General features: G+C 51.7%; 1 protein-coding gene across 1 annotated transcript; it reads right to left on the bottom strand.

The window, feature by feature from the left end:
• Positions 1-16,538: 16,538 nt before the first annotated feature.
• Atp1a1 (ATPase Na+/K+ transporting subunit alpha 1) lies at positions 16,539-41,480 on the bottom strand. The gene is made up of 23 exons (XM_090334089.1): positions 41,255-41,480; positions 33,128-33,238; positions 32,139-32,198; positions 31,270-31,473; positions 30,719-30,832; positions 29,928-30,062; positions 29,725-29,842; positions 29,253-29,521; positions 28,959-29,157; positions 28,380-28,489; positions 26,490-26,624; positions 25,750-25,942; positions 23,960-24,135; positions 22,891-23,027; positions 21,894-22,044; positions 21,583-21,751; positions 21,335-21,489; positions 20,790-20,913; positions 19,328-19,473; positions 19,117-19,247; positions 18,680-18,781; positions 17,564-17,655; positions 16,539-16,632 (listed from the first exon to the last, which is right to left on the bottom strand). Exons 1-23 carry the CDS (start codon positions 41,264-41,266, stop codon positions 16,604-16,606), a joined length of 3,072 nt encoding a protein of 1,023 aa, XP_090190215.1. The 5' UTR covers positions 41,267-41,480; the 3' UTR covers positions 16,539-16,603.
• Between the last annotated feature and the right edge of the window lie 28,944 nt (positions 41,481-70,424).

Below are 70,424 nucleotides of genomic sequence, written 5' to 3'. Positions count from 1 at the left end.
ACACACACACACGCACACACACACACACACACACACACACACACACACACACACGTCCTTGAAAGTGAGTCTGTGTGGGGAAGGGAAAGGCTGAGGCTGGGGTTCTGCATTTTGGGGGTGCCCCACAGTCACCCCCCCACACTCTGCCATCAGCAGCCCGGAAGATTTACCCATGCCTGATTTGCTCCAGCTGTGTAACTGTGGCTTCTCGCTCCCACCTTCTTTCCAAACGTATGTCCACAGATGTCTATGCAGCACGGGTGGTCTTGAACCCCTGATCCGAGTCTCAGCCTCTAGAGTGCTGGGATTACAGGTGTGCAGAACCACGCCTGGCTTCCTCCTCCCATTTGCAAGATGAGACTGAACTGGTTTATTTATCTCAGCTTTGTTTTCTGGAGGCAAAGACAGGGGAAGTCTTTTCCAGCTGCCTTTCCGCTGTCTCCTGACCCTGGCCTCCCTCAGGGGCCAGCGTAGCCCTAGGGCTGCTGAGGTCACGGCTCCCTAGGGCTCCACTTCCAGCCACTCCACCATTAAACCAGTGTTTCCAGAATCTCAATACTGACAAGACCCAGGCGGGGTCACTAGGAGACAGCGCTCACTGGATCTCCATTGCCTTAAACCATCAGGAGACTCTTGTAACACGGGTACACATTGCCCTGTGCTGCTTTCCATCTCACTCCTCTCTCTTCTGTCCTGAAGTGTGTGTGGAGGGGCACTAGGACTTGAACTCAGGGCCTTCCACTCTCACTTGGCTTTTTTTTTCCCCAGTCCTGGGCTTGAGCTCAGGGCCTGAGCACTGTCCTTGGACTTTCTCAAGGCTAGAGCTCTATCATTTGAGCCTCAGCACCACTTCTGGCTTTTTTCTATGTATGTGGTACCGAGGAATCGAACCCGGGTTTTCGTGCATGCAAGGCAAGCACTTTAACCACTAGGCCAAACTCTCAGTCCTCACTTGGCTTTTTTACTCAAGGCTGGTGTTCAACCACTTGAGCCACAGCTTCACTTGGAAGTTTTGTAATTTGTTATGGATTTGAACTCTGGGACTGGGCACTGTCCCTGAGCTACATTTTGTTCAAGGCTAGCACAATACCACTTGAGCCACACTGGTACTTCTGGATTTTTTTCTAAGTAGTTCATTGGAGATAAGAGTCCCGTGGACTTTCCAGCTCAGGCTGGCTGGGAACTGCAGTCCTCAGATCTCAGCCTCCGGAGTGGCTAGGATTACAAGCATGAACCATCCGTGCCCAGCCACTTGCAACTTTTTCTGGTTAATTGGAGATAAAAATGTCCTATTTGTCTGCCCAGGCTAGGGCATTTGAACCTCGACCCTCAGATCTCCGTCTCCTAAGTAGCTGGGATTACAGACGGAAGCCATGGGCTCCTTGGTCAGGTAAGGACTTTTGTGACTCCAGGGACAGATGTGTCAAAAACCAGTGAGACAGGCTGTCCCAGATGCCAGGCCAGCCCCTTAGGGACGGGACACACAGCCCCCTCCCACAGCCACATCTGGCCACTGTCGCCACAACTTCCCTGGCTCACACTTTCTCCAGCTTCCCCAGTGATGTTTGAAACTACACACACACACACACACACACACACACACACACCCATGCACATACACAGTCTCATGGACATGGGATAAGGGGCGGCTCTGAAGGCTGAGGAAGGGAGGGTACCTCAGTTGCCAAGTGGTGAGTCTGCCTTTAGCTCTTGAGTGGCCAAGAAACTCCATCTTGTCATAAAGTGTAAAAACAATTCCTGTTAACCAAGCTTGGTGGCTCATGCCTGTAATCCCAGCTACTCAGAGAGAGGCAGATCTGTGGATTGTGATTCAAAGACAGCCAGGGCAGGAAAGTCTGTGAGATGTTTACTATCTCCAGTGAACCACCAAAAAAGCCAGAAATGGTGCTGTGGCTCAAGTAGTAGAGTTCTAGGCTTGAGAAAGCCCAAGGACAGCGCTCAGGCCCTGAGTTCAAGTCCCAGGACCAGCAAAATAAATAAATAAGACTTTTTTCTTCGATTACCCAGCAAAAAAGCTGAACGTGGAGATGTGATTCAGGTAGAAGAGCATAATCCTTGAGCTAAAAAGTCTCAGGGACAAGCAAGAAGATTGGGAGGGGGTGGAGGGAGGGACAGTGCCCAGGTCTGAGTTCAAGCCCCAGGACAGGAGAAGGAGCAGAAGCAGGAGGAGGAGGAGGAGGAGGAAGAGGAGGAGGAGAAAAGCCAGCACCCAGACCTGTGCCCCCACTGGCTGAACCTGGTTTCTGGCTCACGACTGCCAAAACCAGGCCAGCCTCCCCTGGCTGCAGCATCCTCTGGGCTGCTGGGGCCTCGGCTCTGCTGACCTTTGTGTGTGACTGACCTTTGTGTGTGATGACTTGTTCTGAGGAATATCTGTAAATGGAATTACAGTAAAGCAAAACAAAGCAAAACAAAAAGATGATGGATTTCTTCAGCAACCAACAATTAGCAGAGTCAAAGCAGGGGCAAGAGGAGAAGGGAGGAGGAAGGGGAGGAGGAGGGCAGGGGGAAGGGAGGAGGGTGGAGAGGCAAAGCGAGGAAAGGAGGAGGGAGGGGGAAGGGTGTGGAGGGGGAGGGCAGGCCCTAAGCTCAGCCTGCTTTCTCATCTACCCTTCAGACCACCACCCCAAACCCCCCCATTAATTGAGCTTCTAGAATCCAAACTTTTCCAAAGGAAAATGCATGCCCCAGGAAAATAAAGATGATCTGCTAAGCTGGGCACGGATGGCTCAGAGCCCAGAGGTTCTAAGCAGAAAGGTCTGTAAGACTCTAATCTCCAGGCTGGGAGTATGGCCTAGTGGTAGAGTGCTTGCCTAACAGGCATGCAGCCCTAGGTTCGATTTCCAGACACCCATATACAGAAAAAGCCGGAAATGGTGCTGTGGCTCAAGTGGTAGAGCTCTAGCCTTGAGAAAGCTGGTTTAACAACCACGGTGCTCATAGGTCCTGCACAGTGCTCATCGGTGCTCCTACTGGGTGCTTACTCAGCCCAAACATGCAGGCCTCTGTGCTGAGGATCCAGGGACCTGAGGGTATCCCCTCCCCACCTGCCCCTTCTTGCTCTGCAGAGTTAGGGGCTGGGGGCATGGAGGGTGAGGAAGGAATGCTAGAAAGACGGGTGGGAAGTGGCCTGGCGCCTGGCGTCCAGCTGGCCACTGGGCCCCGGCGCTGAGGTGGGTAGGGCTGTCTGATGGCTCACAAAGGTCAGCCTGCTCCCGATCAAGTTTGGCAGAACCCGTTTTGCTTGCCTGGCACGTCCAGCTCCGGTACTTGGAGGCTGGGGGGTGGCTGGGTGGAGGCTGAGACTACTTCCAGGCACCCACTCCTCATCCCAGCCTGCGGCCTGCAGCCCGAGGCCTCCCCTTCCCTTCCCCCTGACTTGGGCCTCACCCCATGAGCAGTACCGGGGGCTCTGTCCCCTTGTCCCTGGGCCAACGCAAGCTGCTGGGGTCCATAAAGCTGTATTGGTGGGGGACCAAAGCGGGCAGGCAAGGTGAGCCATCCTGGTACTCCACATGCCAGTCTGCCAGGCCCCCTGTGGCATCTTCGTGTGTGTGTCGGGGGGGGGGGAAGGTAAGTAGTGTGGCTTCCATGTCATTGTCACCACAGTGACCACAGCCCTAGACCTGTCTAGACTTTGTGACCATCTGCTATTGGACAAGGCGGTCCAGGGATTGAACTTGCATCAAGTTCACCACAGGAGAGCTGGGAGACACCAAAATAAACACTGGATTCTACACATACAGAATAAAGAAAAGCGCCCCCCCCAGCGCACACACCTTTTTTTTTTCCTCCCCAGTTGCAGGGCTTGAACTCTGAGCCTGGACGCTGTCCCCAAGCTCTTCAACTCAAGTCTACGTCCCTACCCCTTGAGCCACAGTGCCACGTCTGGTTTTCTGATGGTTAAATGGAGATAAGAATCTCATAGACTTCTGTGCCCAGGCTGGCTTTGAACTGTGATCCTCAGATCTCAGCTTCCTGAGTAGCTAGGATTACAGGTGTGAGAGACTGGTGCCCAGCAAAAGTTCATGAGATTTTTATCTCTATGAATTAGCAAAAACCTGGAAGTGTAGCTATGGCTCAGGTGATAGAGCACCAGGCTCGAATGAATGAAAAAGCTAAGCAAGAGCTTGTGGACTTCAGTTCTAGTTCCAGTACTGGTATGCTTGCACATATGTACACACACACACACACACACACACACACACACACACACACACACACACACGAGTAGAGCATGGCCTGGCCTTATTTTCCAGGCCCTTCCTACTCCAGTGTCCTGGGATTTGTGACCACTGAAGTTGCTGAGCCAGCAGCTGTCCTGAGACCCCTTCCAATTCCATGGCAGGGCCTGGGCCAGCCATGGCTCTGTGTGTAAAGCCAAGAAGACACAGCCTGGCTTGGGGTGGAGGGGTAGCTGTCATCTGATCCCTTAACAATGTGCACAGGGGACTTGCAGCAAGGGGCATCACTCAGGGAAGAATGGGGCCTGTTGTCTGGGCTGGGGACACAGAGGCCGTCTGTGTGTCGCAGCCACTCCCTGTGCACGTGGGGTCAGCTGTTCTCTCTTCTCCTTACAGTACCTCCACAGAGCCGCCGGGGACGACGGGGCGATGGGATTCCTGACCACTGGTGTCCACTGAGCCAGGCCGGGAGCATCAGCCTTGCTGGCCCACTTGGCTCCCGCTGTGTCTGCTGTGTCCATGGCGAGCCGCTTCCCGCCCTCATTTCCTGGCCTCCCTCTTCTCCACTTTCACCCTCTGGGCCAGGTGCATGTGTGGGGGGCTGGGTCTGGACCACACTGGACACCAGGGAGCCAGGCATGGAAGCTCCAGCCATTACCCACTGGGCGGTGGCCAGGCGTGGCGCGGGGCCACACAAAATCACTTTCCCTAGGTGGTGGTGTGGCAGCGGCAGGGCCGACACCGGTGGGAGGGAGCTGGATAGGGAATGTGATATGGTGGGGACAGAGCCACCCGAAGCCAGGGGCCACACCCCTGGCCTGTGAGGCCAGGCCACAGGACTCTCACCCTCTGGGTTACAGAGCTGCACAGGCGAGAGCCCTAACTTCTGTGCATCTTTGTTCCTGCTCAGTGCACTCATGGGGGTTTCCAGAACTTTCTTTTTCTTTCTTTCTTTTTTTTTTTTTTTTTTTTGGTGCCAGTACTGGAGCTCGAACTCAAGGCCTTATCCTCTCCTCTCACTTGGCCTTTTGGCTGAAAGCCACTTGTGACTTCTTACTGGCTAATTAAAGATAAGAGTCCCGTGGAGTGATTTTCTAGGGCTGGCTTTGAACTGCAATCTTCAGGTCTCAGGCCCCTGCGCACCCCCAACCCCCCCCCCCCCCAGTCACTAAGATTACAGATGTGAACCCCCAGCACCTACCTTGCTGGAGTTTCACCTTTGTGGATGTGAGAAGGTGAGAATTCACATTCTCCTAGGATTTGGAGCACCACAGAAATGACTGGCGTGGGCTTGAGGAGGATGAGGCCCAGGGTTGATGGCTGCTGTGCTGATGGCACTGACTCTGCTTGGGCCCAGAGATTAATAAAGGCAGGATAAGAGCTGTGCCTCCAGCTTCCGATCTTCTGCGCGTGTGTCCTTTGCCCTGAGTCACTCTGTCCTGCAGCCCTCGATGGGACACCAGGGCCACAGCTGTCTCCTAGACTGCTCCCTGTCCCCTGTCCCTAACCCTTGGTCTACTTAAATCTACAGCTCGTGGCTGTCCCCAGGTTGGCTGCCAGCCTGGCTTCCTTCCCTGGGCACGCCTGCACCACAGGACAAATCTCCATTCTCTGCATGTCTGCTTGGTGTGCTGGGTGACTAGAAATCCTGACGTTTGGGCCTTGATGGGAGTGGGGTGGGGGGAGGGGTATAACTCGGATTTCAGAAGCAATGTCTACAATTTACTAAATATGAATTATCCACCAGGCACCATTATGCCTTGATGTCTATTAGTTCACTGGAAAAACATCTCTGGAGGCAGAACTGCCTGCTGGGAGTTGCAGGTGCCATAGGATCTCTCATTTCAGCCTGATTGGCTGGGACCAGTCCCCTGGGCACTGGCCAGCAGTTGGCATGTCCCCTGGCCCATGCAGAGCCATTACCCCTCCCACTCTAGAAGTCAGAAGACACTACAGGAACCCTAAAAAGTGGTGAGTGTTTGGGGCTTGAGGCAAAGCAGAGCATCATGGGAAAGTGGGTATGGTGGGGCTGAGCAGCTGTCCTCATGGTGGCCAGGAAGGAAAGACAGACAGACAAACCAGTGCTGGGGCTCTGGCCATGTTCCCCTGCTCAGGAAGCCCGGCTAGCTGGGCCAGAGTCCTCTGAACACCACCTGCCCAGGCTCATCTCCACCTTCAAGGCCAAGCCATCCACAGCCAGCCTGTCAGTTCAGTGCTTCCTATCCAAGCCATAAGTGCATCATGTGCGTTTTGGTGCTGGTACTAGGGCTTGAACTCAGGGGCTTGTGTGGTCTCTTTGCTTTTTTGCTCAAGGCTGGCAGTCAGCCGCTCGAGCCACACCTCTGCTTCTGACTTTTGCTGGTTAACTGGAAATAAGTCTCTCCGACTTCTCTGTTTAGGCAATCTTCAGGTCTTAGCCTCCTGAGTCGCTAGGGCTTGCTGGTGTGAGACATGGGTGCCTGACTTAAAGGTCTAAGAGGAAACAAGGAAGCTGTGGCAGACTCAAAAAGTCAGATACCAGTGACACAGGCAGGGCCTGCATCTTGCATTCCCAGAGCCTTTCTGAGCAGGGGCCTGGCCCTGGGGGACACACAGGCACTGAGTCCTTCAACACACAGGCACTGAGTCCTTCAGCATCATATTCCCTTCTGAGCAATTAACACCATCTCACAGCTTACCCTGGGACATGGCACAGCTTCTCTTCTCCCCCTAGGCTGCCATGTGTGCACAAGTGAGGTTGGGGCCTATTGTCTAGAAAGGAAGGAAGGAGGGGAGGGAGGGAGGGAGGGAGGGAGAAGAGAAAGAGAGGAGGGAGAGAGGGAGGAAAAAGGGGAAAGGTAGGGAGGGAGGAAGGAGGGAAGGGAGGGGGGAAGGGAGGATGGAGAGAAGAAGAGGCAGTTAAGCTTCCCCCCCCCCCCCCATGCATAGTGTCACATGGCCTTGATGTAAAGCTAGGGCCTGGCTTCTTTGAATTTTCAGGGACACCTTGGGCCCAGCGGGCTTAGACCAAGGGCAGCAGACTAAGTGCTCCTGCGGGGGCTGACCTTTGAGATGACAGAGTTCCTGCCTGCTCCTGGTGACACTCGGAATCAGAGTCTCTGGGGCAGTGGGGACACTGGTGGATCGTTTCTTCTTAGCTTGCTTTTCCCCTTTGCTTGGTGGGACTGGGCTTTGAACTCAGGTATTCTACCACTTGAAACATGCCTCCTGCCCTTCCTTTTGGATGTGGATGGATAGATAGATAGATAGATAGATAGATAGATAGATAGATAGATGGATAGATAGATAGATAGATAGATAGACCAAGATCTACGCCTGCCATGCAGCTGGGGTCACAGATGTGTCCCACTACACCCAGTCTGTTGGTGTAACAGCTCCCGCTGTTAACTTCCTGCTTGGAGCCAGGCCTCAAACCACAATCCTCTCACTCTCTGCCTTCTGCGTGGCTGGGATTCTAGCATGGACCACTGTGCCTGGCTTTACTCTGCCTTTAGATGACACAGCCCTTATGTGCTGTCTCCCTTGCCGGCTTTTCCTGTAGAGGCATCCATTCCAACAACAAGCATGAGGAGTGGGTGGAAGGAGATGCACACAGCCCTTCTAAGCACCAGGAAGGGGCACAGGGCCTTCTGGCCATGCCAGCCTGAGCCCACTGTGGTTGGGAAATCTGGGATCCGACCTTGTCTTGAGGCGGTGGCTCGGGTGTGGCCCGGGTCAGGGCCCAGCAGCGAGTCCCTCCCCCGAAGGCCCTGTGGCATTAGGGACAATCCAGACGGGCAGGCTCAGGGGGCCGCCAGGCACACATGGGGGTGCCGGCCGCCTCACCCTTCTTCACCCGGCTTCATCCACAACCCCCTTCCTGGCAGCTGGCTTCCAGGTGAGCCAGCACAAGCCCTGGAGACTTGGGGTGAGCTATATGGCCACACCCCACTTATTCCCCTCTGCAGGCAGGGGCCGGCCACCAAGAGATGTAAACATGCTTGGTAACAACCTCCCCCCTAAAAAAAAAACGCACACTTCTGAGAAAATTAGGGCCTTTTGATAGAAGAGTCAAAGAGGCAGACATAAAATCACCCAGCCATAGCCATTCACTTTTTTTTTTGACAAAAAAATATACACAATAGAAAAGATGGCCTGGAGCAAGGGAAGAGGTGACACTGACCAAAAAGAAATGTACTCACTGGGGCCAGGAGTTTGGCCTAGTGGTAGAGTGCTTGCCTAGCATGCATGAAGACCTGGGTTCGATTCCTTGGTGCCACATATCTAGAAAAAAGCTGGAAGTGGTGCTGAGGCTGAAGTGGTAGAACTCTAGCTTTGAAAAAGTCAAAGGACAGTGCTCAGGCCCTGAGCTCAAGCCCAGGACTGGCAAAAAAGAAAGAAAAGAAAAGAAATGTACTCATTGCCTGACTTATGTAACTGTAACCCTTCTGTACATCACCTTTAGAATAATAAATTAAAAAATTTAAATTGGAAAAAAAATGGCCTTTTAACAAATCGTTTTGGGAAACCACATGCAGGAGACTAAAAATGAAGCCAGGGACCAGTGGCTCACACCTGTAACCCCAGCTGCTGAGAAGGCTCCAAGCTAGCTGGGAGAGGAAAGTGCATGCGGCTCTTACTTTCAATTCAACACCAAAGAGCCAGAAGTAGAGCTGTGACACAAGTGGTAGAGCACCAGCTTTGAGCAAAAAAGCTCAGGTCCTGAGTTCAAGCCCTAGGACCAAAACACACACATGCACGCATGCACGCACGCACGCACTCACGCACGCACGAACCTGAACCTAAAAGTAGAACGACCCAATGATCTAGCAATATTCTTAGGCAATCTCCCAAAGGACTACAAGTCAGTCACAGTCAGAACAGTGGCACACCCAGGTTCATTGCAGCACTATTTACCAAAGCCGAGATATGGAAACAGCCCAGGGGCCTCCAGACCTGACAAGAAAATGTGACTGACCTACTCCCCCCAACACCACCCCACAGGTTTACTCAACCATAAAGGAGAATAAAATCATGCCCCTTGTCTGTGGATCCCAGGCCCCAAACAATAATTAGTATAAAGTAAGGTCCTGTTTTTACAGATCGTGTGTGGTTGTTGTTGGCTTGAGTTGTGTGTGGGGGTCCCTGGAGCACGTCAGCCAGACCCTTGCTCAGTGTCTGCAGCTTCCAGAGGCCACTGGGTGACAGGCCTGCCCTGCCATGAGAGCTGCGGGTGCTAGGAAGGAATCACCAGTGCTGGAGAGGTTCAGCTCATTCTGTTCTGCTTGGCTGAGCCACCAGTAGAATTTCTCTCTGGCCCTGTAGCGCACACACACGCGCCCTTCCCTCTCTGACTCCCAGGAATGGTTTGAGTGTGAACTCTCTGGGGAGAGTGCTGAGTGTTCTTTAAGGCTCTGGTGTCTTTCCGTGCAGAATTTTATTATCTTCTCAGTACTAGTTTATTTCCCAGAGGATCACATCTCCAATTTCATCATAAAAATCAACCAGAGGGAGGCCTCATGGTCTTGGCTGGACACCAAGCGATAGCTCATTTTTGTAGCAGGAAAGGAAATAAGAAGAGCCTGCATTGTACAGTTTTTCCTTACTTTTATTTATTTTTGCTAGTCCTGGGGCTGGAACTCAGGGCCTAGGCACTGTCCATGAGCACTTTTGCTCAAGGCTATCTCTCCACCACTTGAGCCACAGTGCCACTTCTGGCTTTTTTCTATGTATGTGGTACCGAGGAATCGAACCAAGGTCTTCATGCAGGCTAGGCAAGCACTCTACCACTAGGCCAGACTCCTGGCCCTAAAGTATTTATTTTTCAATCTAGTTATTTTTGTGCCGCTACTGGAGCTTGAACTTAAGGTCTCTTGTTTGGCTTTTTTGCCCAAGGCTGGTGTTCTACCACTTGGCCCACATATCCACTTCTGACATTTTGCTGGTTAACTGGAGTTATTTGTCTGCCTGGGCTGACTTTGAATCTTGATCACCGTTTACTGGGTGGCTAGGATTATAGTCATGAGCCACCCAGCAGTGGTCAGCATGGAGGCCTGGTCTGATTTTTGTTTGCTCTTTCAGCCTGTAGGCCCAGACATCACTCTTGGAGTGCAGAGCGGGGGCTCCTCAAGTGGGCAAAAGGCAGCTCCGCAGGCTGTGGTCAGGGGGCCCCGCGCGGTGTGCCGGCCCTGGAACCTGAGCTCGGGGCCTGGGCGCTGCCCTTGGGCGTTCTCAGGGCCAGCCCTGGCCCACCGAGCGGGTCACAGCACACTTCCTGCCTCCTGATGGTTGACTGGAGAGGGCAGGCTCAGGCCCTCTCGTGCCCGGGCTGGCTCTGAACCCGGATCCTCAGATCTCAGCCTCCCGAGTAGCCAGGATGACAGGTGTGAGCCTCCCGCCGGGCTTCTTACTTTAATTTTTTAGTAGAGGTCATCTTTATCAGTGGTCTTTATGCCTTCGTTCGGTGCATGGCGGGCAGGGGCGGGATGGAGGGGTAGAGGGTGACCCTGGCGGAGCGCGGCCGGAGCCCCTCCTCCCCGGGCCCGGCTGCCGCTCAGCCTCCGGCCGCGTGCGAACTGAGCCTCGGCGGCCGCCGTAGCCCAAGCCCCGGGATTGCGCCCCGCGCACGCGCAGACCCCGCGGCCCGGGCCGCCCTGGGCGCTGGCTCTCCGGGGCTTAGGCCCCTCTTCCTTCCCGCGAGCGCGGCGAGGACGCCCCCGCGGACCCCGCACCCGAATAAAGCCCTTCTCCAGGATTAAAGGAGATCGCGTCGGGTGTCGTCCATGCCAAAGCCGCCGCCCCGCCTGCGTGCCGCCTGATCGGAAAGCACGAGGGAGGCCGGGGAGGCCGGGGGTCCAGGGAGGCCGGGGAGGCCGGGGGTCCGGGGAGCCAGGGGAGGCCGGGGGTCCGGGGAGCCAGGGGAGGCCGGGGGTCCAGGGAGGCCGGGGAGGCCGGGGGTCCGGGGAGCCAGGGGAGGCCGGGGGTCCAGGGAGGCCGGGGAGGCCGGGGGTCCGGGGAGCCAGGGGAGGCCGGGGGTCCGCGGGGCCAGGGCGGGGTGAGGGGATCTGCTATCTATCCATAGCCAGTGGAGCCTCCAGGAAGGCTGAGGGAAGTCCAAGCTCCTCAGTGGCCTCAGCTCCCTTGCACACATCGAGGAAGCCGAGGTTCACTAAATACTGAGCCCGACCTGACCAAGCAAAGCAGCACAACCCGGCCTGCCCCGGGCCTGCCCCCCCCCACACACCCACATACGGGGCCTGCCGGCAGGTGAATGGGCGGGATCTGCAGGGCCCGGGCCCCTCCGAGCCAGCCTCCCAGCACTGCCCCGCTAGCTGCTCCTCTCTAGTCACTGGATTTTATAGACCTAGAGAAAAGTGACGTAAATGGGCTCAGCTCGTGGGTGGAAGTGTCTCCCAGGCCCGGAGTGAACGATTGCTGCCTTCGGCAAGCCGGGTCTTGGTGCTGAGTGCTCTGCAACCTGACTTCATCCTCAGCTTGCCTGACAGTGCTCACCCGTTGGCATTTTGGAGAAGGAAGGCTGGAGTGCCTGGAGGTGCATGCTGGTGCTGGCGCGGCCCTGGTGTGTAAATCTAGGTTCTTTAGAGTCTCTTAACAACATGTTCGGGCAGCCAGTCAGTGAGGCTGAGAATGGAGGATCACACTTCAAAGCCAGCCTGGGAAGACAAGTCTGAGACCCCAATTTCCAACTAGCCACCGAAAAGCTAAAAGTGCAGTTGTGCCTCAAGTGGTAGAGCACCAACCTTGAGAGAAAAAGCTAAGCTTAGACTGTGAGGCCCTTAGTTGAAGCCCCAGGACTGGCACATATGTGCTCACACACACACACACACACACACACACCCTTCAGGGAGAACGTATTTTCTAGATACTACCCCAACCCAGTGTCCTCTCCACTACAAGCACCTCACAGCTGCGGCTGGCTTGGAGCTCTCCAGCACCATGCTTCGTGGCTATAGTAGAGGATTCAGTCCCATGGCATGTCAGGCTCCCCGGGGAGCCTTATTCATCCTTATGACCCAATGTGTCCACTGCTTTAGACACGTATGAAATGTCTGCTCCTGTCCTTTGCCAGCAACTGGGATGGAACTGTCACATCCTAGCACCCTTCTGTGACTCCAGAGGTAGTGAAATAGTGCAGCAGAAATGTGGTTCTAGCCAGGGAGCATGGGTGAGTGCGCAGCTCTGAACAGGCTGCAGTCAGACTGTGCCCAAATCCAGGATGCCATATGCTTGTGTTTCCAGGGGTGCTGGAATTATGTAACTGACCCCAGAGTCCAGGGGCAACAGGGAGACCTTCCCAAAGATGAAAGCTGAGGGCAGGCTGACCTTGAGAAGCTGGGGTTTGCCAGGCCATGGAATGCTCCCAGCCTTGCAAAGCCAACACAGCCGCTGTGTTAGAGCAGGAGGGGTCCGGGGCCTCTCTCTGTCTGGGGGCTCAGCCAGGTGAGCCTTCACCCTGAGAGGCACAGGATGTTGAGTTTCCAGCTGGGCATTGCTGCCAGGGCAGGGCATGGTAATCCTCCCCACCATCTCATTAGCAGTTGAGAAGCCCGCACTGGTCTCCAGGGCCTGCCTGCCTGAGCTCACAGGTCTGGTCTCCTGGGCACAGAACAGGGCTGCAGAAAGGCATCCTGGGAGAGCTGTTGGAGGCGATCACAGAGGCTTATCAAGGGCTTGCTCTGTGCTGTCCCTCCGGGGAGGGAGGTATCTGATTGGCCCAAACCCACCACCAAGGGCAGTTCCAACCTAGACAGCTTTCTCCTCGCCAGCCTCTGTCCCCTTCCTAGGGGCTGGTGTTCCTGCTGCCTGGTTCCTAGATCCAAGACTTAAAGTAGCATTTGCCAGACTGCTCCTGGCTCTCAGCAGCTGGTGGAATTAATTGAGCGGGTACTAAAAATAAACAAGCCAGGTGCTGGTGCCCCATGCCTGGGAAGGTAAGTCCAGGAGCCTCTCATCTCCAATTTAAAATCAAGCTGGAAGTGGAGCTGTGACTCAAGTGGTAGAGCACTAGCCTTGAACAAGCTCCAGTCAGTATCAGCGCATGCACGTGCACACACGTACATGCACACGTGCACAAACAAAACAATACCCATGCTGCAAGAGCACACTGAGCAGGGCTGTGGTTATTTTGCCTTCTGGCAGATCTTTGGGAGTATCTGGGGACCATGTCTACTGTCACAGCTTGGAGAAGAGCTGACATCCTCTGTTGTCAGTTTGATGGGATGAGAAGCAGTTGTATGCATAAGGCAGGGTTTCAGGTGTGTCTCTGAAGCTATTGTGTGCACGTGCACGTGTGCATGTGTGTGAAGACCCACCTTGAGTGTGAATGGCACCACCTGTAGGCTGGAGACCAGTGGAGTAAAAGTGGGGTAGGAGCAAGAGAAAAGAGGGGGAGGAGAGGGAGGAGGAGGAGATGACGCTGTTGGCTGCTAGCAGGAAGCTCCTGCTTCCTGGCCTCCAGATGAGGGGAACAGCCTCCTTCACCAGCTCCTCCTGCCATGGAAGGCGTCTGCTCTGCTCTGCATGGCCCTCGGCTCCGCTCAGGCCCTCTGTCCTCAGCCTTGGTGTGTAGTGCAGTCCCTGCAATCAGCAGGCCTGGGGTGGGCCAGGGCGCGTGTTCCAGCAGGTTCTCTCCCAGGTGGGCGGGCAGTTCTAGATGGGTGACCTAGTGAATGGGCCCCGGGTATGCAGTGTTTTCCTCAGAGAGGGCCTCTGCCCCAGGGTGGAACATGGCAGCCTCTGCAGAGGGAGGCAGCTTTGTGGAGAGGAAAGACCAAGGCCTTTCCATCTCTGATTAGGGCTTCCTCAACCTTTTTTTGGTGCCATTACTAGAGCGTGAACTCAGGGCATGCGTGTTGTCTGTTCCTGAGCTCTTTCACTCAAGGATGCTGCTCTACCACTTGAACCACACTTCTGTTTCTTTTTTATCGGTTAATTGGAGATGAGAGTCTCACAGACTTTCCTGCCTGGGCTAGTTTTGAACTGCTGTCCTCAGATCTCCGCTTTTTGAGTAGCTAGGGTTATACAAATGAGCCACTGGAGCCCAGCTGCACTTGATTTTTTTTTTTAATTGCCAGTCGTGGGGCTTGAACTCACAATCTGGGCACTGTCCTTAGACTTTCTCTCAAGGCTATCACTCTACCACTTGAGCCACAGCACCACTTCTGGCTTTTTCTGTGTATGTGGTACCAAGTAGTCAAACCCAGGGCTTTGTGCATGGTAGGCAAGCACTCTACCACTAGGCCAAACTCCTGACCCAGCATTTGATTTTTTAATGGAGCAATTATGATTTACTAAATGGGATTCTCAACATTATTGAATAGCCTCTTTAAAAAGTTCTACTTTCAGTAGTGCTATGACTCAAAATGGTAGAGCGCTAGCCTTGAGGAAAAGAAGCTCAGGGTCAGCACCTAGGACCTGAGTTCAAGTCCCAAGATCAACAACAGTAACAACAAAAAGGTTCCACTTTCCTATGTACAGATGAACTATACTGAGTGCCTTAAACTCAGGAAGAGGAGGAGGGGCCAGGGAAGAAGGGAAGGGGCAGGGGTGGGGGAAAAGAGGAAACGGAGAGAAAGGGAGTGGGGGAGGAGGGAGTGGATCTTGATTATTTTTAGAAGATAGGTCCATGAGGACAGTCCCAAGATCTCTGAGTACAGTCACCAAGGCAGGTTTCCCTGTGCCCTCGTGCCACCCCTGCCAGCAGCCGTCACCAGTGGCCCTAGGCAAATGGGCTATTGGCTTTGCATCCTGGGACAGGTCTTTTTCCTCATTATACAGGCTGCAGCATGATCACCTAAAGCTGCCGAAGGCTAACTTATTGGAGTCCCTGTTCAACAGTATGTGCTGTTTGCACACCAGCCACCACCTCTGCTGTTGCATTTGGAAGACACATGGTCCTTCTCCAGTCCCTGGTCCCAGCTGGTGCCCTCCACTCCTGTACTGGAGCAGTGTGCCACTGTCACCCACCCCTACCACTTAGCGGGAACATCAGGCATGTCCCTTTACTTTGCTGAGCTTCCCTTTGTGTGTGTTCCAGTACTGGATCTTGAACCCAGGGCCTGGGTGCTTTCTGGTCCTTTTTTTTCTGCTCATGGCTGGGGCTTCTACTAGAAGCCACAGCTCCACTTCTAGCTTTTTGTTTTTGGTGGTTAACTGGATTGGTCTCTTGGATTTGTCTACCAAGGCTGGCTATGAATTATGATCCTCAGATCTCAGCATCTGAATAGCTAGGATTACAGGTGTTTATCACCAGAATCTGGCTTCACTACATTTTTTTTACCCTCAAAGGTAAATGATCACCCAACAGAAAAAGGCAGAAAGCTCAAACTTCCCTTCCTACGTGGTTTCCCAGCCCAGGCTCCTTAGAACATTCCAGAGGGGCTGCGCTCCACATTCTCACCAGTGTCTAGGACGGTTTCAGATCCTTAAACCAGGAAATACTGATGACATGACAGCACCTCGTCAGCAGCCCAGGCCCGGGAGGCAGAGGCCAGGGGCCAAGCAGAGGCCAGGGGCCTCTGGCACAGTTCCTGTGCAGCGGAGCCAGCATGTCAGCCCCGGCCCTCTAAAACCCTGGAGTCTTCCTTCAAGCAGTCACCACAGCTCTTCTGTAGAGCAGGCATTGAGCGAGGGGCAGGAAGTGGGCAAGGCAGAAGAGCAGGGCGCCTACCGCGTGACTGTCACGGGTCCTACCCAGCAGAGCCTGCGGGAGGACTAGCATTTTTGGAGAACACCCAGAAGTGGCCCGGGACACACAATGGGCACTGTTCTTGGGAGAAGCCAGCATTGGTCAGGAATGACAGGGCAGGGACAGAGGAGAGACAGACAAGAGCCTGCCTGCTCTGGATTAACCTCGGATCCGGGCACGGATCCAGTGCAGGTACGGGGAAGGAAAAGGAACCGGAGGGCGGTGCCTGGTGAGTCCCTCCCCCGGGGCTCATTAAGCTTAGGCCTGAGGCTCACAGGGCAGGGCTGGCGGCCCTAACAGGCCCCTAGAGGACGCTGACAAGGGGTTGTCATGGTGACGTACCCTCAGGGACAGAGGCACCCATCCAAGAATCCACCAACACTTAAGACCGACTCCATTGTAGTAGCCATCTTTATTTGTAAAAATCCAGATAAAAAATGTATTCTTTCACTCTTTCCAGGTTTTCCTTTTTTACAAAAACAAAAAGGCACATAAAAACCTTCCCTCCTCTGTCCCTTCCCCTCCTCTGGTGTATTGTTTGTGTTTCAGGCACCCCCCCCCCCTCCCCGCAGCGGCACAGACATGCTGCATTCCCGGATTCCGGTTCCCACATGCTCCCGGGCTGACCCGGTGATTCCAAGTTCCCAGACCGAGTACACAGGGGGTGGAGGATGCAGAGGGTGGCACGGGGTTCCAGGCGTGCAGGACCAGACTAGTAGTAGGTTTCCTTCTCCACCCAGCCTGTAGGCAGCAAAAAAGAGGTGTGGGTATGGGGTCCAGCTCCAGCATTCTGGGGGAGAATGCAGGGTGGAGAGGCGCCACTCCCAAACCCCACTCAGGACCCCACTGCATACTTTCTAGAAACACTGTATTATCTAAGAAGATTGCTCATGTTTGTCTTTTTGGTGCCAGTCCTGGGGCTTGAACTCAGAGCCTGAGCACTGTCTCTTAGAAGAAGTTGAGCGCTCTATCACTTGTGCAACAGTTCTACTTCCAGCTTTTTGCTGATGAACTGGAGCTAAGTCTCATGGACTGTTTTTTGCTCAGCTGGCCTGAAATTACAACCTCCCCAAGTAGCTAGAATTACAGGTGTGAGCCACCACTCAGTGATCACTAAATTTCTGATCAGTTGTCAACATTACCTCTGGTCTGTATTTTAAAGTCTAAAATATAATCTGTAGGAAGTGGCACTGTGGTTCAAACGGTAGAGTGTTAGCCTTAAGCTGAAGAACCCAGGCACAGAGTTCAAGGCCCATGACCTACCAAAATAAATAAATAAAATATAATCCGATGGGAGTTTGGCCTAGTGGTTAAAGTGCTTGCCTAGCATGCACCAAGACCCAGGTTCAATTCCTTGGTACCACATACATAGAAAAAACTGGAAGTGGTGCTGTGGCTCAAGTGGTAGAGCTCTAGCCTTGAGAAAGCCCAAGGACAGTGCTCAGGCCCTGAGCTCAAGCCCAGGACTGGCAAAAAATAAGATAAATAAATAAACAAAAAATATATAATCTGTTAATTCAGTTGCCGCAGAATGTTCCACACTCAGGAAAGGCTGGAAGTGTGACTCAGCCCACCAAACTTGGACTACAACAGCAAAGCCAACCGAAGTCTGGAGACCCCAGCCTCCCTCCCCTCCCCCCGCCCACCCCTCTCCCCCTCGCAGGCACATTACCCCCAGGGCGACGTCTGATGATGAGCTTCCTGACTTCATCGTACACGAAGATGAGGAGGGAGTAGGGGAAGGCACAGAACCACCAGGTGGGCCTGAGGGAGAGGGAGGTAGAGTCAGATACACGTGAGGCCCACCCAGAGGAGTGAGGCCCACCCAGAGGAGGACAGAGACAGCACAGATGTGGTGACAAGTGTGGTGACGAGCTTGTGGGTCGTGACAGTCCACGCCGAGTCTCCAAGGGAGTGACTATACAGCAAGTGCAGCGTCTCGGCAGGCAGGTCTGGAATGGGTCTGGTTTCCCAGGAATCAGTTTGTAGGGAGTGGGTATGCTTCCTGTGGTGACTGTGGAGTGCCTGCTTTTCTTCCCTTTCCAGGTGCTTTGTTCCTTTTGGTAGACTGGCACTGAGCTGTTGAACACGGGCTCTTACGCTTGAGCCATACTTCCCCTTCCAGCTTTTTGACCTTCCCTGTCCCTACGGGCTTTGACTCCCTGTCCTCAGGTGTCAGCTTCCTGAGTCGCTAGGATTACAGGCCCTGGCACCAGCACCCGGCTTTCAAGTGTTTCAGCTTTTCAGTGCATGTCTGTCTTGGCACTGAAGGACTGTGAAAGAGTTCACGACAAGTACTGCAGGTGTGGATCCAGAGCAGCTATTCACCACGTAAACAGGGTCTCTCAGTGGAATCTGGGACAGTCCGCTGGGTGCTCCTGTGCTCCAAGCCCCAGACCTGGAGACCAGGGGGTCTGCCAGCCCACCTTCCACATCAGTATGTCCCCTCATGGCAGAGAGGGCACGCCCCTCCCCCCGAGATCCCATGCTTCGGGACCCCTCCCAGCCAGGGCCAACAACAACATCTGGAAGCCGCCCTGCAGCCTTCTTCCTTGGGGAAGGGAATCTAGAGCCCCGGGAGAGGCTGGCTCTGGCTCGGACACACAAGTGTGAGCTCAACTGGGTTTCCACACTCCACGACAGCCGGGCTCCAGCTGTGGAGTCCGAGGGCTCCAGCTGGCCGCCCTGCCCTTCCCAGCTCCAGGACACCTGCGCACATCCAGACAGCACAGGAACGCGTGCACATTCGCACAAGCTGCTGCGCGGGCCACACCTGAGGACCACTTACTTGAGGGGGTACATCCTGAGGGCGACACCCATGCCGGGGCAGTAGGACAGGAAGGCGGCCAGCGCTGTCTCCTCAAAGAGGCCAAATATTAAGATCTTGTTCCTGAAACACAACAGGAAAAGAGCTTAAAGCTACAAATAGAGGTTTATCTTTTTTCCTTTTGTGCCAATCATGGGGCTTGAGCCCAAGGCCTGGGCATTGTTCCTGAACTTTCCTGCCCAAGACTAACTAGTATTCAACCATTTGAGCCACAGCACCACTTCTGGCGTTTTGAGGGATAAGTGGACTTTCCTGCCCGGGCTCGCTTGAGCCTCCTGAGCAGCAAGAACTGCAGGTGTGAAGCATCGGACTATACAAATGCTATGTTGCTTCCTAATTATCTTTCCAAGCGAATTTCTAGGTTATGGAAATGTGGCCTTGTGTGCGCTGTCCCTTACTTCATCCCCTGCTGGAAGACGGAGTTCCTCCGGGTCTTGCAGATGACCAGGTCAGCCCACTGCACGACCACGATGCTCACAAAGAACGCCGTGTGGCACGTAAACTCCACGATCTTCCTCTGCTCATATGTCTGAAAGGAAAGGCGGGCATGCTTGTGGCTGAGGGGCCGCTCAAGTCAGGGCCCAGTGCACAGGTCAGGCCACTGCTCACCCACTGCTGCCCGTAGCTGTCCTCCACGTCATTGATCCAGCGGTCATCCCAGTCCACGCGGATGCCCAGCAGGTCGATTGGGAGGAACCCGTTCTCAGCCAAAATCACGAAGTAGGTGAAGAAGCCGCCCAGGGCCTGGATCATCCCTGGGAAGGTGCAGGCCTCATGAGCAGGGCCCGGCGAGGCCCAGCAGAGGGGTGAGGGTGGGGAACAGCCGCCCTGCCCCAAGGCATGCTATTCTTTTTGGTGGGTTGTAGGGCTTGAACTCTGGGCCTGGGCACTGTCCCTGAGCTCTTCAGCTCAAGGCTACCACCCTACCCCTGGAGCCACACCCCACTTCCAGTTTTCTGGTGGTTAACTGGAGATTAAGAGTCTCATGGATTTTAGTGCCTCGGCTGGGGCTTTGAACCTCAATCCTCAGATCTCAGCCTCCTGAGCAGCTAGGATTACAGGTGTGAGCCACCACACCCAGCTCAAGTCCCTTTTTAAAGCTTAAAAGACGACACAGACACCTTGTTCAAACAAGGCCGTGAGCTTTCTGAGAAACTGGCCTGCCTACTTCTGTGTGTATGTGCTAGTCCTGAGACTTGCACTCAGTCAGGGCCTCACACTTGTAGCTTTGCTTTTTGCACAAAGCTGGGGCTCTACCCTTGAGCCACAGTTCTACTTCCAACTCTTTGCTGATTAACTGGAGATAACAGACCTTTCTGCCCCAGCTAGCTTTGAACCTCAATCCTCAGATCTCGGCCTCCTGAGCAGCTAGGATGACAGAGGTACGCACCACTAACACCTTTTAATTTGAAAATGTTGAGTCCTGTCCTCAGAGTTTTCCTGTTGCCATCTTGTTCCCCTCTGAGGCACCCAGGCTCTCCCCCCATTTTCAGGGTCCTCTCCCTCCGTCATCCAATCTAAGGGGGACACCCTGAGTTCCAGGGACAAGACCTCATCCTGCACATCCGGAGAGGTTTCCCTGGAGGTCGACTCAGGCCATCAGCCATGGCTGTGGACAGCCACAGTGTGATGATGATAAGTCGCCGTCTCAGCAGGCGATAATCGCCTCTCATGCCACGCACTCGTTACAATACCTTATCTGCACGCACACAGCACTGCTTGTGGGGCAGTCCAGCCCGGGACCCAGATGAGGGACAAGGCTGCATGTAGGACTGGGCTTTGGTGGGGACCAAATGCCAATTGTTAAAGCCACGGGTTCCCTAGTGCTCTAGTCTTGGGGAGCCCCAGGTCAGCGAGGGGGCCCGTGGGTGCATAGGCTGCACTGAGCCCCGCCAGGTACAGATGTGCAGCCTGAAGTGCAGCTGCCTGCAAAAGCCAGTGGGAAGGCAGGCCCACGCCGGCTTCTCCTGGGGAAGAGCACTCAGACCTGCGCCGGCAGGGACCACGTGTCTACACACATCCCTTTGAAGTGGCCGAGGGGGCGGGGGCGGTGGCAGGGGCCGGGGCTCACCAATCTGCCCATAGGCCATGCTGATCAGCCGCTCGTTCACGAGCTTGTCCGTCTTAGGATTTCTGGGCTGTCTCTTCATGATGTCACTCTCGGCTTGCTCATAAGCAAGTGAAATGGCGGGAACCTGGGTGGGGAGGGAGGAGCTGGTGTTTATTACGAATTAGATTTTTAATTCAGTAATGGACTTTCCTGACCAGACTGGCTTCAAGCCACAATCCTGAGATCTCGGCCTGGGCGGCTAGGATTATGGCAGGAAGGAGCCTTCCGATACACAACTCTTGTTTTCTCCTCTTCTAAGCATTTTTCTTTTCTAATTCATGAGACCATTTCATAAGCAGCGTTTTAAAAAAAAGAAAAACTGGGCGAAACGTGACATTCCTATGTGGTAAGCAGGTAGGCCCGAATGCCAGCACATTCTTCCTGGGGTTGGTCCCTTAGCTTCTCTACTCAAGGCTGATGCTCTACCACGCAAGCCATACTTCCACTTGCCTTGTGGACCTTTCTTCCCAGGCTGCGCCCACAGCCCCACCCCAGCGTCTGCTCACCATGTCTGTGCCCAGGTCGATGCAGAGGATGGTGACGGTCCCCAGTGGCAGTGGGATGTTGGCAATGATAAATATCAGGAAGGGGGTGATTTCTGGGATGTTGCTGGTGAGGGTGTATGCAATGGATTTCTTCAAGTTGTCAAAGATCAGACGACCTAGGAAAGCAAGATTGGCACGCTGGGGATACAGACGGGCACCCCGCACAGCAGGCCCTCCAGGCAGACGCGGCCGCCTCAGCCGTGGCTCACCTTCCTCTACCCCCGTCACGATGGACGCGAAGTTGTCGTCCAGCAGGATCATGTCGGCGGCCTGCTTGGACACGTCAGAGCCAGCGATCCCCATGGCCACCCCGATGTCCGCCTTCTTCAAGGCTGGAGAGTCATTGACACCATCTCCCGTCACGGCCACAATGGCGCCCTGCGCAGAGGGAGACAAACAGGCTCTCAGAACACTGCTCTGTTCCTTCTATGGGTACTGGGGCTTGAACCCAGGGTCTGTAAGGCTTCAGGTGGAGATGGGACCTCCACACCTCGTGTGCCGGTCCTCAGGGCTCACTGACCTGTCGTTGGCAGCCTTCCACGATGATGAGCTTCTGCTGGGGCGAGGTCCTGGCAAACACGATCTCCGTGTGGTACCTGAGGATGTCGTCCAGCTGCTCGGAGGTCATGTCCTTCAGATCACTGCCGTGCACTACGCAGGCCTTGGCATCTCTGGAAGTCAGGACCAAAAAGAAAATGAGTAAGGTGCCAACGTGTACCTCACCAACATGCCGTCACCTCAAGGGGTGTGACACAGGACACCTCAGAAGCCAGGCTCCTGTGGCTCACGCCTGCCAGTCCTAGCTACTCAGGAGGCTGAGATATAAGAACAGTAGTTCTAAGCCAGCCTGGGCGAGAGAAGTTGGGTGGGATTCTTTATCTCCAATGAATCAGCAAAAAAGCTGGAAGTGAGGTGTGGCTCAAAGGGTAGAGCAGCAGCGTCCAGTGAAAAAGTTAAAGGACAACTTCCAGCCCGGAACGCAAGCCCTGATAGCAGCACTGCGTGCACGTGCACACGTGCGCACACACACACGCGGAAAACTCAGATGGCTGCCTTCACGGGGCGTCACCTCCCTTCTCCGTCTTTAGTAGACACTCTGGCAATGGTTTAGGGCAATGAAGTCGCAGTGGTGGGGGAGGGGAGAGGGGGGAGGTCCCAGGCTGTCCCCAAAGAAAGACCCGTTTCACTATGGGTTTAGCTTGAATTTCAGCTTTGCCCTTTCCCACTGCACTGCTGGCATGGACTGAAAACTGAAGACACCCTGAGCACGAGGCTTCTGTGGTCAATGCCATGAAATCAGCTCATTTGAGTTATTTCCTCCTGATTTTCACTGGCTCTAGAGTACCCGAGCCTTTGTGAGCCCCAGGTTTCCAGAAGCAAGTCAGAAGAATCACCCCCATTTCTGCTTCTATGCCACTCCCACCCCCAACAACAAGTTGCCCGGTGGCAAGGCGGGTGTGTCCCAACCGGGAGCAGCAGAGAACAGATTCATCACAGAGCCCGTGGCCCAGCCGCACCTGGGGTTCACCTGGTTCACGGGGATGTTGAGGCGAGCGGCGATGTCTTCCACCGTCTCGTTGCCTTCCGAGATGATGCCCACGCCCTTGGCAATGGCTTTGGCTGTGATCGGATGGTCTCCGGTCACCATGATGACCTGTTGGGAGAAATCATCAGGTCCTGATGTGGCTTCAAAGCAAGCGGCTGCACAGGGGCTCATGAGCAACCACTGTGCTCTTCAGCCCACAGGAGAACGCAAGTACCAACAAGCGGCGTCACCCTGCCCACAACACAGATTTTATCTGTATTCACGAGGACATATACACTTAGTAAAACCAGCAAAGGAAAAAAACGTAAGTGAAACTGTGGTGGGACTTATAGGCATTCCATACCAGTGGATGGTGTTTCTATACTGGCCTGACTTGTAGGGACAGCATGGAGAAGGAAAAATGCAAAATTGTTTCACTTTTTTTCTGGTGCTGCTCCTGGGGTTTGGGCCCGGGGCACTGTCTGAGCTTTTCTGCTCAAGGTTAGTACTCTACCACTTGAGCCACACTTTCAGTTGTTTTGCTGGTTAATTGGAGGTAAGAGTCTCAAGGGCTGGCTTTGAACCATGATCTGCAGGTCTGTTTTCTGAGTAGCTAGGATTACAGTTGTGAGAGCCACAGACGTCTGACAAAAATAAACTTTAAAAGAAACAAAGCACAAAGGGGAATGCTTTAATGCCAAGCTTTTCCAAGCAGTATTACACACGAGGATGGGAACAATGGGAACGAATCTCAAGTGCAGCCACCTGGCCATGCGTGCACGTGGTGGCATCTGGCCAAGTAGCTGAGGTTCCCGGTCTTCAAAGCAGCTTACTGGAAAAAGAAGTCACTCGCTGCCTGTTGTCCTGATGCACAACCTCACATCCCTTGCTCATTTACATTTTTTTAGTTAAAAAGCAGGGGTGCCTCTTCCCTATTAACTACTGAACCCCTAGCACTAATTGATCACTTCTACGGCAAAGCGAGAAAGAGCAGAGTGCGTGGACCTGGGGACCCCCGAGTCCCCGTGAGATGACGCTAGCCGCAGAGCCTGTGTACATACCTTAATCCCAGCACTCCGGCACTTGCCCACGGCGTCAGGAACAGCTGCCCGGGGAGGGTCAATCATGGAGATGAGCCCCACGAAGCAGAGATTGTCCACAGGGAAATTCACCTCGTCCGTGTCAAACTGGAAGCCCTCGGGAAATTGCTCATCTGGCAGAAGGAGGTGGCAAAAACCTACAAGGAGAGCGGGGCCAGGGTGAGGGGCAAAGCCTGCCTGACTTCATCTGAACATTCTTTTAAGTCTCCTTTGGACAGCTGGGCACCGGTGGTTCACCCTCAGCAGCCTAGCTACTTGGGAAGATCTGAGGATCACGATTCAAAGCCAGCCTGGACAGGAAAGTGCATGAAACTCTCATCTCTAATTAATCAACCAAAAGCTCATGATGCGACAGCCAGGGTTATATGACAAGACCCTGTGTCTCTAGGAAAGAAACACCTGAAAGACAATTCGTTTCCACGCATTATCAAGGAACAAGAAGTGTGCAGTGTAACAGTGAACTGCCAGAGCAGCGCCTGTCTAGTGCCGTGTGCGGGAGCCGCGTGGGTTTCCCACTCCTGGAATGCCTGGCACAGCTCCTACTCTGCAGAGCCCAGGTGTCTGCAACCTGCATTTTCTGTTGACGAATCTCCCACTCAGCTGCCACGGGAGCTCCTCAGAGGTAAGTGCAGCCTGCAGTGCTGCCGAGGGCTTGTCACCCCCAGCACTGCTCCTTTCCACGGGCCATGAGTTTGTCAGGACTGGCACCTATGGCCTGGCTGTGTGCTCTCGGTTTTTTCACTTAAGGGTGATGTTCTACCAGTTGAGCCAGCTCTACTTTGGGCTTTTTGCTGGTTCGTGGACTTGACTGCCTGGGTTGGCAGCTTTGAACCCTGACCCTCAGACCTCTGCCTCCTGAGCAGCTAGGAATACAGGTGTGACCCGTTAGCGTCTGCCCAGAGGCTGCTTTTTAATGAGGGTGGTAAAGGGAAGCCATTCAATAACTGCAGGGAAGACACTGACCTTTGCTGGACAGACAGACAGGCAGACAGATACTGGGTCAGGAGTGTGGAAAGGCTATGACTCTGTCTGGGAACAACCAGTTCTGACTGCCTCAAGCTAACAGGAATAGGAAGAACACACGTATGTGATTAGTATTCAACCCACAAAACAGTTCACAACTGCCAAGTTCCTGAGTGCACTGGACAATGGAAGATGAGCTTGCAAGTATGTGAAGCAAGGGACAGCGGTGCTCTTGTCCCGCAGAGCTGCTGTGGACATGTGTGTCCTTGCTAAGGATGGCAGAAGAAAAGGAACAGCTCCAGACACAAGAGCTGGCTGGATTCAGAGCCGCCTTAACAGGCTAGATAGGAAAGCTCTTTCTTTGTGCCTGCATGGACTGGAACTGAGGATCTTCCTTGTACTTGGGCTTTTCCCTCCCGAGGCTGGTACCCTACCACTTGAGCCACAGCCCCACTAGCTTTGTGCTGGCTAATTGGAGATACCAGTCTCACAGACTCTTCTGGAAGTAACTTTGAACCATGATCTTCACATCGTAGCCTGCTGAGAAGCTAGCATTACAGTCGTGAGCAATTGGTGTTCCCCCCGCCCCCGCCCCAGGAGATCACAGGTCTAAGAAGTCCAAACCCTTAAGATTGCTTCCCCAAGTCTACGGCACAGGCCTTTCCTTCAGCACTTGCCATTTTCAAAATAGGCAAGCGACCAAAGCATATCCCCAAAGGCAGAGTGGAAGGCGGTCGGCCCTCCACTACCACCTGACCCTGCCACCGGGGCACGCCCACTCTGCATACCCAGCACTCGCTCTCCGAGGCCCCCCAGCTCCAGGTAGGCGTTCTGGAAGGCGTCCTTCAGCTCCTCGTCCAGGGGCTGCTCCTTGCCGTGCAGGAGGATCTTGCTGCAGCGGTCCAGGATCCTTTCCGGGGCGCCCTTCATCACTAGCAGGTGCCGAGGCTCAGCCGTGTTGGGGTTCTTGTGGATGGACAGCTGAAAGAAGCATTGTGGGGAGGGAAGGAACCACTGGGTGCTGCAGCCACGGGTCCCCGAGTAAGAGCAGCCAGTACTGCCTGCCTTCTTGATGCGAGCGCTGAGGTTCGGAAGCACACGGAGGGCCCGGAGCACACCCTCCAGGCGCACCAGGAAGCCATACCACTTATTTTTTGTGCGCCAGTACTGGAGCTAATCTCAGGGCCTGGATGTTATCCCTTAGCGTCTGTGCTACCACTTGAACCACTGCTCCACTTTCAGCTTTTTTAATCTGCTGGTTAACTGGAGATAGAGTCACAGACTTTTCTATCTGGGCTGCCTTTAAACTGTGATTCTCAGATCTCTGCCTCCTGGGTAGCTAGGATTACAGGCATGAGCCACCGCTGTGTGTGCAGAGTTGTCCTGCAGGAAACGGGGGCCTGTACACAATTGTGCATGTGTTCCCCCACCCCTCCCTCAAACCATGAAAAGGGGCGGACCACTGTTCAGAAGAGCCCGGTCTCCGGGGCGTGCAGGCTGCAGGAGCGGGCAGGAGGGCGCCGCATACCTGGTACTTGTTGGTGGAGTTGAAGGGAATCTCCACGATCTTGGTGTACTGCTCCCGCATCTCCTTCACAGAGCCACAGCACACCTCGATGCACTTCAGAAGAGCAGACTCGGAGGCGTCCCCGGCCACGGCCCGCTGGGGAACGGAGGCAGCAGCCGTTAACCACGGAAACCTGGGCCCATCTCACCGAGCTCAGGCAAGAATCCAGCCCACAGCACCAGACCGGGAGAAGGGATGGCAAGAGCCCAGCTTCCGGTGCCCCGACCCCCACTAACTTCCGCCAACCACTTTCCATGCCCCTGAATCACTCAACAGGCAGCTCTCAGCTGCACTCTTCTAGCTCCAAGATCGCGCCTGAGTAAGTGCAGTCCCTTGGGCTCACTGCCCAAGAACGGGACGAGAATGGCTCAGGGCCCTGGGACTGGGCAAAGCAGCCCCAATCGTGCACATTCTCTGGTGAGATGGGGGAGCAGCCCACGACTGCTAGCTGATGAATGCACGTGCATGCAGCTGGGTGCACACATGTGCATGTAGCCTGCACACCAGGTTACCCCGACACAGACCTGGCTCACCACAAAGCAGTCTGGGAAGAACCACCACACAACGAACGGGGTCTGCCTTATATATGCCAGTGTTGGGATTTGAACTCCGGCCCCGGGCACTTTCCTGTTTAGTCTTTTTGCTTGAGGCTGGGGCTCTACTACTTGAACCCTTACTCTGCATCTGGATTTTGGGTGGTGAACTGGAGAGAAGAGTCATGGACTTCCTGCCCGAGTTGGCTTTAATCAACAACCCTCAGATATCAGCCTCCTGAGGAGCTAGGATTACAGGAATGAGCTCAAAGACTAGAAAATTTCATTCATTCGTTCATTCATTGCCAGTCCTGGGCTTGAACTCAAGGCCTTGGCACTGTCCTTGAGCTTTCTCAATCTTGAATCACAGCACCACTTCTGGCTTTTTCTGTGTATGCAGTACAGAGGAATTGGACCCAGGGCTTCGAGCATGCAGGGTGAGTCACTCTACACCACTAGGCTACACTCCCAGTCCTGAAAATTTCCATTTTGAGGTAAGGAAAAATACAAAACAAGTACCTCGTGTCTTACTCCCAAGATAAACATCACCATCTTTAAATCAGCACTGATCAAGGCCAAGACAACCACGTGCAAGAACCAAGCCATCCCCACCACTTCAACACATGCACTGAGCACCAGGAGAGGGCCTGGCAAGATAGGGGTGGCCCCGGGGGGACTCAAGGAGCTGGGTGGGTTTATAGGAATGTTCCACGTTCCATCTGGAAGGACTGCTCTACCTGGGCAATGCAGCCAAATCACAGTCATTTCAGACTGTGGCCGAATTCCAAGGGCTCCATGGTTCCTGCCCTGGTCTTATTTTTACATCACTAATAAACAAGCTAAGGACTAATAAGAGAAATAGCCAAGCTATATATTTAAGAAAATAAATGGCTTGAGGGTGTAGCCTACTATACAAATCTGATTATGTAGTCACTCAAGCAGCCCCGCCACAGTTAAGCTTTATCCCCCTTGCACCAGGAAGGCAGGGGAATAAAGCTCATCTGACCAGTCTGTCACCACAAAGCCCTTCACTTCCCTGGCCCAGACCTGGCTTGGGACAAATTTCTACTCCATTTCCCATGGCACATGGCAAGATCTATAACCGCAGCAGAGACAAGGTAAGGCAATTCCAAGCACAGGGAAGCTGCCATGCAAGCAGGGTGCTATTTAAAATAAAGGTCCCCTCCAGGGCTGGGGTGGTAGAGGCCAGTGTGGCTTAAGTGAGAAGACCCCGAGTTCCAATCCCAGTCCTGCCAGTTTTTGAGTGGTGATATCCCTGACTCCTGAAGAACGCAGCACTCAGGGAGCTGGAGCATACCTTAAGAATGGGGAGGTTATCCTGGTTAGCCTGGAACACAGCTCGGTTGCAAAGGCCTGCTATTCTCGACAGAGCAAGCCAGGTGGCTGAGGTCTTGTCGAAGGAGACACCTGGAGGTGACAAAACAGGATAGGAGAATGATGCAATAACTCAATGCTACACTATGTTCTTAGTTCTTTTAGTTTCATCAAAAGCTCCAATGTTATACATGTGTTTGCTCATTCACTCATTCATTCACTTAATTTCTTGTGTCCCTATCTAGGGCCTGGGTGCTGTTCCTTAGGTTTTTTGTTAAAGGCTGGTACTCTACCTCTCAAGCCACTTTCGGCTTTTTGGTAGTCAACTGGAGGTGAGTCTCCTAGACTGCTCTGCCCAGGCTGGCTTTGAACCACAATCCTCAGATCTCAGCCTCCTGAATAGCTAGGGTTACACGCGCTTGCTTAATAAAACTAATTCCAGGCGTGTGTATGGACAGGCTTCTCTATGAACCTTAAGGCTTTTAACAAATGGCAGAAATCAGAGAAACGGAGCAGCGGAAGAGCCTCTGAGAGGTGGGGTGGGCGGGCAGGCCACGCTCACCGCTCTGGTTCTCCGTGGTGTCGGCCTCGTGGATCTGGTTGTCAAACCACATGTGCGCCACTGTCATGCGGTTCTGGGTCAGGGTTCCGGTCTTGTCGGAGCAGATGGTAGAGGTGGAGCCCAGGGTCTCCACGGCCTCCAGGTTCTTCACCAAGCAGTTCTTCCGGGCCATGCGCTTGGCGGTCAGAGTCAGACAGACCTGGAACCAGACGGTGCCACTGAGCCCCGCTGCCCCAGCCCCCGCTCCACCGGCCAGAATCCCCTCGCAGCCACGGCTCCTCGCACGCCTCTCACCGTGACGGTGGCCAGCAAGCCTTCGGGCACGTTGGCGACGATGATGCCAATGAGGAAGATGACCGCCTCCAGCCAGGTGTACTCGAGGATGAGGGACAGGATGAAGAAAGACACCCCCAGGAACACGGCCACGCCGGTGATGATGTGAATGAAGTGCTCGATCTCGGTGGCGATGGGGGTCTGGCCGCCTTCCAGCCCGGACGCCAGGGTGGCGATTCTCCCCATCACGGTGCGGTCCCCGGTGTACACGACGATGCCTCGGGCGGTGCCTAGAAAGCACAGCATGGCACGGCTGCACTCCCCGCATGCACGGCCCCGCAGGTGGAGGGGGAGAGCGGAAGGACAGCCGGGCAGGGGCCACCTCCACATTGTGCAATGCCTGCACAACACTAACTGTGGCTATGGTTTCTTGCTGGTTGGTCCACAGCCCGTGAGAAACACCAGGGCCTGCCAGGGCTGCCAAGTGGCCTACCTTCCACACAGTTGGTGGAGAAGAAGGCGATGTTCCTGGTCTCCAGTGGGTTCTCATTGGTGAAATCCGGCGACCTTGTCTGCGGCTCTGACTCCCCAGTGAGCGAAGAGTTGTCTACCTGTGGGGACAGGGGAGGAGGGTGAGGCGCCCACATCAGCCCCAGCTCTCCGCCTAGGCCAGGGGCAGTTCTGCTCAAGACCTACCTTGCAGCCATTTGCAGATATGATTCTGAGGTCTGCAGGGATGCGGTCTCCACCTTTCACCTCTACCAGGTCCCCGACGACAACTTCCTCCGCGTTGATGCTCATTTTCTCACCATTGCGAATCACCAGGGCTTGCTGTGGAAGGAGAACCGTTTTGCACCGTTCAATGGGTGCCAGGGAAAGTGTCCAACACAAGAAAACCAAAGGACTGCTGATCTACTAATCATAAAGAGTGCACAGCCAAGACAGCGATTAGCTCTTCACTAACAGACACAAAAAGTCTGCTCAAGTTACCCAAGATACCTTTTTTTTGCCATTCCTAGAGCTGGAACTTAGGGCCTGGGCACTGTCCTTGGCTTTCTAAAGGCTAGTGCTCTACCACTTGAGCCACAGCACCACTTTGGCTTTTTCAGCGTAAGTGGTACTGAGGAATCGAACCTGAGGCTTTGCTCGCAAGCACTCCAGGCTATTTCTCTTACTGTGCTTGCTCTGTTTGAATGGAACTTTTTTTGTTTTTTGGTGCCTGTACCGGGATTTGACCTCAGGTCCTCGTGCTCACTTGGCTTTTCTGCTCAAAGCTTAGAGCTCTGCCGTGTAAGTCACAGCTCCACTTCCAGCCTTTTGCCAGTCAACTGGAGATCAAGAGTCTCACAGACTTTCCTACTCCAGTTGGCTCGGAACCACAGTCCTCTAGATCTTAGTCTAAGATTACAGCTGGTACCCAGACTAACATTGAGAAACTTCATTATTTCCCATCTTGAGTGGGGGAGGAAGGACCACACGTCAAGTACCTGGGGGACCATGTTTTTGAAGGACTCCATGATCTTTGAGCTCTTGGCTTCTTGGTAGTAGGAGAAGCAACCAGTTATGATGACCACTGCCGAGAGCACCACGCCGAGATAGAGCTGCGGGTAGGAGTAGGTGAGTTAGACAGAGATAAGAGTTGGGGGGGGGGGATGAGTTGGAGACAGAGCTGGGGGAAGTGAATTGGAGATGGGGGGGGAGAAGGTGAGCTGGAGACAGAGCTGCAGGGGGTGAGGGAGGAAGCTGAGTTGAAAATAGAGCTGGGGGGAAGGTAAGCTGGAGATCCAGCTGGGGGGTGGATAATAGGGGTAGGCCCAGGACTCCAGACAGAGACAGAGCATTCAAGTGCTTCCTGGCTGATCAAGATCAAAGCTCCAGAAACAGAGACAGGACAGGGAAGAAGGGGAGCACCCCAAAGGCAAGACACCTCACATTGAATGCACCAAGGAAGGAAGCAAAATGAGCAGAGAAGCAGAGGAAGAGGCCGAGGGGCCCTGTGCACCCACCAACCCACACCGCCTGCCAGGACGAGGCTCACGTTATCGTTATCAGGCTCTTCCTCCGTAGCAGCCAGGATGCCGTAGGCCAGGAAACACAGGACTGCTCCAATCCACAGCAACATGGAGAAGCCCCCAAAGAGCTGCCGGCAAAATTTAACCCACTCGGGCGTGGTGGGAGGCGGGGTAAGGGCATTGGGGCCGTCCCTGGCCAGAATCTCCGCAGCACGAGCCGTTGTTAAGCCCTGAGGGAAATACACGGGCGGAGGAACAGCACTCATGAGCTACTATGCTTAGCAATTAAAACAAACCAGTCATGGCCAGTGTCCTGAGCTGCACGGTGAGCGCCTGCCCAATGCCCTGCTTCTCAGGCCCGGTAAGCCCGAACCCACGACGCACCGGTTAAACTCAGGGCCTGGGCAAGGTTACGGCTCTACCACTTGAGCCACAGCTCCACTTCGGTTTTCTGGTTTAACTGGGGGGTAAGAGCCTCATGGACTCTCCTGTCTGGGCTGGCTTTGAACTCTGATCCTGGGTTGTTAGGATTACAGTGTGAGCCACCGGGGGCACCAGGCTCTTGTGATTTATACACAAATATTTTAAGTAGATCTACCACCAAAGTTCTGACACAGCAACAGACCAGGCTGGGAAACATACAAAGAAACGACTGCTGAAGACTCAACTGGCTAAAGTGGGCACCTTCATTTCCCAAATGCAGAAAACCCCAGAGAAAGTATATGATCCTGCTTCTCACCACCGCAGACACGACAGGGAAATGCACACGGTCACTTATAAGACATTCGGAAAGTGTGTGCCACCCGGAGCCCCTGCCCCCCAGGGCAGACCTGAGGCATGGAGTCAATGGAGTCAGCTTAAGAGGAGAAACCAGGACGAGTTTCAGAGAACTTACTCTGCTCAAGTCTGTTCCATATTTCCGGTGGAGCTCATCCAGGCTAAGCTTATGATCGTCCTAAGGGAAAACAAACACATATAGTGACATTAGAACAAAACCCCTCCATCCATACCAGGGGTCTTTACTAAGCTCTCCATGCTATCTCCTCAGCTGTTCAATGGGTCACGCTATTTCCCATCATGGTGGCCAGCGCTGGGTTTAACCCCACCCAAGAATCAGGGAAGTCCCCTGCACTTAGCCATCTCGGGAGGCTTCTCTGACTAGGTAGGGTGTTTTGTTTTGTTTTTTTCTCCAGTCCTGGCATGAACTCAGGGCCTAGACATTGTCCCTGGGTTTTCTCAAGGCTAGAGGTTTACCACTTGAGCCACAGCACCACTTCTGGCCTTTTCTACATGTATAGTACCGAGGAATCAAACCCGGGTCTTCGTGTGTGCCAGGCAAGCACTCTACCAGTAGGAAAACTCCCGGTCCCTAGATAGGGCATTTTCCTTTTCTTTCCCCCGGTTGTGGGGCTTCAACCTAGGGCGTGGGCCTTGTCCCTGAACTCTTTTTGCCAAAGGCTAGTCTCTGGCACTTTCAGTTTTTGAGCGGATTTTCCTGCCTGGGTTGGTTCTGAACCACAATCCTCAAATCTCAGCTGCGGTTAAAGGTGGATCTACTAGTGCCAGCCTGCCGTGGTAGTTTTAATCCAGAGAAAAGCAAAGACATGTGACATCAGCCTTGCCTCCTTCTGCAGGCCTCTGGTAAAGCCGGCACAAACAAGTAACAACCCTCTAGCACCATTTTGTGCCAATCCTGGGACCTGAGCTCTGGGACTTGTGGTATTGCTTGGGTTTTTTTTTTTTGCTCAAGTCTGGTACTCTACCACTTGAGTCATAGCCCACTTCTAGATTTTGCTGGTTAATTAGAATTAAAAGAATCTCTTAGATTTTCTGCAATTAATTTTTAAAGTAAAATCTCTCTCACATACACACACAAGTACATACCATGGAGACTTCCTTTTTAAGTTCATCCATGTCCCTCTCTTTCTTGGCCTTTTTCCCCTTTTTGTCTCCATGTTCAGAAATGGCCGCAGGTTCATATTTATCACGTCCAGCCTACGAGAGAATGCGGGAAATCAGAGGCCGTGATCCGTGCACAGCTAGAGAAATTGAAGGTCTTCTGGGGGCTGGAGGTGGCTTCAAGATAGCAGCTGCCTGGAGCTGTCGCAGGGTGACACGGGGACAACCTTCACAAACACATTCATACTGCATACCACACCAAGCTTCGAGCGACAGACCCGGCCTCCATCTCCCATATTCACACTGAAAGGATCAAACCATCCTCACACGGCCGCAGGCTCTCTGCTCACACAGATTGCGTGTGAGTCTTGGCTCCAACCCTCACCAGTGTTCCCTTGGGGTAAGTCACTAACTCTCAAGTTCCTATTCCCCTAAGAGGGCCTGCAGACACAGACTCTGCATTTAGGGGAAGGAGTGAAATGCTAGTTGCAAAGTCATTATGTTAAATAACCTTGATTGCTCACAAAAGGACCCAGACCAGATGAACTTAAAAGATCCTAAAATTCTTTAAGACCCCTCTCCCCGCAAAAGAAAAAAAAAATGGAGTCCCTAAAATCTTCCCAAATGAAAGTCACTGGAAGTATTTTGACTTCAGCACGATGTCAGAAGAGCATGTGCCTTACCATGTAATTCACAGGATCCACCCACGCCTCTCCAGAACCACAAGAATTTAGAGCAAATGTTGATTCCTTACTTTAAATTTAGACAGCTGCACACCCCCAACCCAGTTAAGATGCCTGAGCTTATCTCCATGAAGCTGAACTCGGTCCTAAAGTCAGTCCTAGCCAGCTAACTGGAAGGGGGAGAAAAGGTGGCATTAGCAATTTTCTTCCAGTGATGGTAAGTGGAGCCATTATTATCACTCGGTGGCTCTCAGCCATTTCTGGCTTCCAGAGGTACGCATCAATAATACCTAAAGCAAGGCTTAAGAATGGATGTCCAGATTGCAACGTGCACTGCTGATAAGCCAATTAGCCCCCAAAGCCATGTGCTACTGGCAGAATCCCTACGGCAGTGAGGCCACACTGAACTCAAGACTCCTGAAGACTCCCTCGCCTCACTGGTCATGCGGAGATGGGCCTCAGTTGCTTGCCTCAGCCTCTGGCTGCTGGCATTGGACTGGTACTGGGCAGGTGCTGTCTTCTGGGAGAGTGGGGTGGCGGAGTATTCATCTTATCTGTCCAGACTGGAGCATGCCTAAAGATAGTCTACATTCCTGACATTCTCTCCACCATCACCCAACCATGCTGGCAGTGGGGCAGTATACTCTGAGTGAAAAAACAACAAAAATCAAACCAACAGGTGGACCCTCCTAGAAAGGGACCCTCCTGGAGAGGGTCCAGTGGGGTCTCCTCCTCACATTTCCCGAGAAAGCATAATACTAGCCAGACACTAGCTCGTTTCTTGTGATTTTTTTTCTTTGTATCAGTACCGAGGCTTCAACTCAGGAATTCAAGCTTTTTCGCTCAAGGCTGGCACTCTATCATGTGAACCACTCCTCTACGTCCAGCTTTTTGGCTGATTAATTAGACTAGAATCTCAGACTTTTCTGTCTAGGTTGGCCTCAAACAGAGATCCTCAAATCTTGGCCTCCTGAGGAGCTGAGGTTGGGTACGCAAACCACCCAGTGCTCCGATAAAATATAGCTCACACATTTTAAAGCAAGGTGACCATCAGAATATACTGAAATAAATGAAAACCAGAGGTAAGATCTCTGTCTCTCCATTTGTGCACGCTGTTTGCTTTCTGACTTCTAATCTCTTCTATTTCAAAGAAGGAACTGAAGAGCAGCTGGGCCTTGCCCACAGGTGAGTATTATCACCATTTGCTAAATAAATGCTTGGCAGCTTCCAAGCTACAGCTGGCAGGTTGGCTGGGAATCAGGTCCCCTAATAAACTCTTCTAATGCTGCCTGCTATAGAAGCACAGGTTAAGAGAGATACGGGGAAGCACGTACACTGAGAGACTAGACTGCCTTTTCTTCACATCAGTTTTCTCACTAGGCAACGCTTGTCCAGAAATAGGCCGCTCATGCGGCTCAGTCCTCCACAGGTCAAAGGGTGACTTCCTGCTAATTTATTCAGGTGTGTAAGGTGGGGTGTCAGTGATATTTAAGTTTCCATCAGTGACCACTGAGACTCTCTTACGGACTCCTGTGTCTGAGAGGGACAGGTGATAGGGAGCAGGTGAAACCGGGTTGTACAACTGTTTCTATTTGCCATAAAAGTGCTTGGGGCGTTCAGTCATGGCAAGAAGACCACAAATATGGTGTGTCCCTGGTTTCCGTGACCATCAATGACCTTCCCGCTCATGGGTGCCAAATATAATGTAACCCTTCTATTAATTACAATAAAAATATATGAAAAATAAATAAATAAAAAATGAAAGCTTTAGGCCAACCAGAGTGACAGAGGAATAGGCAAAATAATGGTATTAAAAGGGGCTTAATTCATGGCTAGGCAAGAAGACCGCAGAAACGGTATCTCTGAACTCAATTTGGCAAGTGCCACCCTGGCAGGAAGCTGGGCTCCCAGGTTGCCTAGCAGCCTCCTTTGGGAGTCTGGAGCTAGCAGGGAGCAGAGCAGTGTGGCCTGCAGTGTTCTGTGCAGCTGTGTCCCTCCCTCACCACTCAGGACAGGTGAGGAGGCAAAGCCATCACTTACATGCCAATCGAAAAAGATACAGCTACAAATGCAGTTTATTACAGTAATAAATTATTACATTTCCAATTGCTCCTAAAACATGGCTATGAACGAGTTTTTCTCTAGCCAGGGATGCAAGGGCTGAGGGGGGGGAGAGGAGAGTTGTTCATGCGGGAGCTGCAGCTCTCTAAGGAGGAAACTCAGGCACCACAGTGTCTTGGTGCTCCTCTCCTCCCCCAGATGCACGGCCTGCTGGAAGAGAGCACCAGCTCTGCCCTGCCCTGCCCTGCCCTGCGTGCCCGGCTCCATATCTCTTAATTTGGGCTGCAGCTGGTCAGTCAGCAGGGACAGAGAGCTCAAGCCCAAGCCCCAGCCCCGAGTCTGCTTGCCCCAAAGGACAACCCTTAGCCTTCCTTCCTGCATGTGATCTATCATCAGCGCCCCCCTATCTATTGTGAAAAACCCCCACTGCCAGTTAAAACGTAAGAAAAAATTGGCTGGAAGCAAAAGTCCAAAAGTGGGGCTGTGGCTCAAGTGGTAGAGCACCAGTCTTGAGTAGAAAAGTTCAGGTAAGAGTCTCATGGACATTCCTGCCTGGGCCAGCTCTGGGCAGTGCCTCTCACATCTTAGCCTCCTGAGTAGCTAGGATTACAGGTGTGAGTCACTGGTGATGGACTTCTGATGGCTTCTTTAACCCGTGCCTTGAAACTAAGCTAAGAAAATGACAGCTGACCTGAAGGCATGCAGGACTAGAGAAACATCATGTTAAGTTTGAAACAGTAAAACACAATACCATGAAAGCATTCACTGGAGGATAAAGAAAACAAAATAAAACTCCAGAGGGAAGAGCAGGAAAGTGCCCTAGGGCGCTGGACAACACCAAGATTGCACACCACAAAGACAACACAGAGGCCAGCTCACAGAACCCCAAGTATTTAAGTCTAAAGACAAAGCTCAGCCACCAAACTCTCCAAGCCACCACCATGGAACACAGACTGTTGTTGCTAATCAGGGTTCAAGTCCAGCCACACAGGCAATGCCCAGATACATTTCATTGCTAAGTAAAGGGAACATCTACTGGATAAGAAAAAAAATCCCTCAGTTTGAAACAGAGAAAATGAAGGCTGAGGGCAGCTCTCTGCCAGCACACATCAAATAAATGCCAAGAACGTGTACATTCCCAGATTGTAGCTCAACTAACCTGTGAGTCATATGCAGAGAATACATCTCTCTCCAGACAAAGAACACACTCCCCTCACATGCTCAACTCATGCCCACGTGAGAAAGTTCAGGTCTACCCCAGAAACATGTAAAAAAGGAATTTAAGGAAAGCCAGGTGCTGGTGGCTCATGCCTGCAACCCCAGCCACTCAAGGGGCTGAGATCTGGGGATCCAGGCTTGAAGCCAGCCTGGACAGAAAAGTCTGTGAGACTCCTATCTCCAATTAACCACCTTGCCTTGAGCAAAAACAGCTCAGCTCAGGAACAGCTTCTAGGGGGAGTTCAAGCCCCAGGACTACTCCTGATAAAAAGCATTAGTGGGTTTGAAAGTTCTGTTTCCTGCACTTAACTGGACCATTCTGGCGTAATGCAAAACTGCACAGGGCTGGCAGGGCTAAGCAAACATTTTGCCAGTGTTTTGCTGTCCAAACCCAGCCGCTCTGATTACTATGAGTGAGCTGGGAGCCCATCTGATCTGATACTTGAGCTTCACCGCTGGCCTATGGCCAGGCAGGCTCCTTCCCCTCACACAGAAAAAGGGAGGGGGGAGAGCTGAGAAAAGCCACCTTTGCTCTATGTAAAACAGAACTAAAAATGACTGAATCCTGGTTAATCCTTCACGTGAAAAATGACAAAGTGAAAGTACAAGAGCCCACGAATGCTCTAGGCAGCCCAGCATGGACAGCCGGTTCACAAGCCAGTCTTTCCTTCCCTTTGAGAAGCAATTAGTGCTATTTCCCATTGTTTTCCATCTTTAATGATTTTCTATTTTTGGGGAGTGTGGGGAGGGTAGAAGGGCCGTTCCAGCAACCTCAGTTGAAGAGAAAAGCTTAGCTCTCAGTCCTGATTACCTAGTAAGCTCAGATACAATAGCAACTTTGCAAAGGGGATTTCCAATCGCTTTATAAACAGAGCCCAGATTACAACACTAGATCCCAGGCCTAGCCAGGACTTGGGACTTTTTATAAACTTGTTTGCTCTCAAAGGAAGCAACTATTTTTTAATTTTTTAATTATCTCCCCCCCCCCGAAAAAAAAAAGTCAAAGGTATTTTAAGGCCTCCTCAAAAAAAAAAAAAAAAACCTGAAACAAAAGCCAGTCTTTGTGCTGTATTATCAACAGCAATGATCTGTAAGGCAGTAGGATGGTGCAGGCAGGAATCAGAGCCAAGGCTCTCAAGCTTTAAAATGTTTAACCCACTTTTTATTTTTAAGCATGATCACAAAATAATAATCCTAGGGACGTTTATGTCTTAAGGTTTAGTCCTCACCTGGATGAACACTGTTGTATTTTTTTAACTGTGCCAGTACTGGACCTTGAACTCAGCCTGCGTGCTTCTTGTCCCTAGGCCTTTTAGCTCTAGGGCTGGTTCTCAACCACTTGAGCCACACCTTCATTCCCACTCGACTCCTTAACTGAAGATAAGACTCATGGATTACCTAGGCTGGCTTTGAACTGTGATCCTCAGATCTCAGCCTCCTAAGTGGCTGGGATGCCAGACTTGAGTCTCCCTCTAGCAATAACTCTCTAAGTCACCTTTAGGGCTCATGTCCACACCTCCTGTTTTAGGCTTCAGGCCTCCCCCTCTTTTCCTCCTCTCCCGCTTCAAGGTGACTCATTCTAAGTGCTACAAACTTACTAGCAGAGACACCAAAAATTAAACAGTTACTGAGAGGCTGAAGCTTTAAGTAGGTACACTCATGCTCTCCCCACCGGACTGGTCATCCACCCTGGTCGGCCTGGGCAACTTCCCACTGGGAAGACTGCCTTAAAAGTGTTTTTCAGTCTAAAGTACTAGCTTTATAAGCAGCCAGAGGATAGTTAGTCACACTTTCTCAAGCCAAGCTTCAAAAGGGCAGCTGCTATTGTTATACACCAGCAGGATTTCTGCTGAGTCCATCTGAACACGCTGTACCTGAACCTCTGTACATCACAACCCAGAAGCCATGATTTATGTTCCAGGTAACCAAGTTAATCTTCAAACTCAACCCCATAACAGCAGCGAACAGCTCTCCCATGATCATTTATGAACTTGAGAAAACCATTTTGGGGCTTCTTAGCAATTTATGCTGTGGGTGGTAGGCCTAGATGAGACTTTAAGCCAAGTCACTGGCAGTAACAACACCCAATGAGAAAAAAAAGGGGGGGGGGGAGGCAAATCCTATTTCACCCAGCAATGATTCAGCAGTGCTGTTCCTTTATTTTCCTTTCCAAAGGCTTGGGAACCTAGATTATTTAAAGACAAACACCTGAAACCCCACCAAAACCCAAGCCTTAAACAGCAGGGACAAAAGGGAGACGAGAAGAGAAAAATAACAATGACCTTAAAAATTAGCTGCCAACAGGCTTCCTGGCTAACCAATTCTCAGCAGTTTGGTCATACTCCACCCACACTGTAATCCTCATGTGGAAAAATCCCAACACTTCAGTATGTGGATTCTCTGGAGCACCTAGACTCTTACAGTCAGCAACAACCCTCCCCCAATAACCCCCCCCCATCAGCAACTGAATGTTCAGTGCAGCAGAACACCCAAGAGTGAGGGCACCGTGCCATCTGTGCTAACCACAACTAGGAGCCTGCTAACCCCTGACATTTGGTCAGGATCCTGTTAGGCAGCGCAGTGCCCCAGCCCCTGTGTGTGACTGACTAGGTATGAAATTGGAAGGGGCGGTTAAACATACTAATGTAATTTCAGTTACTCAATATGCTTGATTACTGACCACAAAAATAGTTTCATCTGAAGAATAACATCAGGATTCTGCATACTAAAGCCCAGGCACAAAAACGGTAAGATTAGGCAGACAGCCACTGGCACCTCAGGGTCAGTTTCCACTAACCATTTGTTTGACCTTGAGGAAGTTACCATTTGACCTTGGGCAAATATGACCTTTCTAGATCTCCATACATACTTCAGATCTCTGCCTTTCCTATCCAACCAACATCACTCTAGTCTCCACCAAGAAAACTGACTTCTGGGGGATTATAATTATTTTTCTCTTTTTTAAGTAGACAGGAAAGAGTTTTGAAGGAGTTTGGAGGCTGGGCCCTAGGGTCTGACGTTCAGGGGCATGGGGCCCCAGATTCCACTGCGGGAGGTCTCCCGGCGTGCCCAGATCCTCTAGACACAGACCAGCCTCCACGTACCCTCCCAGGCCTACACCTAACCAAGAACCTCCCTCAGAATCCATTTAGAGCTGGCTGTCAGGCTCACACCTGTAAACCCAGCTAATTGTTCAAGAGGAAGCAGAAAAGTCATGAGATTCTCCATAAAAGACCAAAAGGATGGGAGTGGAGCTGTGGCTCAGATGCCTTAAGCAAAATAACTCAGGACAGCCTCTAAGCCCTGAGTTCAAGCCCCAGTTAATGGTATACACACACAGAATGTGGCCTCCAGGAGAGGTCTGCGCCCCATAGCCCGGGCTTTGCAAAGACCTTCCTGCGAGCCAGCTAGGTGCTGGAGGCCCAGGATTGTCGGTCCCTCTCGAGGTCCGCTGCTTGGTAGCCCACCAGCAACCTCGCTAGAGTCAGCTGGGGTCAATATTTTCCTTCCCTGAGTGGACCTGGCTACTTTGGGGTCAGGCTCCCCCGCCGAGGCCGGATGGTGCCCGACTAGGGGGTGACGCAAGAAGTGGCTGCCACCAGGACCTACTGCCGACCTCAGGTCCCCCCGGTCCCAACGAGCCCCCGGGGCCCCCGGCCCGGCCGGCCCGGGGTCGTCCAGGGCCCATCCCCGGGCGCGCCCCGGGACCCCGGGCCGCGAGGTCAGTGCCGCGCGGGCCATCTTGGGGCGGGGACGTCACACCCTGCCTGGCACCGGCCCGCCCGCCGGCCGCAGTCGGCGACGCCAGCGCTGCCTCCCAGGGCGGCCGCCCCGCTGCGGCCGCGGAGGGACCGGCGGCCCGGGAGGCAGGGCGCGGGGAGGGGCCGGCGAGGCGGGGCCCGGGGCCCGGAAGGGGGCAGCGGAGCAGCGATCCGGGTCCCCCGCCCGTCCCTCCCCGCGGCGCCCGGGCCGCGCTCCTCCGCGCGCGCTGCGCCCGGCCGCGACCCGGCGCCTCCATTTCCAAAGTGCGTCGAGTCTGCAGCCGCGCCGTCCGCGCCCCGCTGCCTTCCTCCTACTTCTCCGCCCCGGCCCCGCCCGCCAGGCCGCCCGCCGACTTCCTTCCTGCCCGCAAGCCCGGCCCGACACTCACCCCCTTCCCCATGGCGGCTCCCGCGCGCCCGGCCCTACGGCTGGAGGAGAAAGAGAAGCGGAGAGCGGCGCCCGGCTGACCGGGGGCCCGCGGAGCGGAGACGAGGGCGCCGGGACCACCGCCGGGAGGCAGGCACGGAGGGGGGAGCGAAGGAGGGCGGCCCGCGGCTCACACCGACTCCGCCGCCGCCGCTGCTGCCACGTGTCCGCTCCGCGCCCGGCCCGCCGCAGCTCGGCCCGCGCCGCCCGCTCGCTCCCTAAAATATGCAACCTGCACGCTGGCCCCGCCCCCGCCGCGCGCGTCACGGTTACCCCGGCAACCGGCCGGGCCCCGCCCACCGCGGCCGCGCGGGCGCAGAGCGGGGCGCCCGGGCGCGAGGCGCGGGGTCGGAGGCGCGAGCTGGCGGGGCTCGGGGCGCTCGGGGTCCCCGCCCTGCGGCCCTAGGCGGGCCCTCGCAGGTCCCGGGGCCCGCACCCTCCTCCCGCCGCGCCGCGTGGGTAGGCGGGAGGGTTCGCGGTGGGCGGGGCGGGTGGCGAGCACCCGGGCCCGGCCTCCGAGCCCCGCCACGCCCGCCGGCCACGGCCTCTGGGTCCCCGACAGCTGCCCTGAGCCCCGGGCCTGCGCTCACCACCAGGGGGACCGACTCGTCCAGGCTTGGAGGCTGAGGCCTGGGGTTCACGCCCGCAACCTGCAGGCAGAGAGCTCAAAGCCAGCCCGGGTAGCCTGGTAAACTCCACCCCGAGCGCGGCCTCCGTGGTGGGGCGCGGGCTTCAGCCAGAAGGCCAGGACGGGGCCAGGCCCCGGCTCAAGGACCTGCACACGTGCAAAACGGTTACTAGGAATCGTGTCAGGAATGAGCCGCACTGGGACCGCTCAACCTCCCCTCCTGGGGATGCTGTGGGTAAGGAGCACAGCAACTGCTCAATGGATCGGAGCCAGGCAAGCCCACTGACTTCAAGTATCAACTTGGCTTAAGCCAGTAAGAAGAGGAGAAAAAGAACTCGCAACTGTGTCGTCCTTTCCTTCAGGAGGGTAACGCTGAGCCCTTCCCTGTGAGCTCGGGGTCTGCGGGATGCAGAGACAAAGCCTTCGATCAGGCCACGGAAAGCAGGGGCCTTACAGACACTTCAAACTCCTGACTGTTGGGAAAAGAGCCCCAGCTCCCCAGCATAGTGTTCGCAACGCTATTAATTCAAGAAAGAAGGATACAATGTGGACTGCGCTCCAGAAAATGCTTCATTTTTAAATGCCTGCAAGCCCTTGCCAGCTACCTGGGGGGACGAGTCTTGCTCCCCAAGATGCCTTAGTTTAAGATTAATTACCCATGTGCTCGTGGCTCTTATCTGTAATCCTGGTTTCTCAGGAGAGGGAGATATGGGGATCTAGGTTCCTGAGAGTCTTAGCTCTAATAAACCAGCAAAAAGCAAGAAGCAGATGCGTGGCTCAAATGGTTTGCAGTAGCAAACCTTGAGGGAAAAGGTAGGGGCCAACATCCAGGTCTTGAGTTCAAGACGACCCACTGTAGACATTAAAATAAAAGGGGGGCGGGAGTTTGGCCTCGTGGTAGAGTGAGTTTGGCCTAGTGGTAGAGTGCTTGCCTAGCATGCATGAAGACCTGGGTTCGATTCCTCAGTACCACATACATAGAAAAAAGCTGGAAGTGGTGCTGAGGCTCAAGTGGTAGAGCTCTAGCCTTGAGAAAGTCCAAGGACAGTGCTCAGGCCCTGAGCGCAAGCTCAGGAGTGGCAAAAAAATAAATAAATAAAATGGAAGAGTTAAGAGCCAGGAAGTGATTAGCAGTAAAGGATCTGTTCAGAGGTGGGATTTCAGGCACTTTCTCAAACCCCCATACAATACCCCTGCATCCTTCTTGCTCCATATCCCCAGGTGTGTGTGTGTGTGTGTGTCATGGGGATTGAAACTCTAGGCTCTTCAGCTCAAGGCTACCACCCTACCCTTGAGCCAATCCTCACTTCCCATTTTCTAGAGGTTAATTGAAGATAAGAGTCTCAGGTCCTTTTGTGCTGGTCTGGCTTTGAACTTTGATCCTCAGATCTCAGCCTCCCGAGTAGTTAGGATTACAGGTGTGAGCCACAGTGCCTGGCTTTTTCTTTAAAAAAAAAACAACAACACTATTTTTGTTTGTTTTTTCTTTTTTGGTACTGGGGATCAAACCCAGGGCATTATGTCCCTTAGCTTTTTTCTACCACTTGAGTCACAGCTCCACTTCCAGCTTTTTGGACATTAATTGGAGAAAATCTTGTGGACTTTCCTGCCCAGGCTGGCTTTGAACCTCTATCCTCAGATCTCAGTCTCCTGAGTAGCTAGGATTATGGGCATGAGCCACCGTACCTGGTCCCTACATCCCCACCTAGGGGTGCAATTAAACTGGTAGGTCAGTAAACTCAGTATCTCCACTCCTCATGGCCTGCGAGTGTGGACAGCCTCTCTGGGGAGGTGATGCCAGCTCTAGAGAGCTGGGGACCCAGCCACAGTGCAGAGTCAGCAGATGTATGAGAAATATGACTCAGGTCAGTGTTTAAAGCCAAAAATGCTAGCACTTAGTAAGTACTTGCACAATTTGACAGGCAGTGCCCTGCAAGGGAGGACCTGGATATGAGTTGGAACCCAGAGCAAATTTGCATTTACCATAGGAAGCAAAAACATTGGGGAGATCGATGAGCTCAGAATCTGGAATCAAGACTTCCTTTGGCCCAGCTGGCCCCAATGTACAGGAACAACCCTAAATGTAATCCTCTTTATCCTGTACTTGTCCTCCAAGACTCCCTCAAACGCCATCCTTCTGTCCTAAAGTCCATTCGCTCCTCAGCCCAAAGTTCTTCCTGGACCATTTCTGTTCCTCCCAGAAAATCTCTCTCCTCTTTCTCCTGTCCAGCCTAAAAATGTTGCCTCTGGCCCTGAATACAGCTCTTGCTTGGCTCATAGCTAATTGCCTAATCATCCACTCAATAATTCAAACTCCATTTTCTATTCCGCTTCTAATTCACTTTGAAAGCTATTTGATATTCTTCTTGATGTATTTCCTCCTGTTAATGGTTACAGAAGTATAGCCTTTGAAAACTGTAGAGTCACTATTGTCACATATTAATTATCAACCATGGCGGAGTCAAATCCTAGGTTATTCAGTATCCCCTGAACACAATAGTCTTAAATAATTTGCCCTTGTTAAGAGCACTGTTTATAAACATAACTAATAAAAGATCCTGTGGTTGTTCCCAATGAAGTTTTTTGTAGGTGATGGGGCTTGAACTCGGCCTAGGTGCTGTCCCTGAGTCTTTCAGCTTAAGGCTACCGCCCTAGCCCTTGAGCCACAGCCCCACTTCTGCTGTTCTGGTGGTTAATTGGAGATAAGAGTTTCATGGACTTCCCTGCCTGGGCTGGTTTGGAGCTGTAATCCTCAGATTTCAACCTCCTGAGTAGCTAGGATTACAGGCATGAGCCACCAGCACCTGACTCCAATGCATTTTTTTTTTGCCAGTCCTGGGGCTTGAACTCAGGGCCTGAGAGCTGTCCTTGGATTTTCTCAAGGCCAGTGCTCTACCACTTGAGCCACAGCACCACTTCCAGCTTTTTCTGTGTATGTGGTACCAAGGAATCGAACCTGGGTCTTTGTGCATGCTAGGCAAGCACTCTACCACTAGGCCAAACTCCCGGCCCCTCCATTGCATTTTTGTACTGGATCTTGAAACTAAGAATTAAAGATTCTTAGCTGGGCATCAGCGACTCTCATGCTTGTAATCTCAGCTACTCAGGAGGATCTCTGAAACTAGCCTGTATAGAATCATCTAAGAGACTGCGCCTCTAATTAACCAGCAAAAAGCAGGGCTGGGATATGGTTCAAGTGGTAGAGCCTCAGCCATGAGCAAATAAGCTGAGTAAGTGGAAGATTTTTGGTTCATGTCCTAATACTGACAAAAATAAGCAAACAAAAACAAAGAAGATTCTTCTAGCACTCTACTCCTATTCTGCTCCTCTCATAACAGCTCAAAGCACTCTAAACATTCTAATATACTGGCCTTACAAAACTCACTGCTTTCAACAAATCAATGGTTGTGGGCACAATGTCAACAAAACTCAAATGGCAATGTAAAATGAGTTTGGATGGAAAATACTTAGCTCTTCCTCATCTATCCAGAGGTCAGGCTTCAGGCAGGCTTACAATGCAGCAGGGTAAACCCAGAGCCAAGAAGAGGGAGCAGAGGCCAACCCTCATCCATGAAAACATGATGGAGAATGTTCTGTATGAATGGCCCTGTGAGAGGTGTGAGTTCCAATGCATGCCTCTCTCTGTACTCCAGATCTTCCTCTCACAGCAAAGAGCCAGCTCCAAAGAGATCAGAAAGCCATTGATAAGCAGCTTAGTTCATTTAGAAAAGCCTGAAGGTTCTTTCTTCCCCCCCCCCCCCCATCACTACACGAGGATTCAGAAAGCCGGTTGAGTACAAAAATATAATCAGTTAATTTCTTTGCTGACAATGTATGTTTTTATCCAGAATCTTCCATCACGGGATGGACGACCTCATCTGAACTCTTACAATGATGACTGAGAAGAGTCAATTCATTTTCTTGTCTCATAACAACTCTCTGCAGCCCCAACTCCAGGACTGGTCCCGGGCTTTAATAGCAGACCAGTTTATACACCCACACTGACACAACACTCCCCTGGTAATTACCTGTGAGCCTCATACCGTTCCTGGAGAACCATGGCAAACATCTGAGCCACCCTCTGGCATACGTGGTATGTTGGTAGCAGTGTGTGGGGGCGGGGGGGAGGCTGTATCTGTGTGTGTGTGTGTGTGTGTGTGTGTGTGTGTGTGTGTGTGTGTGTGTACTGGAGCTTCATGTTCTGGCTTAGTTTTTATGCTCAAGGCTACAGGGTTTTTTCTTTGGGGTGGGGGGAGTCACAGGGCTTGAACTCTGGTCCTGGGTGCTGTCCCTGAGCTCTTCACCTCAAGGTTTACCGCCCCTAACCCTGGAGCCACAGGCCACTTCCTGTTTTCTAGTGATTAATTGGAGATAAGAGTCTCACATTTTTTAGTGCCCAGGCTGGCTTTGAACCGGGATTCGATTCTCAGATCTCAGCCTTCTGAGTCTCTAGAATGACAGGTGTGAGCCACTGCGCCCGGCTCCATATCCAGGTTTTTGCTGATTTAGTGGCGACAAGAATTTCTTGAATATGTCTCCTCTAGCTGGTTTTGAATCTTGTGCCTCAGATCTCAGCCTCCTGAGTAGCTAGGATTATAGATGTGAACTACTAGTGCCCTACTCTCAGCAGGGCTATAAACAGGGGTGTGGCAAGAGTAGATTTGTGTTTTGACACTAACAGAAGGCTGGGCTTGGCCTCCCCCACCAGCCCACTTGACAAAGTTCCTCTTGTTGCATGATTGAGCCCAGAATCTAGGACATTGCTCTTGTGCTAGCATACACCCTTCATTTTCCTTCCTTTTGGGGGGGGGACACCCATGGAACAGCCCCTTAGTTTCCAACATCATCTTGTTACTATGACTTCCCCCCAGGCAGAACTTCCAAATAACCAGCAATCATGGAAAGTTGGGCTATGGCATAATCTGACCAGTTCACATACAAATCCCTGCCCTGGGAGGGTGGTGTCACCCTGCTGGATTGCCTGGGTATCTGATCATACGTTTTGCTAAATGCCCCTCTCAGCAGACTAAGGCCTCTTCTGGCGCAGAGACCATTGCTTAATGTAATTCCACTGCCTAAAGAGATTTGTAGCCACCTGGCAGCCAGGCTCACAATAAAGATCAGAATTATGCAGGAGAAAAAGGGCCAGGTACCCAAGGTTTGTACTGAATCCTATCCTAGATACCCAGGAGGCTAAGATCTGAGGACTGGGGTCCAAAGCCAGTTAAGACCAAAAAGTCTAAAAGAATTATCTCCAAGTAACCTGCAATAAGCCAAAGGGAAGCTCTGACTCAAGAAGGGAAACAAGAACACAAAACCTGAGTACAAGCCTGGGTACCGGCACTGGCGCATACACACACACACACACACACACACACACACACACACACACGACCAAATTAGAGAATAACTGAGCTTCCATTGTCCAAATACTTCAAATTAAAGATGTCCCGAGGAATTTGTGGGCTCCCTCTCCCTCCCTCCTTTCTCTCTCCCCATCATCTATCTCCTTTCCTTTCTTCCTCTCCCCCCCCCTTTTTTTGAACAAATATGACATTTCATACCAAATTTGTGGCATGGAGGGAGAAATGTGATGATACTGCTGACATGTTTATAAGAGGTAAAGGTGATGGCTAATGCCCTACCACTTGAGCCACAGTGCCACTTTTGGCCTTTTCTGTTTACATGGTACCGAGGAAACCCAGGGTTTCATGCATGCTAGGTGAACACTACCACTAAGCCATACTCCCAGCCCCTTAAGAATTATCTTGATTCCAAATCCTGTCATGGTCCAGGAGACACAGAGCAAGAAGGATGAAGATGTCCACAAACTATGGTTTAGAAGATGATGGAGGGGAACGCTGGTTCTCCTCTCCCCCCCTCCCCAACCCTTCATCTGAACCCTGTGCTCTGAAGCACAACCAGCTGTGTACCAAGCCCAGAGGAGAGAGGTCAGGGAACATTCTACCTGTCTGAACTGGCCTGGTTATTACCAATCCCCAGGTGAGAATGGAGATAAGCACTCATTAAATCAATCTCCTCCAGGATAAGAAAGCTGAAAATTCCAGGTGTGGCCTGCAGGCACCAATGCTAAACAACCAACCTCCAGAGGAAAAGGAAAAACATTATCTCAGAGTGCCATTTAAAATGCCATTTCTTGGGTTTTTTCTTCTTATGAGAGAGATGGAGAAAGAGAGAGAGAGGGAGAGAGAGAGAGAGAGAGAGAGAGAGAGAGAGAGAGAGAGAGAATCTTCTAATGCAATTGCTAAGTAGCGTGAGAGAGCTATTCAGGCTTGCTAAGGACAGACCCAAGAGGAGACAGATTTCCCACTGATCAGTTCTATTCCAGGAACAGCAACCTGGCCACTTAGGCTCCAGGCAGGCCTGGGCCTGGAGCTCCTGGCTGGAGCAGCAGGGAGCTGGTGCAGGAAGGCCAGGGAGCCCCTCCCACCCAACACTAATCTCATAAAGCAGACCTCCTCCATTTCCGTGAATTCTCTTCTCCCTTCTCATTTCTTATAATGGAAAAGAAAGACACCGTTCAAATTCTGTCATCTGGGTAATTGAATTCGGCCCCAGGGTGTGCCGCCTGCTTCCTGTCAGGGGCTCTTGATGGGCACAGAAGTGTCAGCTGAGGTCTCGAGTTGACCTCTCGCACTGTGAGCCCTGGGGAAACCTTCATCCTAAGCCATCAAGCAATGCCTCCATGCAGGTGCCATTTCTTAAGCTGCTGAGATTTCCAGCAAGTCTGGCCCATTTCTGGGTATAAACTGCCTTCAAAACAAACCCCCAAAACCAGTTCTCCTTGGCTTCCTGTTTGGACATCCCTTAAAAAAAGTATGTGAGCCTTGAATCACCTCATTCTACAAGAACCAGCAGGTTGAGGTATTCCAGCTCCTCAGATGGTAGAGGGGCCTGGGGGCAGGTCAGGCCCTCAACAAGCTTACAAGCTCATTGTGTGGTGAATGCTGTTCCTGCCCCCAGATCTTCACACCCCAAGAGAATGGGGATCTAAGTTCTGTAGGCCAATCCCCCATCCCCAGCTCCCTGGGCCAAGCTGATGTCTGGAGGAAGGCTTTGATTGACCCATTGAGCCATCGTTAGCCTCCAAGAGAATGCAAACCATAACAGCATTGAGCAACCAGGTGCCAGTGACTCAAGCCCATAATGATGCTACTCGGGAGGCAGAAATCTGACAGGGATCTCAGTTCAAAGCCAGCCAGGCTTTGAGAATCTTATCTCTAACTAAGCACCACAAAAAGTGGAGGTGTGGCTCAAGTGGTAGAGCACTGGCCTTGAGGAAAAAAAAAAAAGCCAAGTGAGAATTTATTAACCACGGAAACAGCCACCAGGTCCACCAAAAAGATAGATAACTAAAGTGCTATAGACATGCACAGTGGAAGATTACTCAGCCTTGTTTAAAAAAAAAAAAAAGGGAAGAAATTATGTCATTTACAGGAAACAGAGGAGCTGGAGATTCTCATGGTGAGTGAAATAAGCCAGATTCAGAAAGACATGTGTCCTGTCTACTTTCATAATCAGAATCTAGATTTAAAAAGAAAAGATGCAGGGAGTGGGGGCTACTTGGGAGCAGAAAGGGCCCAGAGGAGGAGGGAGGGGGAGGAGAGGGGAATGATCGGAAGCCATGATATACATAGAGGAACATGCCATATGAGTCATAAGTACTAGTTAAAATGAATGGAGGCCAGGGCCGGGAGTTTGGCCTAGTGGTAGAGTGCTTGCCTAGCATGCACGAAGACCCAGGTTCAATTCCTTGGTACCACATACATAGAAAAAAGCTGGAAGTGGTGCTGAAGCTCAAGTGGTAGAGCTCTAGCCTTGAGAAAGTCCAAGGACAGTGCTCAGGCCCTGAGTAAAAGCCTGGGACTGGACAAAAAAAAAAAAAAGTGGAAAAACAAAAGAAGGAGGCGTTCATGGAGCTAACATGGAGCCAGAACAGAGGTGCTCTGAGCCTGGTGGTCTGCTTCCCTTGGCTAGTTTCCTCCATGTTGGAAACTTTCCAAACAGGAGCTGGTACAGGGTGCTGATGCTGCCGAAGTGGGGGCCTTGGGGGGGGGGGTGAGCAGATCTCTGCAGGGTGCTTCTCTTGCTTCACACAGCTTGGATTTTACAAAGAATACTGAGCCCAGGGCTCAAGAATAGAAAGCCACCACCACTGCCCTCAGCGTAGGGAGGGTGGTCTGACAGTGCAGAGGCTCTCCTGGGGTCACAGCTGCTGCAAGGGAGTCCCCACGCTTCTCTTCCTTCTGTACCAGCCTTAGAGCAACTAGAAAAGAATCACCTCTGAGAACATTAGTGGACTCTGTCCCTTAGCTTTTTGGCTCAAAGCTGCCACTCTACTACGTGAGCCACAGCTCTACTTCTGGCTGTTTTGCCAGGTAATTGGAGGGCCACCTGGGAAAAATGGCCCCTTCCCTTAGTACACAAATGGACCTTACCCTAATGCAGGATGGGTCAGTGGGGCTCTGAGGTCATCACTGCAGCTACACCTCCTTCCTGCCCTTTACTCTGGCCACACCTCCTTCCCAACCCCTCCCTACAGAATCCTTCCCCCACCCCTTCCACTCCCTGCATGCCTTCATCAGGTTCAGGATGGCAGTTTGTGCCCCACCCCCCAACTCTTTTCTGTCTGATCCATGTGGCCATCTCCTTTCGCCAAAATTACATCTGGTGCAGAAGCGCAAGAGGGGATAGTATTGGAGTCTCTGGATCCCCTCCATTTCTCTCTCCTAGGGTCAATCTGCCTCCTGACTGCCCCTCCTCAGACCCAAACTGCCGAAAGCCAAAAGAGCCCCATCTTGATTTGCCTTTACATTGCTGGCTATGCATCCATCACACCGTCTGACCTCTATGTCTGGCGAGTGACCTCTCTACAGCCCTCCGTTTGTCTTTTGTGACGTGGTATCATGCTAGAGGGAACCCACTATACCTGTTTTGGCCAGTCTCTTCTCATTCCAAAATGCTTAAATTAAGAATTTGACTTTGCATCCTTGTAGACCTACTTTATACCATTACCAGACTACTATGTCCTCACCAGATGACACCAGGAAGCCAAAACACCTTATTTTTACTGCAGCAATTTCTGCCAATGCAGTGGTTAATGGATAATTCAGGCTTTTCTTTTCTCTATTTGTCTTCTCCCCTATCTCCTCAATTCCAGTCAGCAGCCCTTAAGCTTGTGCCCTTGGGGTGAGATTTCAGGTTTTCATGTGACCCCCCCAAACCCTTCTAGCAAGTGCTCATAGGTCAGTTTGTATGCTAATGTGTCTCTTACCAAAACTGTTTCAAAGGTTTTCTGGTAACTACGTAACTGGCTCCACAGGCCAAAGGGGCAGGAGGGGCGGGGGCCATGAGCAGTTTAAACTCAAGCCAGAAAGAAGCTCATCAGATTTGGGTGTGAACAAATATGTCTAATGTCTGTTTCTCAAGTAGGTAAGCCCCCCTGTATACAGAGCTGACCCTGGTCCCCTAAAGTGCTATGTTCAGTTAATCAATTGCTGTTTCAAAACTCTTACTATGCCTACTAAGTCTTGTCATTATTGATTTTATCCTCTGCAGACTCACAGGGTCATAAACTACTCTTGCAAGCATTTATTGATTAAACGTCTATATTTACCAAGTTCCAAGTACGCCCTGCTTAAGAACTACTTCTATTGATTTCCTTGTTGCTTCAATTGAGAGTAAAAAGGGTTCTGTAGCAACAAACTTAATTGATCTGTCACCCTGCCCCTCCAAAAGGGACATTCCATCAGCCAACTGGGACATACCTTCTCAGCTACTAGCAAAAATGCCAACTGGGCCAAGTTATACCAGCAGCAAGAACCTAGAACCTAGGACAAAGCTAGTCCTGGTGTCAAGGGATCATGGAGAGGAGTAAGAGGGGATGGTGTCTCGTCCTGCGTGGAGGCCCTTTGCGCCTGCCCTTTCACAGGAGATCCAAAGAAAATAGTTCATGAGCATGAGTAGCTCATGCTCATACCTGTCTTTCTTCTAACTGAACAGGCACTTATAATGGGTGTTAGACTCAGGACAGTTTGCCTCTGTGTCTTCCTGGGTCTCCCATCTCTATAGTCCTGACATGTACAATCCAGATATCTCCCAAACCCTCCCATCAGTCCCTTAACCACTCCAATGCAGCCGGCTTCAGACTGGTTATTCTTAACTAGTCCACAGTGCTCTCTCCTTCTCAGGTACCAAATGTTAATCAGTCAGAAGTAGTCAGACAAGGACATGATCCACCAACTCCAAGAGCACCTGGAACTCAGGAAACAGGAATGAGCCAAGTCATCCTCTTTTTTTTTCTTTTCCACCCTGAGTTGTTTGGCTGCTCTTCCTTCCACTGTGTGTGTGCCCTCTCATAATGGTTTTTCTTATTTCTCAGCCCCTGCCCTGTAAGAATTCTTTCAGATTTCATCCATGCCCGTGTTCACCACCAAGAAACAGTAAATGCATTCTGCCAGTCCCTCCGACATCTCTGCCTTCTACCCCTAATGTCAACACCCCTTGCCAGCAGGAAGTAGAGAGAATCGGAGCCCTAACTATCAAATGGCTGGAGTGTTAGGTCTTTCTGGGAAAAAATGGCCCCTTCCCTTTTATTTTCCCTCCATGCATACATGGCCCTGCCTGAAAGTCCCCAACCCAGCATCCATAACCCAGGTAACTGGCACACCTGGGGCAGTGGGCAGTCCCAGGCTCTGAGGTCATTGCTGCGGCTGTGCCTCCATCCAGCCCTTTGCTGCAACCACAGCTCCTCCTCTCCCTCTCCCTATATAATCAGTCCACGTCATGAGTTCTCTCCACACACCCCCTGCAGCCCCTGCACACCTTCATTTTGTGCAGGTCGGTATTTTGCTCCCCCCCCCATACACTCTCTTCTGCCTAAACCACATGGCGGTGTCCTTTTGGTGAAACTTACATCACAGTCTTTCCTGCCCCGCCTGGTTTTGAGTCAAGACTCTCCGGTCTCAGCCTCCTGAGTAGCTAGGATGGCCAGGGCGTGTGCACAGTGCCCAGCCTCACAACTTGATTTTTTTTTTTTTTGGTCGGTTGTGGGATGAATTGTGGGCCTGGACGCTGTCCCTGAGCTTTTCAGCTCAAGGCTACTACCTTACCCCTTGAGTCACAGCCCCATTTCCTGTTTTCTAGTGATTAATTGGAGATAAGAGTCTCATGGTCTTTAGTGTCCAAGCTGGCTTTGAACCTTGATCCTCAGATCTCAGCCTCCTGAGTAGCTAGGATTACAGGCGTGAGCCACCCTGTTCTCAACTTTTGAGGATTCAAGGCATATCATTCTTCTTTAGGAAGAGCACCAGGCGAGAAGAGCATGGAAGATGGGAGTTGAAGATAGGGAAGGCTAGGCATGGCAGGGCAACTCGGGGCTGGGATGGAGGAACTCGGGGAAGGTGGAGGCACTGGGGGAGGGTGGAGGAGCTGGGGGAGGATAGGGAGCTGGGATGGAGGCACTGGGAGAGGATAGGGAAAGTGGGATGGAGGCACTGGGGGAGGGTGGAGGAGCTGGAAGAGGGTAGGGGGGGAGGATAGGGAGCTGGGATGGAGGCATTGGGGGAGGGTGGAGGAGCTGGGGGAGGATAGAGGAGCTGGGGGAGGATAGGGAACTGGGATGGAGGCACTGGGAGAGAGGATAGGGAAAGTGGGATGGAGGCAGTGGGAGAGGATAGGGAGTTGGGGGAGGATAGGGAGCTGGGATGGAGGCACTGGGGGAGGGTGGAGGAGCTGGAAGAGGGTAGGGGGGGAGGATAGGGAGCTGGGATGGAGGCGTTGGGGGAGGGTGGAGTTGCTGGGGGAGGATAGAGGAGCTGGGGAAGGATAGGGAGCTGGGATGGAGGCACTGGGGGAGGGTGGAGAAACTGGATGAAGGAGCTGGGGAGGGTGGAGGAGCTGGACCTTTACATGGTCAGTGCTGGCTGTCAACAGCTGGCTTAGGCAAATGAGAGCCTCAAGTTCTCTTTCTTCAATCCGCTAACTGACTTTACTTTGAGCCAATGCCATAGTCTTATTTCATCCCTACACCCTGTCCTCTAGCCTTAATGTTCGTGAATTTCCTTCTCAAAATGAATTTCTTTGCAACAGAGCCCTTTCCCGTGGATCTAGAACAGATCTCGTGTCAAGTGTCGGAGACACTGTGGTCTTTCTACTGCCCATCCACTGGCCAGCTGCAGTCTCCACTCTCCATCCCAGGCTCCTGTCGGTGTGTGTGCCGTGGTCTCCTCCTGGCCTCCCCTCTACCTGCCTGCAAAGCTGCCTCTCTCCAGCTGTGGCTCTGAGTAGACAGCACATTGCCTTCTGGGCAATGCAGAAAATCAGATCCTGGGGCTCTGAAATGGGGCAGAGCTTCTCAGAATGGAAAGATCTTGTCTGTTCCCATTGTAACTAGGGACAGAAGGCCTTGGCTTTGCAGCAGATTTTCCCCTGCTCACACCAGTACCAGGTGGGTGATGGTAGAAGTGCTTAAACTCAGGTTGTCACATTCTCAATTCTTTTTTTCTAATCAAAGCTGGTGCTCTACCATTTGAGCCATGCCTTCACTTCTGGCTTTCGGCTAGTTAATTGGAGTTGAGTCTCAAAGGCTTGTCTGCCTTGCCTGATACTGACATGTTCTCAGATTTCAGCTTCCAGGGTTGCTGGGATTACAGGCTTGAGCACCAGTGCCAGATTCTTTGGTCATCTTAAGGATGCCCTATTTTAGCACATCTCCCAGATAAGAAAAGGTTAGAGTTTTTGACTGTCCCTAAAAACTCCAGGAAAATAGATTTATCCTCAGTACTTCTTGGGGCATTGGGACACTGGAAAATATAATACCCAACAGGCCTTGATGTGTTCTGGTGTGCATTTCTGGAAACCACATGGAAAATCTAAAACTGACCTTACCCGTGGGAGCCGTATTATAATTGGATGTTGCATTCCTGCCCAGAGACTTGGCACCAGACAACTCACACACACTAAATATGTCCTAGAGGCAAAGATTCACAGTGAGGCTTGCTGAGTGGAGAGCATTGTCCAAGAAGAATGTTACAAAACACTGGAGCCTGGGGCCTCTGGGGACAAGTGACAGCTAACTCTCCATGCATGGGCCTAGAGTGGGCCAGCTTGACTGGCTTTCTTCTTTCCTTCCTTCCTTCCTTCCTTCCTTCCTTCCTTCCTTCCTTCCTCCCTCCCTCCCTTCCTTCCTTCCTTCCTTCCTCCCTTCCTTCCTTCCATCTTCTTTCCATCTAAAGCTGTAATTTATCATGAGCTAAGATCAAGAGAAAGAAAGAAAACACCATTGTCATTTAGCGCTCCTGAAACCTGAAAGACCCACGCGTGACTCTATGAAAGGACATTTGATTCTTCCAATGGAAGTTTAGAGACACCCCATCTCAGGATTTTCTTCTTCCCTGGCGGCATGGGCTTGGTGGAGTGGTTCCCAGCCACAGGCACTTCCTTCTGGGGGACCCTGCCAGGAGGAAAGCAGTCCCAGAAATTAGCCACTGGGACCCCAATCAGCTGAGCCTGTAGCACGCATGGGTGCGTGGAGTGCTAGACAGCTCTCCACTCACAGGGTGTGCTGCTCCCATGGCTGCATTCAGTGCCGTGGACCATGTGAGCAGAGGCAGAGGTGTGTGAGCAGGGGCAAGGGTGTGTGAGCAGGGGTCAGGGGTGTGTGAGCAGGGGCAGGGGTGTGTGAGCAGGGCCAGGGGTGTGTGAGCAGAGGTAGATAGGGGTGTGTGAGCAGGGGTCAGGGGTATGTGAGCAGGGGCAGGGGTGTGTGAGCAGGGCCAGGGGTGTGTGAGCAGAGGTAGATAGGGGTGTGTGAGCAGGGGCAGAGTACTTTACAACATTTTATGATACCCCAGCGATTCTTCTTTTTGGGGGCTGGGGTTGTGTCATGGGGCTTGAAGTCTGGGCCCAGTTACTGTCCCTGAGCTCTTCAGCTCAGGCTACCACCCTACCCTTGAGCCAAGTCCTACTTCCCATTTTTTTCTAGAGGCTAATTAGAGATAAGCATCTAATTAGAGATAAACATCTCGGAGCTGGCTTTGAACCTCGAAACTCAGATCTCAGCCCCTTGAGTAGCTGGATTACAGGTGAGAGCCACCACGCCCACCTTGATTCTATCTTAAAACAGAAAAATAATGTTGATTCTCAGCTCACTTCAACTTTACTTGAAGGCAAATTCAATCCTTTTGAAAAGATATTTTTGTAGGGATTTTTTTCCCTTGACTTTTAAGAGCAATATATTTATTGAAAAGGATTCAGAAGCTACAGAGGAATCATTCTAAAACAGGAAGAAAAGAAAGCTCAGCCATAATCATACTTGCAATCCCATATCCTTATTTTCAACAGATGAATAATAGTTTTCATGTGTAGTTTACATCCTGGTTTTTATGACTATATAAAATCATAGAATGAGCTGAGTGCCATAGCTCATACATCTAATCCTATCTACTCAGGAGGCTGAGATTGGAAGGTCATAGTACAAAGGCAACTCAGGCAGAAAAGTCTGACTCTTTCCTCTAATTTACCAGCAAAAAGCCAGAAGCAGAGATACAGCTGAAGTGGTAGAATGTCAGCCTTAAGAGGAAAAGCCAGGGCCGGGAGTTTGGCCTAGTGGTTAAAGTGCTGGCCTAGCATGTGCAAAGACCCGGGTTCAATTCCTTGGTACCACATACATACAAAAAAGCTGGAAGTGGGGCTGAGGCTCAAGTGGTAGAGCTCTAGCCTTGAGAAAGTCCAAGGACAGTGCTCAGGCCCTGAGCTCAAGCCCAGGACTGGCAAAAAAAAAAAAAAAAAGAGGAAAAGCCAAGTGAGAGCACAAGGTCCTGAATTCAAGTCTCAATTCTGACACAAAAAGAAAAAAAATCATATAACAAACATGCTGTCTCATGACTGCCTAAAATTTAACTCGATGCTATCGTGACTTATTTATTCTTGGTAAAGAATACCATAAATATGAATATTTAAAACATAGTCAATAAAATAAGAAATTTTGTGTCATATTATTTATGATGATACAGCTGGAGATTTTTTTTTTTAAGTATACAGACAAGAGTTGGAAACAGCTGGGCGCTGGTGGCTCACACCAGAGACTGAGATCTGAGGATTGAGGTTCAAAGCCAGCCCAGACACTAAAGTCTATGAAACTCTTATCTCTAATTAACTACCAGAAGACCAAAATGGTGCTATGGCTTAAGTGATAGAGTGCTAGCCTTGAGCTGAAGAGCTCAGGGACAGCGCCCAGGCCCAGAGTTCAAGCCTCACTGCTGACCAAAAAAAGAAAGAAAAGGAAAGGAAAAAAGAAAAAGAAAGAAAAAAGAGTTGGAAACAATCTCAGCAGCACAACAAATGAGACCTGAAAACCATCCAAGAACAATTTGATTTTTAAAGGTCAATTCACTTATAAGGAAAACATGGAATAATTGCAGTTAACTACATTTCCATTGACTTCTGAGTGGGAATTTTATATTTAACACCCCTACTGGTTTGCCTTTTGGTTTTAGGCAGTTTACCGTTTTATTTAATTATTTTTTTAAAACCATAATTTCATTAGAAGCCTGACACCCTTCCAATTCTATCCCCATCACCAAAAAAATAAAGTGAAAAAAACCAAGCACCGCTGGCTCATAGCTGTCATCCTACCTACTCAGAAGACTGAGATCTGAGGATCACAGTAGGAAGACAGCCTGGACAGGAAAGTCCATGGGATTCATATCTCAAATTAATCACCAACAAAGCTGGAAATGGAGCTGTGGTTCAAGCAGTAGAGCCCCAGTTCTGAGAAGAAAAGCTAGGGGGCAGTGCTCAGGCCCTGAATTCAAGCCCCTGGACCAGCACATGTGTACCTGCGCGTGTGTGTGCGCACACACACACACACACCATAACACAATAAAAATAATGCAAGCATATTAGTGAATTCAACCTGAACTACATGTGAATTAATATCAGCATATATATAGGATATATATATTTATTTATTTATTTATTTTATTTATTTATTTTTTGCTTGTCCTGGGGCTTGAACTCAGGGTCTGAGCACTGCCCTTGGGCTTTTTCCTCAAGGCCAGCACTCTACCACTTAAGCCACAGCTACACTTCTGGCTTTTTTCAGTGTATGTGGTGCTGAGGAATCAAACCCAGAGTGTCGTGCATGCTAGGCAAGCACTCTTCCACTAGGCCAAACTCCCAGCCCCAGGATAGGATGTTTTTCTTTCATTTTAGAAGAAGGGAATCAAGAAGGTAAAAACGCCTGGAGTTGTGGGAATGGTGCTACAGCCCTGAGCACAGTTAACACTGCCACTTCCTGGGGTCAGAGCTTCGCCCTTATTGGGGGCCCCCGGCTGCTGTGCCCTCTTATCTATGTCTGGAGAACTCAGGATCATTCCTCCCCTGTCCTGTCTGTCATCTCTCAAAGACTTTGACAAGAATAGCCCAAGGTCTTTCTGGGTGCTGAACTGAAGATAAGTTTCCATTTAGGAGACTGCAACTTCAAACACAGAAGATAAGATGAGAAAGGCAAATGCAGGCACTGTGCTGTCATTCCATTCCAGTCACACAGTTATTCCAAAGAACTATGTAGAGCATGTAGCACATGTGAAAAATAAAACTCTGCCCATGGTGGGACTTGAACTCAGGGCTGGGCACTTTTGTAACAAAGGCAGGTATTTCCTTACTTAGCCACCGCTCCATTTCTTTCTTTCTTTTCTCCCTTTGGTGGTACCGGGGTTTGGACTCAGGACCCTGTGCTATTTTGTCAAGGCTGCCTGTGACTTCCAGCTTCTGTGCTGGTTAATTTGAAAGTTTCTTGGATTTGTCTGCCGGGTCTGGCTTTGAACTATAATCCTCAGATCTCAGCCTCCTGAGTAGCTAGGATTACAGACATGAGCCACCGGGCCTGGCTGTCATTTGGTATTTTTGACCTGGCTTCTAGCCATCCTGCCTGGGTCCTGTGTGCCCATTTTAGGCTTTGCAGCATTGCTGGAATGACAGACTCCACCACGTCCAGCTTGTCTCCATAAGGTGAGGTTTCAGATGAGGTTCTCCCCAGGCTGGCCTCCAACCACCCACCTTGTCCTGATCTCAGCCTTAATGACAGAGATGAGCTGCCAACAGCCTGCTCTGTTCCCTTTTTCTTGGATACAATTAACCAGATTGTGCTCTAAGAAAGATACCAAAAGCAGAGACCAGTATACTCTTAGGCCTAAAGAGGTCATGTGGTCACAGGGGGCTTCCCTCACCATCACCACGGTCCTCCAGGAATCCCTGGCTTTACAGAGCAGATGTGTCCAGACTGGATAACCCTGGCTCAGGTACCATGTTCTTCACAATGGACGTTCCTGCATCACTTTCCTGGCCGCTGTGGTAGACTGCTGGCTCGCCCCAGATCTGTGGTGAGCTTTTCCATGGGCAGCGGGCCTGTACACGGCTCTGGGTAGGACCTGAGAGGAATCTTATGTTTCTTCCTCCTTGTTGAGGGTCCCGACTCCCCCCTCAGTCATCTGGAGACCTTTAGAAAGGTCTGATTTTATTATTCAACTTCCTCGCTCTCACCTCTGATGAAAGCCATGGGAAATGTCACCTGTTTGCTGTGTCTTGTCTTTCTCACAATATGCCATAAAGAACAAGGAAATGAGCAGGCCTGGGCCTGAAGTTCATGGCTGCCTCACTTCCCTCCAGCTGCCAACCACGATTCCATCAACACACTATAGAGAGATTGCCCAATCTGTGATGAATCAACTCTTAATGTTATATCTTCCTATTTCGGTGAGTATGTTATGAAAGACTTAATGAAACGCTGGATCTCGTTGGATTGCGCTCCCAGATTCACCATCCAATTCATTTGCAATGAGTTCCCCTTGGATGCTGAGACGCTCTGTTCCGGGGTCTCTCCTGTGGTTGCATGCGGAGGCACAGAGGCTCTGGACCCTTCAGCTCGGCCCTGTGGTGTTTGCTATCACCTCAGCCCCAGGCTGTGCAAGGAGCCTTGAGCTGCTGGTGGGCAGTGTGAGGGCACCTCCTCCTCCTGGTTTCCACGGCCACAGCAGTTTCCACAGTGGTAAGGAGCATGTGCTGGCTTGTGCGGATTAAAGGCTGGCTGCAGCTACACCACACCTCAGATTCTCCCAAGAAACAGAAAAGGATGGAATGCTGCCTCCTGAGCTTATTCTATGAAGCAAGCCTTGTTCTCATTCCAAATCAAACGAATGCAATTAAAAGAGAAAGGGGAGGGGGGGGAGGGAGATCATTTCACTGATGAACAATCATGCAAAAATCCTCAATAAAATCCTTGCAAATAAAATTCAATGACACATCCAAAACAAAAAATCATACACCAGGGCCAAGTTGGCTTCCTCCCAGGAATGCAAGGATGGTTTGATATATGCAAATTGATGAATGCAAGGGCCTTCCATAATCAGGAAGGACCAGAGAAAAATGTTAAATCATACGATCATGGCAACTGACAGAATCTCTGAAGACACTTGGGCTGGCAGGGGCGTATCTGGACTTAATGAGCGCTATAGATGACAACCGAAACCCTTTCCTCTGCAGCAGGAAGGAGACAAAGCTGGGCATTCTCCCCTCTCTTACGTGATGTCATGCTGGACTCACCAGTGAGAGCAAGAAGGCAGAGGAAGAAATGAAAGAATGAAAACAGAGAAGAAGCTGGGATTCGCAGGGATGAGCCGCTGACGCCCAGCCAGTGTTGTCACCTGACTTACCTGTGTATGCTGTTAGATACATTCCATTTATCACTGGACCATGCATGTGAGTGGACCTCCACACAGATCTGCCACGGTGCGTTGTTCTGGTACAACTCCATCGGCAAGAATGCACAGTATTTTATCCCTCAGTGTACTTGCTTATTATTCCATACCTTGTGAGTACTTCTATATAGTTTCATAGGAGAACCCTATAATTGGGGGATACATTTAAAATTTGGATAGATAATGTCTAATTGTTCTTCACCAAAGTTCTTCCTCCTTTTCAACTAGCCTGTCATTAAATCTAATGGCAGATGGTGATAATTTTTTTTTTTTTTTTTGCCAGTCCTGGGGCTTGAGCTCAGGTACTGAGCACTGCACTTGGACTTTCTCAAGGCTAGAGCTCTACCACTTGAGCCACAGTGCCACTTCCTGCTTTTTCTATGTATGTGGTACTGAGGAATCAAACCCAGGTCTTCGTGCATGCCAGGTGAGCACTCTACCATTAGGCCAAACTCCTGGCCTGACGATATTTTTTTTTTAACAGATTTTTTGTTTTTGCCAGTCCTGGAGCTTGAACTCAGGGTCTGGACACTGTCCTTGGATACTTTTTGCTCAAGGCTAGTTCTCTGCCACTTGAGCCCCAGCACTACTTTCAGCTCTTTCTGAGTATGTAGTACCCAGGACTCGAACCCAGGGCTTCATGCATGCTAGGCAAGCACTCTACCACTAGGCTACGCTCCTGGCCCCATGATGATAATTTTTTGATTGCTACTTTTTTTTCCTCGGTCTTGGGGCATGAACATAGGGCCTGGGTGCTGTCCCTGAGCCTCTTTATGCTCAAGGCTAGTGCTCTATCACTTGAGCCACAGCACCATTTGTGGCTTTTTCTGAGTAGTTTCTTGGAGATAAGAGTTTCACGGACTTATTCTGCCCTGGCGGGCTTCAAATTGCGATCCTCAGATCTCAGCCTTCTGAGTAGCTAGGATTACAGGCGTGAGCCACCAGTGCCCAGCTTGATTGCTCATTTTATAGGCAAAAAAAATGCAATATATTTGCATATTCATAACTTCTGAAAAATCCATAGTCATAGGCTGGCTGTGTTGGCACATGCCTATAATCCCAGCTACTCAGGACTCTGAGATAAGAGGATCGCAGTTTAAGACCAGTCTGGGCAAAAAGTTATTGAGTCTCCATTTCAGCAGATAACCTGGGCATGAGTTCTTGCCCATAAGCGCAGCTACGAGGGAGGCCTTGGTTATGTTTGAGGTATAGTCGCATTTTATCTTTTGGCCAGCCTGGACGTTGAACCTCCTACTTGTGTTTCTCCTGTAGCTGGGACGACAGGTATATGCTACTTCACTACTTCACCCACCTGTTAACTGAAATGATATCTCGCAAACTTTTATGCTGTCCTCAAACAGTAACCCCCAGATCTCTGCTTCCAAGGCAGCCGTCAGGCTTATAGGCTTGAACCATGTGTAGTTCAAGACATGTTACTAAGTGCTTTTGGTCTCTGCCTCAAGTTCAAGGCCCTGAGTTCAAGTCCCAGTATTGGCATGTGCGCGCGCGCATACACACACAAAAACAGAAAGGGCTGATGATGTTTCATAATTTAAACCTGTGCTTTAATGATTGACTAATGTGAAATCTAACTTCCGCTAAATATAATTTGTGCCCTGAAAGTCCTTCACACCTTAGTAAAAATAGGTACACACTTGGATGGCTTGTGCACTTGGTAAGGGAAGGGATGCTGACTTTCTGGGGCAGGGTATCTGGAGCCACATTGTCTGTTTCAATGCTCTAGGCCAGTGGATTCTAGTGGCTTACACCTGGGATCCGAGCACCCAGGAGGCTGAGATCAGGAGGATCATGGTTTGAGACCAGCCTGTTAAACTTTAGTTAGGTTATCCAAAAATTAACTACCACACTGTCTTCAGGCAGCAAAGAGATGTTGATTCCCCAGCTGCTGGCCCCTGGCTCAGGTTGAGAGAGCAGGGGTAGGAAGCAGGGGTGGCTATGGCAGATGTGGAGGTGACCTCAGAGCCAGGGAACCTCCCACAGTCCAAAGGAGGCATGACTCTGGCGGTGCAGGATGGGACCTCAGAGAAGGGTCAGGTAACTGCCTCCAGGTGCTCCAGTTACCTAGGTAACGCAGGTACTGGGCAGAGACTTCCTGCATGGAAAATGGGGTGGAAGGGGGAAGGGGAATCTATCTGCAGACTCATAAACTCAGGTGGACCTAACACAGCCCATGCAGAAAAGTCCATGACTCCATCTCCAAAATAAGCAGCAAAATGTAGGGCTGGATGCTTGACTCAGGTGGTAGAGCACCAGGTAAGCAAGCAAGATGAGCAGGTGTAGGGCCTTGAATTCACACCACGGTAGCAGCATAAATACATGCTGCTAAATACATGCATTTGTGCATACATAGATAAATGAAAATTCTAGACAGTTGGGCTGGCCCAGTGTGTCCACAGGTTTTCTGTGTCCAAGGAAAGGAGGCTTTGCCCTTTCTAGGAACCCTCCCACTCTCCTGCTTGGGTCACCAGCTTAGGCTGTTGATTGACAGATGAGGCCACATCCCCAGGTCTTCTAAAGGGCCAGAAAACCACCTGTGCCAGGAGAAGCCCAGACCTGGCTTGAGTTCTAAGTCACGGCCTCCTCTCTCAGGTCCTGGCAGTGGCTCTGATCTGGCTCCTGCCTCTCCCTTTTTATGGAACACTGCCTGGGGAGATAGGTGCTCGGGCCCAGATCTGAAAGCTTTCACATTCCTAAGAGTAATCAGAATGGGGACAAATTCTTCTAGAGAGTTCACGGCTGCTGCTGGGGTGAGAATAGTATGTTCCAGCCTCAGGGACTTAGAGGAGCTGGAATTCCACAGTTTGGGGCCTCCCAGGAGGCGGTATCTAGAGAAGGCTTGCCTGGTGTCTGTCTGCTGGACTGAGACCCGTGCCCCAGCCATCCTCATCTGTGAGCTGTGTGCCCCTTCCTGCTGAGAGTACAGCCCCTCCCTGCCTGGCTGACACCTCTCAGGAGCCATACATGGAGCCTCACGTTTTCTGCCTGAGAAAACCCTTTTGAGGTGACCAAAGCTTGAGCTCTAAGTATTGGGGGGGGGTGCATCGAGGGGAGTGTACCTCGCCTTTTGGATAACGTATTCTCCAAATGAGGGCAGGTTGGAAATCATGAATGCAGGCTTGGATTCCTTTCCTAGGGGAGGGAAAGACATAGACATTGCCTTCTCATTTATCTACCATTTGAATTTGTATAATCTGTGAATGCCCTTAAAGTGACAGTTTCCCCTGGGGTAGCGAGGGAGGGGCTTGCCTCTGTCCACCTGATTTCTTTACACAGTAGAGCCCAGACGATGTCCTAACTGTCAGCCCTCAGCTTACCCTTCTCTGGGTCCCTGGTCAAGCCTTAAAACTGCTGTCTTGCTTGCCTAGAGCAGGACCAAGGCAGATACCATTTCTTTGGTGATGACTCACGGGTCCTCCTGTCTTTCTCTCTGGGGACAATTTCTGAGCAGCGACACATTCAAGGCACACATGCAAAACTTCCTGGAGAAGAGATGTGCCTGGAGGATGGCGGGAAGACCTCCCTGCCCCGCCTGAGTGGGGCACAGGCCACTGAGTGAGGAGAGGAGGCTGGGGTGCAGTCTCCCCTCAATTGTTCTCAGCTGGGACTTTTCCTGCCATGGCCCGGATCCCATGGTTTGTACTGGCCAGCACTGGCTGGAAACCACTCACCAGGACTGACTTTGATCTCTGTGCAACCAGAACAGACTTGTGCACCGAAACCATGAGAACAGAAAGCAGGGGCCCTTCCCACAGTCTTCTTGTCTTGTTGTGTGTGTACTGGTATTTTCCTTTAGCTGTTTTGCTCAAGGCAGGCACTCTCCCACTTGAGCCACAATCTCCACTTCAGTTTCATTGTGCTGGCTAATCAAAAGTAAGAGTCTCACACTTTCTTACCCAGTCTCACTTCCAACTGTGCTCCTCCGATCTCAGCCTCCTGAGTAGCTGGGATTACAAGGTTGAATCACTAGCACCTGGCTTGTGGCAGGATTTTTCTAGCACATTCTTGCTTGTTGTCTTATAGGTACCTCAGAGTTAGCATATACAGTTGTTTAACTCATCACTTTCTTTTTCCTCATCTGCTCAATAATCCAGCAAGTGTGTGTGTGTGTGTGTGTGTGTGTGTGTGTGTGTGTGTGTGATTAGCCTGAAGGCCCTGAGCCCACAGAGGAATGGAAAGGTAGGACTCATTAGATGCGTTCCTTTCAGGCTGGCTCCCTGAGTGACAGGGTCCCTGTGGCCCAGTGTTGTGTGTTGTCATGGTTACTGGAGTAGCCCCGCCTCCAGCAGAGCATTGTGAATCTGGGCTCCCCTGGGCTTTGCTGTGAGCCCAGCACAGGATATTGAAACCTGTGTGTGTGTGGGGGGGTCCCCAGTCCTGAGCTGAGCCCTGGGGTCCAGCACAGGCATGCATGGAGGTCAGGAGAAGGCCGCCTCACCATGCCAGCCCCTTTATTCGTGAACTTGAGCCCCCGACCACCCATGTCAGTAACAGAAATCACAACCATCTCAGGTCACGTGATAGTTGTCATATCCCTGAAGAGCCTTTCTTCTCATCATGAGGAAAAACACTGTGGTGCTTATAAAGTAAGTGGTACTTATAAAAGTGTGGTACTTGTATGTCTGTCTGTAGATTGCGTCACCTATGCTCTCATAAAGAAGCAGGAATACTCTACAGCACACTTTTTATATTTGAGATTTTTTTTTGGTTGGTAAGGGCTTCCTCACCTTACTTGCTCAACTGGTACTCTACCACTTGAGCCACACCTCCTGCCTTCATTTTGCTGGTTAGTTTAGATACGGAATCTCGAGAGCTTTTCTGCCCAGAATGGTTTGATCCTTTGGGCCTTCTGAGGGGTGAGGGGACATAGGTGTGAGTCCAGGCAGCTGGCAGTATTTGAGAACTTCTAACATGATTTTATTTGCATTTCCATACAATTTGTGTCCTCTATAATCTTTTATTTTCTTTGTTGCCAGCCCTGGCCTTGAACTCAGGGCCTGAACACTGTTCTTGGGCTTTTTCCTCAAGACTAGTGTTCTACCACTTGAGCCACCAGCACCATTTCTGGCTTTTTTCCATCCCTGTGGTACCAAGGAATCGAACCTGTTTCTTTGTGCATGCTAGGCAAGCACTCTACCACGAGGCCAGTCTCCCAGCCTTTGTCTATACTCTTATAGAGCTTAGCTTATGTATTGAAAAGCTTCATGTTGGAGGCCACTGCTGCTCGTTCACGCCTGTAATCCCGGCTACCTGGGAAGCTGAGATCGTGAGGATCACCGTTCCAGGCCAGCCTGAGCAGAAAAGTCCACGAGATACCATCTCAGCAGAAGTGACTGTGTATTATAGTGTGTGCCTGGCATCTCAGCTACTAGAGACATGAAATAGGCAGATCACGGTCCCGGCACATAGATGTGACATAGATGTGATCTATGTCAAAATAACCACAGGGCTGGAGGCATGGCTCGAGGGGTAGAGCACCTGTTTGGCAAATGTGAGCCCCTGAATTCAAACCTCAGCACTTGAACACAAAAGCAAAACCTCCCAAACCAATTCTTCATGCTGGGACCGGGTCCATAGCGGTGCTGAGAGGAAACCCAGGGAAGGCAGAGATGGTGAGAATGGAAGTCTGCACACCTCACTTCTGAGAACCCGATGCATTTGGCCCAAGCGAGCGGTAGACGGAGGGTATTCTCGGTCAGTACTCAGAGACATGAGAGCCATGACTCCATTAGGCACGGAGTCCAAGCCCATGGAAGAAGAAATGGATCTTCTGGTCTTGAGTTGGACGCGGGGCTGGTCCTTTGACGGAATCCAAATGCGCTGGTGGTTGAAGAATCAATCTAGGAGTTCCTGTTCCAGTTACCCTGCATGGAGGGGCCTCAAATTCATTAGCAGCATCTGTGATATTTAGTGCAAGCCGATCCGGCACTGGCTCCTCTCCAGGCACCTTCCGAGAAGCTCAGTAAATATTTATGGAGTGCCTGTAATGCAGACGGGGCCAGGCAGGACGAGATGGGGGAACCGACCTGGAGCCTCTGCCTCCACCAGCCACGCCAAACCCACACCCAGGCTGTGTGCTAGAACTGAGCACACTGTCCTTACAGCCGGGCTGGGAGATCCAAGGGAGAGGAGGATGGGCCAGGACAAAGCCGTTGGGGGGCGGGGGCACTGATGGCAGCTTTGGGGTGGGGAAAGCAGAATGAATGGCTTTGGAAGAGCTCTGGTTCCACATATAAGCATTGCACTCTGCAGGGGTGTTCGGGTCCCCACACTGACTCTCCACCTGTGGGCTCACCCCTGCCTTGCTGCTGTTCTTGGAATATACCAGAACTCCCTACCCCAGGGCCTTTGTAGGTACCCCAAACCCTCTTTTTCTTGGGTATGTTTTTTCTTTCTTTTCTTTTCTTTCTTTTGGCTTTAACTCAGGGCCTGGACACTCTCTTGGGTTTTCCCAAGGTCACTGCTCTACCACTTGAGCCACAGCACCACTTCTGGCTTTTTCTGTGTATGTGGTACCAAGGAATTGAACCCAGGGTTTTGTACATGCTAGGCAAGCACTCTACCACTAGGCCACACTCCCGGTCCTGTCTTGGGTTTCTTGAAGGTCAGTCTGTCATTGCCTTTTTGCTGCTGCTCAAGTCCTCACATTCTCACTGGCCTTTTCTGTTCAGGCTGGAGTTCTACTGCTTGAGCCACAGCTCCACTTTTGGCTTTTTGGTGGTTCACTGGAGAGAAGTGTTTCGCAGACTTTGCTACCTGGGCTGGCTTTGAACCATGATTCTAAGACCTCTGCCTCCCGAGTAGTTAGGATTGCAAGTGTGAGCCATTTGTGCCTGGCTTGTTTAGGTTATTTTTAGAGATGAGGATGAGCGCAGGGATGAAAGTGGGGTTCAGAACTGGGGCCAGATGGCTTCATGGCCTTTTGGCTAAGATGGCATTGATAATTCATGGGCCTTAGAAGGAGAAGAGAGCAAGTTTACCTCTGTCCTGCTGCAGAAAAAAAGATTTATTGAATAGCTGAAGGATGTGAAATAACAGATAAGGGGTCTGCAGAGTTACTTCTGGAGTAGTGAGGCCCCCAAACTCAGCTGCCATCATTTCCAGATCAGACATTTGTGGGTCTTTGTCCCCAGCTTGTACTCAGCCAGGCACAGTGAACCCCAGTTCTCACTTAGAGATGACAACTTGTGTGTGTGTGTGTGTGTGTGTGTGTGTGTGTGTGTGTGTGTGTGTGTGTGTGTGCCTGCCTGCTGGTCCTGGGGCTTGAATTCAGGGCCTGGGTGCTGTCCCTGAGCTTCTGTGCTCAAGGCTGTCTCTCTACCACTTGAGCCATTGGAGATCAGAGTCTCACAGACTTTCCTGCCTAGCCTGGCTTTGAACTGTGATCCTCCAATACCAACCTCCTGAGTAGCTGGGATTATAGGCGTGAGCCACTGGCAACCATCTACTTTACAGGATTCCTTCATCATTAGGGTTTATCTCCTATACATACACTACTCAGATTAGATGGTTCAAATGCTCAGGCCATCTGCGACTGGGTAGCTGGGTCAGACAGGCCAGAGGAGGAGGATGGGGAAGGGCAGCAGGGGTGGGGGAGGACTGGGTCATTTTACAACAGTGCACTGGGACTTCCTGGGTCATGGCGGGGTGCCTGGGCCAACTCACCCATGTGTGAGGCGTGAGGGAGAAGTGAAATCGGGGCAGGCTTCCTAGAGGAAGCGGCCTGTGACTCTGGAGGGTGGCGGTCAGACAAGGGCCTGGCCAGGGCTCTGCTGGCTCAGAGCTCAGGATCTACAGCTGAGAAAGGAAGCTTAGAAGACAGAAGCTCAAGAGGGAAGGCATCTTCAGTAATTGGGGCAAGAATGAACTGAGACCCCATGCTGTTGCTCGTGGGAGGCTGAGCCATGGCAGGGTACCCTGGGGTACCCTGACAGACCCCAGCCATCCACTACTCTGCCCCCTGCCCCCCGGGAAGCCCAGGAGGTGACAGTGACACCCACAGGAGGGCCCTATTTGGATGCACTTGCACTTTAAGAAACACAATATTGACAAAAATGGGATTCTGCTGAGGGCATCTCTGGGAACCGGCTTGACCAGTAGAGCAGGCAGGAAGCTGCTCTTGTAGGGTTGCCCCCCCTCTTGCCCCCCTTCTCTGGGTCTCAGTCAGGTGGGGTCACAGGAGGAGAAGGCGCTGGTGCATCCTGGTCTTGGCTGGCTGGCAGAGGTTTTAATAATGCAGTAATTCCCTGCTTCACACAAAGGAGGCTTCTGTTCTGTTCTCACAGGGCGCAGGTGGCACAGGTGTTCCCACGGGCACAGCGGGCTACAGGCTGCACGAGGCACTCTGGGCTGGCTGGAAGGCCCTGCACTCCCTCTGCGCTTTGCTGGGCTGTGGCTGAGGGACACCCAGCTTTGCCTCTGGTGCCAGAAACACTGCTGGGCCCCGGTGATCACGTCTATAATCCTAGCTACTCGGGAGACTGAGATTTGGAGGACTGAGGTTTGACACCTGCCTGGGCAAGAAATAAAATCCCCAAAATAGGGGTGGGAATTTGGCCTAGTGGTAAAAGTGCTTGCCTAGCATGCAGGAAGACCCAGGTTCGATTCCTCGGTACCACATATATTAAAAAAAAAAAAAAAAAAAGCTGGAAGTGGTGCTGTGGCTCAAGTGGTAGAGTTCTAGCTTTGAGAAAGCCCAAGAATGGTGCTCAGGCCCTGAGTTCAGTCCTCATGACTGGCAAAAAAAAAAAAAATCTCTAAAATAACTACTAAGAAGCCAAGCTGGAGGTGTGGCTCAAGTGGTAAAGCACCAAGTGAACAAGCAAAGCAACCACGAAGCCGAGTTCAAGCCTCAGTACCAGCCAAAATGGAGGGATTGAAAGCCCTCCTCCTTCCCTTCTGGAAAGGCCCATGAGAGATCCCAGCTCTGCCACCCTGGGCACTGGTGTGGGCTCCTGGCACTCTTTCCTCTCCACTGAGCCTAAGAGATGGGGCTCAGTGCAGCTCTGAGCTGGACTGCAAGCAGCAGACTTGAAACAATTGCAGGTAAAGGGGGCCGGGGTGAGGGGCTGGGAGGGGCAGGTGAACTTGGCAGGACACCAAGTTCCAGGCAGAGGAGGACGGCAGCACTCCGTGGGTCTTGGTTGAGCGGCCTCTTCTCCTCATGCATCTCCCTCTCCCACAGGCTTCGACCCTCCGCCACCAGCTGGCTCCTGTTCCCATTTCCAGTTTCACCTGGCCTTCAGGGCCACATGACCTTGGCTTACCGTCCCACCTTCATCTCAAGGTAACACGTAGGGCAAGCCTGTCCCCGCCTGCCTGTCGTGGCAGCTCTCTTAGATTTTGGATTCTGTGTTCTCCTGTCATGGGTTGGTGCCCACCCTTCACGCATGAGCCCTGTGTATCACCAGCTCCAGAGATGTCAGAATCCCCTGCCTCACTTCCATGCCCATGGCAGACATTGCTAATCTACCCTGTCTCCCCTCCCTGCCTGTGGCAGGCATTACTAATCAACCCTGTGTGCTTGGTGTGCTGTGATGTTGGTGGGTGGAGGTAGCTGAGGTAACTGAGAGGGGACTTCCAGGCCGGACTTTGGGCTACCAGCCTTCCAAGCCAGGCTCCCCCTTGGCTGCTGTTTGGGATGGCAGGTGGGCTACACTGAGGAGATGGCACTCCAGGGCTCTGCCCCGGGCAGGGAGGGGGTGGGG

Source organism: Megascapheus bottae, chromosome 6 (assembly GCF_031878675.1).
Source record: "Megascapheus bottae isolate mThoBot1 chromosome 6, mThoBot2.hap1, whole genome shotgun sequence".
Taxonomy (NCBI): domain Eukaryota; kingdom Metazoa; phylum Chordata; class Mammalia; order Rodentia; family Geomyidae; genus Megascapheus; species Megascapheus bottae.
The sequence above is the reverse complement of the archived record's forward strand: the minus strand, read 5'-3'. Positions and strand labels throughout refer to the sequence as shown.

Bases quoted from the DNA above. Each gene is read 5' to 3' on its own strand.
- Atp1a1 (XM_090334089.1), bottom strand. The intron at 32,199-33,127 runs GTATGTACTTGT...GTTTTCCCTTAG, and splicing joins TTAAAAAGGAAGTCTCCATG to GACGATCATAAGCTTAGCCT. The intron at 21,490-21,582 runs GTGAGCCACGGC...TTGCTTTCCTAG, and splicing joins CGTGACGGGGGTAGAGGAAG to GTCGTCTGATCTTTGACAAC.